We start from the raw sequence: 72089 nt of genomic DNA, 5'->3' as shown, positions 1-72089 counted from the left end.
ATTACCCAGCCTCTAGCACTTTAATACCATAGCGTTGTGTCTCCTCTAGTGCGTACTGTAGGAGTATAGATACGAAGTGTTCGAGAAAAGTAAGGACGCAGATTTTTTATCAACCAAACATTTAATTTTTTCGAACAAAAATCTTGTCCTCTTCAAAGAAATTCCTTTCGGTTGGTGAAGTCATTGTTGCCAGTCTTGATAGCGGCGTCGTTGAAAGGCCTTTAACGTGTTGGCCACATTCTTGTAATATTCTCCGTAGTCTCAATATGACGTCCTTTTAAGACAGTTTTAAATTACACTAATGAACAGCCCATAACGGAAAATTCCAGACTTTTCATCTATGCCGACGATACTGCAGTAGCTGCTCAAGGAAAGACGTTTGAAGAAGTAGAGGAAAAGTTGACTTCTATGCTAGGTAGGCGTGGCTCCTACTACAGAGCCAATCAGCTAAAGCCAAATCCCAACAAGACTCAGGTGTGCGCATTTCATTTGAAGAATAGAGAAGCTCGGCGGGAGCTGGACGTTACATGGCAAGGCAAACGACTGGAGCATTTTTAAACACCAGTATACCTGGATGTTACTCTTTACCGAACTCTGTCCTTCAAGAAACATTGCAATAACACCAGGCTGAAAGTTACTCCACGCAATAATACCTTGAGGAAACTCACATCCACCGCGTGGGGAGCAGGTCCTCCCGTCCTGAGAATTTCGGCTCTTGATTTGTGTGTGTCCGCTGCAGTGTATGTTTCATCTGTGTGGAGTGCATCCACTTACACCAAATAGGTTGATATTACAATCAATGAGACCGTCCGAATCTTGTCGGGATGTATGAAACTAACTCCAGTTAATAAAATCTACCTGATGGTTGGAATAGCTCTCCCCACTATTACAAGGGCTTTGGCTGCTGATGTAGAGAGGGCTAAGCACACCTACGATCCCCGACATCTACTGCATGATCATCAGGCTGTAGTCCGTCGACTGAAGCCGGGAAGAGCTTCATCGCCAGTACTCAACCACTAGAGGAGACACCAGAGTTTAACCGCATGAGCAGATGAAAGAGCAAGCTACCATCCCTTTACAGGGATGACTTGCCCTACCCTATTTGGAGATCGCTCAATCGTCTTTGGGAGGGGGTTCCTCTTTGCAAGACCAACATGCGAAAGTGGAGCATTCTTCCAGCTGATGGAGATACATACTGCGACTGCGGAACAACACAAGACCCGGCCAACTTGCTAATTTGTCCTCAACTTGAAGAAACCTGCACAACACAGGACCAGATCGAGGGAAATAACAAGGCCATCAGAGTTGCTACCTTCTGGAAACGCTGACTGGACACGGAAATGAATGAATGATGAATTTCTGGAAAAGAAAAAAGTCACGAGTATTCAGATCAGATGAATAGGGGATTTGGAACAACGGGAATGTCTTTTGAGGCCAAAAATTCCCTAGTAGAAGTGGCCGAGTGACATAGGGCGTTGTCACGATGCAGCACTCACTTATCTGCATTATCTGATATCAGTAGATACACCCTTTTCCTGAGTCTTTCAAGGGCATCTTTGTAAAACACTTGGTTGACAGTTTGTTCTGGATGTCTGATCTCACAAGGGCACGCACACGTTCGATGTCTTCGTCGTTTTTTGGAAGTTGAAGTTCTGTCCTGAGCTTGATTTATCTTCAGCGTGTCTTCGGCCTTCCATAAATGATTTGTGCCAAAGAAAAACGTGCTCTTGATAATGAATGTCCTCCATAGTCCTGTTTCAACATTAAAAGGTCACGCTAGCGGAGTCCCCAGATTTAACACGAAACTTGATGGCATAATGTTGCTCTAAATTCCGCTGTACCAATTTTGTAACACACAACAAAAACACAGTTTCACTGATAGCGGTCTCAAATATCGAGTGATAGGTGTATAGAGCTGGAACTTGGACTGAGTATCTGGAAGGAGTAAGCACACCGGTCTACACAAGCAGAACAACACCGTGTTACCAGAGCACTCCCAGTGCAGTCAGTCTCATTACTTCTCCCACACACTTCGTAAATACTTTACTCTGGTGTTCCTTCCATAACAAACTCTGTCATTACGACAAGAACACTTTGTAAATTTATTGCAGATGTACCTAATATTACTAAATTTCCCATAAATGCATTTATTTAATAATGTACTTGCATAGAGGGGAGAGAAGTAGTGCAGTACCGGACGGCTTACAGTGCCGGACACTGCTCTGATTTCCCTTTCCTCCTCGAAAGTGTGCACTAAGCGGAAACAAAACGTAATGTCCAATATTCTAAGGAACTGCGACTGTTTATAATAATAAAATTTCAGTTAAAACAATTGTATGCGTCATTTACTCCTTTTATTTCATCTTTCGAGAGTTTACGCTCTTATCTTCAGGTGGAACACTCACATTATGCTACGTTTTTGCTAGCGGGATGCAGCTGTTTGTTATGGTTTCATTTGGCTACAAAAATGTCTAACAGGCACTTGTTAGCTTAATATGGCACTAAGATGATAAATTTTAAACGGTGATACAGATACAATCTGTGCCAGTGCACAGAACACTGCACACAACACAAGAAACACTAGAGATAAATGTTCCAACACAGTAGTATAGAAGATAAAGTGCAATCGAGGCCCCTACATTATGTCGGTCAGACGAGAGGAAGCTTCTGAGCTATATTCAAAGAGCACGTTAATGCATTTAGATGCAACACATCCTTAAATCTGCCATAGCTGCACACATTGAGGACACAGCACGTTCCTTTGATGACAAACAGATCAATCAAATAGTGGTTCATAAAGTAAACAAAGGCCAGAATCTTCACCCTTATGTAGAAATAGAAGTTTTCATTCACAGTAGAAAACATGGACAGAACACTGTAAATGAAAACGCTGAGACAGTGGCCTTGAGTTTCTTCAAGAACAACGCAGATATACTAGGTGAGGCACACTATGCCTACTGAGTGATTGTAACAAAAGAAAATTTCCAAAGCACTGATCACATACAGAAAGAATTAGATTATGTTGATAGTAAGTCCGTAAGTCTTATGTTTTTTATTTTGTTTTTATTTCTGTCTTTACTCTCAAGTATTTGCAATAGTAATACTTTTAACAAGTTGTTGTAAAGAATGAACAAATTTTATAATTATTGTGTCTAGCCATAGCCAACAATGTAGGTTAGTAATGAATGATATCTAAGGGAAGACACTATATCTTTATGTAGTTATAATCTTTGGTTTGTCATTCATTAGTTCGTGTTCTGTAAGACAAACTAAGTTAATAACGTATATTTACGATGAACTGCAAGGTTGTGTTCACTGTAACATATTTTAAGTACTCAGTCGCTGTTTGAAATTTATAATGTTTGTGCCATATTATGCTAAGAGGTGTCTCTTATATGTTTTTGTAGCTAAACCACAACAGACAACTGGCTGCGTCCATCTAGGAAAAACATAACATAACATCATTGTTCCACATGAAGCTAGAGTATAAATATTCGAAACACTTCGTGGGATGAGATAGAAAGATGCAGATAATTGTTGTGTATCAATGTGCACTGGAGTCGGGTATCTTCTTCCTCTCGTTAGTGATTGCTTGATGATGTTTCTGTAGCTCTTAGTGCACAGAAGGTAGTTTGAGGCTTGTGGTTCCCGTTGCTGTATTTAAGGTACATATGTTTTGTAAGGAATGACTTGTAACAAAGGTTTCACTATAACTTCTATAATGGATCTCACGATGTGACTAGATCCTACTGTGTGTTTGTCATGTAGTGCCAGCAACCCGATTCTCTTTCAGTATTGGTCACAAGCCATTTCAGTTTTTTTCACACTGAAAAGTTGGAAAATAAGAAAAAATAATAGGAAAATGAAATGGAGAACGCATGAAAATGGCTGTGACGAAGGTTATGTCCCACAAAATGACATCAAAAGAGGCAGCTGAAGTGTATTCAACAATTACAAAGGAAAAATATCTCAAACTAAGAGAAGAGATCAAAAGATGACAAAATGAAGTCTGAAGGAGAGTTCAAGGACGTTGGGGTATTCCTAAACAAAATAAACTATCAAACAAGGACCATGGAAAGCTAATTACAACTTTCATTACGTGTTCGGAGTCTTTTAAAGAAGACTGGGTGCTGTATATCAAGTGTTGTGTCTGGCCACATGTTAGATCCATGGATCATAAGAGTATTTTGTATTTTATTTGCGATCTCTGGAAAACAATGAGCTGAACATTGATGAACTAAACTGACATTGTAACAGTAAGTTACAGTAAGTAACAGTAAGTTCCCATGTTTATGTTTCTGTTATTATTAAATCAGTATCAGTGCACAGTATCATCAATAAGAGACATTATCACAGAAATGACAATAGCCTATACTGCAAGACACTTTCTACAAGCCTACTAATGGAGCTCTCTTACTTTCGATTTAATTAAGTACCATAAATAAAAATTAAAGATTATTACACTGTGCTATGCATGGAAACTGTATTCAGGTAAGAGAATATTATGTTAATATTTCGATTAACCAATGTAGTTACACGGTAAAGTCAAAAAAATGTAGACTGCCGATACTGCACCACTCTCCCATGTACAACACCACCTTCTAAATAAACTTTATCGAAATTGCTGTTAGATCGGTCCATGTGAACCATCTTCTGGCACCTGAGTATTGTAATCACAATGGACGATGATATCAATATCAAATTGTAAAACACTGATAAAAATTCATTATTACAACACACTTCAACCACACAATTTGCTAATTACTGTTGTTTTAGTATCTTGATTCTAATGTCTTATCATTTATTTGAATGTGTACATTATGTTACTCTCTTACAATTAGAAAAACTTAAGTTTGTGGTACTAAAGGCTTTACATACAACTTATTTGAATCATATTTTACAATAGAATGTAAAACGTTACACTGAATAACTTGAACAATGTTGAAAAATGGGGAAATTTTAGTGATGGGGAGAAATCACGGAGGAGTCACGCAAAGTTTACATTCAAATTTGGCTCCACTACTTCTCCATGTACAATTTGGGTGCATGACTTAACATTCATCAAAGAGACTCAGTACTTTTTCTAGATGATGCTAGAGTTGTAATAAATCCTGTTAGAGAGAAAGCAACAAAGGGGATTGTTGATTGCGTTTTTCAAATAATTATTGTTACATTTTCAACTTCGTGAAAAAGCGCTATAGTCAGTTATATACAACAAGTAGGGACCTGCCAGCAATTAATGTAGTGCATGAACAGGAGTCAGAAAACAAGATAGAATGCTTCACTTTTTGGGTGAACACATTGATGAAAAACTGAAATGGAGGATGCATATTATTGAGCTGCTGAAGCAGTTAAGTTCACAAATTTTTTCTCTCTGTATAATTGCTAGTCTTGGAAACAAACGAGTCGATCTCCTAACAACGATACAGGCAGTCAAATGCTGTTGACAGATCACAGAAAATGCAGCTCGAGACATTTTGTGATTTAAGGCTTGTAAGATTTTGTGAATGAAAGTGTAAATAGCATTCGTAGTCGAGCAGCACTTCTGAAATCTTAACTGTGATGCACTAAGTTGTTTCTGTTTAAATGTGAGACTACTTTGGGTACATTACTTTTTTGAATATTTTGAAAAAGCACTTCAGTAAGGAATTTAGACGATAAATATGATAATTATCTTAAGTTTCTCTTGTCGACTTTTGTATGAGCAGATTTATCGGTTGTGTACTTTAATCTGTCTAGAAAACTTAGCTCTGACCGTGATGCACTACCTATGTTATTAAGGAATTTGCCTATTAAGTTCTAACAAACTTTCAGGATTCTGTTCGAAATTCTGACAGAACTATGAGTTTTTTGTTAGAATTTTTCTAGTTCTATTAATGTCAATGTATTCTTGATAATTAGTACTACTTATAGTTGCTTAAATTTTTGTGGAATGACACTCTAATATTTTTTCTTGTTTCTTCAACCCAACCAATTAATACTGTTTCTGCTGTCACACATATAAAGTGACTATTAAAAATACATGCAACTTGTGAACTGCCAATTACAACATTGTCATTTAGTTTAATTGTTGTATCTTCTTCACTCACTTGTTGTGGTGTCTCTCACTTCAAAATATCCCATACAGTTTTCACCTTACTATATGAATTACTAATTTATATGTGCGTATTTATGGACCTTTAATGACTATATTTAAAATATTGCTGTATTGTTTGTAAAGTGCAAGTAATAACTGCATGAAATTTCATAGTTACTCATGACTCACTTATTTTCTTAATAAGTTTCCTGCATTACATTTTAGAAAAGCCATTTTCTGATATTGATACATATTTACTCTGGGTTATATTGAATTTCAAATTAGCATCTCTTTCTACGTATTTCTGATCTCATTCTACCTCTTTTAACTTCTCCTAGAAAGATTTTACCATGTTCTCGTTAATAAGTCTCACTGTTGTATGCAGACATACCTCAGAGCTGTGCATCATGATAAGACATCATTATCAATAGGGGACACGTTAATTGTTTCAGGGTGAACACTGGCTGTAAAAATGGTATCAGTCAGAGTCCTGCTGTCTTTCTGCACGCTACTTGGTAAATTTACCACTAAAATCAAATTGAAACAGTTAGATAATGATCCTGGTGGCACTCAATACTGCCTCAAGATCACAAACGTAGTGGTGGCTTAAAAATCTTTCGGTCATATTACGATACCAGCGAAAACAAAGATCTCGCGGTAATGAAGCTTACATTCCAGAGAATTCACTTTATATTGGTCAGCCTCTGTGCCAGCAGAGTACTACTAACACATTTTGGTATAAGAAATAGGTACAGTGAGCTTGTGGTAAAATACTTCTGAGCAACGAAAGGCATCCTGCTGGCGCATGTTACTCCCACCCGCCTGAACTTCGCGTTGCAGGCCCAGCAAAAGTACATGCATGAGTAGCAACTGGAATGAAAATTCCGGAGTATTTATAGAAAGACGCTCGTGTAAAGCTACCGATATAATGACTGAACTTTTACTGCTTCTCCAAATACATCGATATATCATGTAGAAGTTTGCAGTGTGCGGCGTTTCGCTGCGGTGGATCTGGTGTTTCGACAAGCTGTCTCTGAAACGGCTGAGATCTAGGAACCGCCGTGTATCTTGTTAACGCGCGCGGTGAATCCGTCTCTCAGCAAATCCCCTTCAACGCGGTTTCTCGTCTTGTGCGTCTGCCAGAAGCGAAGATTTTGCTGTCAGCTCCTTTCAGCAGTCCTTTATCCTGCAAAACAAGCGTGGGAAACAGGCCCGCGGAAGAAATTCCGCGTGAACATAAAATGAATGTAGCTTGAGAAACGCGTGTTGACGCATAATTTCTTCGTGCGGCGTGTCGGGATGAGGGTGTCATTCGTAACAGTGCGTTACCCCGTAAACATCAGTCACGGAAGCTATAGTTTTGACTTAATGCGCTAGGAGCTTCCGTTGGTTATATGGCACACGTTCCATCCGAATGCAATTTCTTGCCAAACTCCTGCTGCATGGCTGGCATGACTTGTTCAGTGCGAGATAGATTCTAGATCTGAGCTCTGGTACAGATGCCGACAAGGGTGGAACGAACATGGAATCCTTGATTAATCCACAAAATCAAAAGTAAAGAAGTGCCAGGTTTGGTGAACGTTGGCACCAGGCAGTTTCTCGCTTCCGCTTCGTCAGATCCACAGAGCCGATCCGAGGATTTGTTATGTATTACCGTACATTCATTGTCAATAAAATACTTGTGCCGCTTACAAATAGTAGGTCTATTAGGAGGATGTTTACCATGCACTGAGGTGCCAAAACTCATGAAATACTTTTAACATTTTGTAGAACATGGTTCTTATTATAGGAAACAGCGATCTATAATTACTGCAAATAAACTGGAATCAGTCTTGATCGCATACATTTTAATGTGGTTTCGATATTATTATAAGCTCATCATCATACTTACAATGAACAAGAATCCTTATAAACGTATAAAGGACGAATTCGTATATTGATAAAACAGTAAATAACGCTGATATACCAGTCGCTAGTGCTTGTGGTGGAATGATAGTGTACTAGAGCAGATCTTTTTTCCTTCAGTGTACCACAAAGACTATAGTCGAGACATGGTAAGAACATCTCTGATAGCTCGCAGCGCTGTTGTCAGCTTTTCAGTATGAGAAATGCTAACAGCTGCAGGCGGAAACAGTTGCCGTCTACAGACTTAGGTGTTACCACAGAAACGTTAACAAAATCGCCTTACCTGACTAGTTGAGGGAGACACACGAAGTTGCCTCGCCTAGCACACTGCAACAGCCAGCAATCAACCTACACAGACCCAACTGTAAGTCTGTAAATCTTATGATTAAGTTTTTAAGCATTTTCGAAGCCTTAAAGTCCTTTCTGATGCTCTGTTTATCGCACTACCATTAATAATTAAGTAGTGTAATGTAGAATCCCACTCATTCTAGCCGCCTTATGTTTCTGCCATGTCTTAATTTGTTATGTCAGTAGGGTAGTATGGGCCATACTAAGGTTTCCCCGGAAGCGGCACAAAAGGTCTCTCTTGCTCGTCTATCGTATGTAGCTGCTGAATTTCTTATAATATTACTTTGTGAAGAACGTAATGCCATTACTCAGCACCAAACGTCTAAATAAAATGCTATCTTCCATTTGCAGATCCTGATTGATATATCAAAGTTTTATAAATTGTTATCCGTGGTTCTCTTAGTAGCTTGTGTAATCTATGATGTTTGTAAACTATGCTGTTCATTCCAAATATGTCGTGATCTGAGGGTGTGCTCAGTGTGGAGCTTGAGAGCACAGCTGTAATTATTGAAGGAGAAACTAGTAGCGATTTTTCTTTTCCCTACAAATATTTCGCTGGTTCTTTCCATATTTGGCACAGTTCCGAGAGTTAGGTTAGGTAGGGACTGAAAAGCAGAAGGTGTCGTGATTAAATCGATTACTGATTATAATTATAATTTTATTTCTTACTTTTATTTGGCTGTTTTTGTAATGTGGCGAGTTTGTTGAGGTGAAATGCGTAGCTAATATGGTCGCCAGTGAAACTACTAGTGATGTTGTAATTTTGATTTTTGCAAATAATTGTCTGCTTTTTTAGAATATGTCGTCGTGGAGGCGCTGCGTTCATGAAATGGATTATTGGTATAGCAGTCCTGGCCGGTCGTTGTGGCCGAGCGTTCTAGGTGCTTCAGTCTGGAGCCGCGCGACCAGTACGGTCGTAGGTTAGAATCCTGCCTCGGGCATCGATGTGTGTGATGTCCTTAGGTTAGTTACGTTTAAGTATTTCTAAGTTCTAGCGGCTGATGACCTCAGACGTTAAGTCCCATAGTGCTCCGAGCCATTTGAACCATTATATCGCAGTCCTGTTGTTACCGGTGACTCACTCTTGTGGTTGCTGTTTGTTTTTTTGATGTGGTTTGTAGTAATGGTGCAGCTGAATGGACCAAGTCTTTTGTATTATTAATTATGTATTTGTTTTTGATTTGTGACCTGTTACTTTTCGATTCAGTGCGATTCCGATCTATTATACTTTCTTACAGTTTATTCTGGAAGAACTAATTTGCGTTTTTTTCGATTATGTCGTTATTTTGTGGGGGTGTCTGATGTCGCTGCGCAATCTCAGTTTCAGCTACATTGGTAAAGTGAAATATTTTATTTCAGTTGTATGTTTATGCATTCTTTTGTTCGGTTTATTTTAGAGGAATTCGTGTGTGACATTTCTCAATTTGATTTTTGCGGCCGGGTGGTGAGGGGGGGGGGGGGGGGGCAGGTGTGTTGTCTGGTAGATACATGGGCGTATGGGCCCAGTGTACACTGCGATTCGACTAATGTGCTTTTTGCGCATTTTCGTCGGGTTCATTATGGAGGAAACTGTGTATGTGATTTTTCGATGAAGTCGTTGTTTTGTATGTATCTTGCATTCCTGTCGTCGTTTTAGCTACATAGATATTCGATTACAGTTGTGCGTTTTCTTTGCAATTTTTCATTCGGTTTATTCTAGAGGAATTCGTGTGTGTGATTTTTCGAGTTTGTTGACAGCTATGGAACGATCTTACTTTATTATCTTTTTTAGTTTCATCCCGCCCAAAGCTCCTAATTCCTGGAGTTTACCCGTTAATTTCATTTCACCAGTGCTTCAAATATTTCGAGTATTTTTTATGTTTGTTTCTAGGGTAAGGATATATCTTGTGGTAGCCTTCTTGGAGGGTGTAATAAGCCTGTAATTTAATGTTTTCTATGGTTGTATTAGTAACCTGAGTAAACTATGCCCTTAACTCGAAATATGACGTCATGGTTCAAAGCAGATGAACGGAATCGGACCTTGCCGTATTACCCGTAGAAGGCTTACGTCAACTGAATACCGTATGGTTTGAGAAACAGCTCGCTTCAGATTGTGCCAGTCAGACATAAGAGGAATGACTAACTCTATACGTTGTTGACCATAACGAGGGGCCTATTTTAATCGAATCCTTCAGCGACACAGTCGAGTACTCTCAACAAAAATCACCCTGCACAGTTCTAACTGAATTGCACCTGTTGGAAAGGCTAAACGCGTTTTGTTGTTGTATTACGCTATCTCGATGGAGTGCACCTTCCATCACGAACGTGCGAGTCAGCGAGTTAGCTGCGACAGGCAAACATCTACCGGCAGCCACATGTAATGCAAACTTACAACTGGCTCCAGAGTAAACTTTATGGTCCTACGCGTAAGTTCAAGTTTATCTCAACTTTTGTACTGTCATTCGCGTGTAAGAGCCTAGTGAAATCGTAAAAATCTTTTTGAAACAGGCTGCATTCTCTCGTCCGCCTTTGTAGCAACATGACTGGTTGTTATTCAGTTGACCCGAGTTCGATTCCCGGTAGTGCCAGGGAGTTGATGTGGGTCGGAGGACTGGAGCGGGGTGTACTCAACCTCCCGATGCCAATAGAGGAGCACTTGATTGAGAAGTAGCGGCTCCAACTTACAGATCACCGTCAATGACCGGGAGAGCGATGTGCTAACCTCGTGCCCCCTCTTAAACCGAACCCCACAGATATCATTGCTAGAGGATGACACATTGATCGAACCGTCTCTTCCAGAATTCGGAGCTCTGCATTTGCTTTCTGCTGTGTTAGCTTTATACCCGAAATCTTCGTCCATGAACATTTGTTACTAGACAACGCATTATCACCACTTTCCGTTTCATTTTAGAAGAATGGAACTAACCAAGTTAGACCTGAAGAAATCAGTAATAACAGAGACTGATATGTCAGATATGAGACAGAAAATTATTAGCCAGATAATTCAGGACTGAGCAGCTGCCCTGCCAAAGAAATATAAGATAATTGGAGCAACTTAATCCGATGAATGAAAAAGAGGACATTCTGAGAAACTGAAAGTCATATGGACGCAAAGAAAAGCCAAAACGAAACTCTGAACATGCCCCTTCTTATATACTGCTTGATCCTGCATATATGAGGTGTTTTTAAAATGAACGTAAATAATTGGAGGGCTGGTAGAATGGGTCAAAACACGTAAGTTTCAAACAGTACTGCATGTGTGCGTCCCCTCACAGTCAGAAATCGACGTCATTTAACAGAGTCGCACGCTGCCAGGAATGTGTGCGTATAAGCTGCCATCCGAATCGACATGATAGCAAGTCTAGAGAGCAAAGTCTGCAGTTTCTAGATGTCAAACGTAAAAGAGAGGTGGGGTTGATGTTTCACGACCTTTATTGGTAAACGAAAGCAAAAACTGCTGGAAATTAGGCGCTCCTGGATACACGCCGTTCAGCGACACCTGGGTTATTGTCGAATCCTTTGAAACACCCCTGAAAAAACAAGAACTGCATTAAAGGCTATCATAAATCGTGCTGTCAGCTCTTAATCTATCTCGATAGGTGTTTCGTAAACAACAGATTTCAGGTGTCCAATGACGGTACGTGTACGTACAGACCATGTCACCGAGCTACCGTGCCCTATCCAGTTTTCACCAAAGATCTCAACCAAATAATCTCGCGCCGCATGAGCGAAGTGAGTTCGTGTAGCGTCATCTTGGAACCACATGCACTGTCGCAAGTTGAGTGGAACATATTCCAATAACTCTGACGGTATTTAAGAAGCCCAAGAATCTGTTAGCGTCCAATCGTTGGGGGAGTGTATATGGATCAAACACATTATCGCCCACCAAACCAGACCCAAAGTTGACGACGAAGCGCTGTTAAAGGAAGGAAAAAAGAGTTTAGCGTTCCGTTGACGTCGAGGTCATTAGGGATGGAGCACAAGCTCGGATTGCGTCAAAGATTTGTGAGAAAATCGGCCATGCAATTTCGGGAAATCATGAAAAACCTGTATCTGGATAGATGGACACGGGTTTGAACCGTTGTTCTCCCGAATGCGATTCCAGCGTGCTCCCTTTGCGCAACCTCACTCGGTAAAGGAAGCGTGGTGATCACAATCAAAGGTCGCGTGCAGGTTTTCCTGACCCTATACCTAATGTCTGTGGCTGTTGGACACACCTTCCTTCAAAGGAAAACGTACGAAGTGTGGGAATTTAGGCTGAATAGCACACTTCTACAAAAACCTCTGGAAGAAGTCAATGCGACGCGGAAAATCTTCAAGTTAAAGGCCTGAACTTTCTGAAGGTGGTAAGGGTGTAAATAATCTTCATTCTACACACGCCAAACCATGAAATTGCTTACATCCATTTCCCGAGCAACACTGCATGAGCTTGTTGACGGCGTATTTTGCTGCAATGCAAACAACTCTTCTTCAAACTCTGGTTACGCACTGTACGTTGACAACGGCGTCCGTCTGGCCTTCGCATCTGTATCAGAGAAAGAACGCATCGGTTTTCGAAGTAGACTTCAAATGCACATGCACCATTGCGATGCCTTGTCAGTTGAAAAGTTACCTCAAGCACCTGGCTCTCTTAGGGACCCGTGAGTGGCGGCGAACACGCGCGAATCTGATATTCGCTGTTTCGGAAAGCGCAGAACCTACAACCGTTGAGCAGCGAGAACATTTTTATCCGCTTCCCGGTAAGCTTAGTGCATGTCTGTCCATTCCTCACAAGAAAAACTCTCCATTTCTTGCCCGCGCCACAGGGTACCAAACACAAGAGCGTTCTCATTTCTTTACGCAGTGACGCAGGGTGGACCAGACTCAACAGTGCGTAGAGGTGCCACTCTCAGTGCGACATCGTGTTGAACAGGAATTTACACTGACGAAAGCCACGCGTTCGCGTCCCACTAAATGCAGAAACAAACTCCATAATATCCATCATTTTGATTTGCAGCTCCTTGTATTGGTCGTGTTTGCAGTTATAATTGTTGGATGTGAGGTCCGCCAGTTATGCAAAACACCGTTTTCCTCAGTACCCAAACATGTTTCGGCACTACTGTGCCATCCTCGGTGGGTTTTCGTTTTTATTTATTATTTACATGTGGTGTGCATGAATTTTCTGGATCACTTGTGTGTTAATTACTACAGGTAGTTTGTCATGTTTTCGTGTGGCAAGTGCTTCCATTTTCCGTATAATGCTGAGGTGTTGAGATGCACATGTAACTGTAACAAGTATTTTTCACAAATAACGTAGTAAAGCGATTTTCACTTCACCAGAACACGCAATCACACTGTGTTCTGTGAAAAATACTTGTTATAGTTACGTGTGCATCACAAAACCTCAGCATTATGCGAAGAATGGAAGTACTTGCCACAAGAAAACATGACAAGCTACCTGTAGTAATTAACACACAAGTGATCCAGAAAATTCATGCGCACCACATGTAAAGAATTAATAAAAACGAAAACCCGCCAAGGATGGCACAGTGGTGCCGAAACATGTTTGCGTACTGAGAAAAACGGTGTTTTGCATAACTGGCGGACCTCACATCCAACAAACTCCATAATATTGTCCCACCCAGAACACCTACTGCCATTTAGACTCGGATGGCGAGTTCCATGCCTCCCTTCCCGGCAGCGCGTGGCGCTCTTAAATGACGCCTAGTGGAGAACGCTAAGGGATGCAACCATGCGTTGCATTGTGGAATTTGCATGTTATGATCCACTCTGAAAACCCTCCAACCTTTTACATTCGTGTGAGAAATTCTGTGTGTATATAGGTACTGCCTGACAAAGAAAGGGAAGTCGAAAACGAAATAAAACTTCATAGTCTGAAATTGTGTGTGAAGTTATTTCAATCACTACAAAGTCCAGTTAAATTTACAAAGACCTTGGCAGTATGAATCTACTTATCAGGATAACGATACACCTCCTCTGGCCTGGAGCCTCAAGTGATTCGGGTGGGAAGGGTACCATAAAGCCACTGTATTCTCTCCTAAGGCAAGCTCTCCCATAACCATTGTAACTGGTCCTTCACATCGCCGGCAGATCTGTGGATACTGCAGGTCACAGGAGTACCTATTACCTCAACATCCTGCAAACAGTTCACAGAGACGTGTGCCATGTGTTGACCAGCATTATCCTGTTTAAAAATGGGACCACGATATTGTCGCAAGTTCCCTCAGTCACTACCATTTGTGACCTCAAGTAATAGCCGATGACTCCCGATACCAAGGGTTGGGTTATGTTATGTTAGATTAGATTAGGTTGGAAAAATTGTGGTAATAACGTTAACTGAAAATGTATGAATGTGTCAGATAATCTGCTTTTATTAGTACCATAGCACATGTGAACTCACGTTAAACCAGAAAAAAATAAAGCTCAGTGTTAAGGAAGTTGTACAGTGCACGTACAATTTCACATTAAATTTCTCTACAACTTCTGTTGAAAAATTTGTGCAATTGTATGGTTGGGCCAAGCAGTTAATAAACTAAAAATTTTACAAAATTACTTCTTTGCTTCTCTGGATGTTCTGGAAAACTACTGCAGATGCACGTCTGGGACATGTTTTATTACATTCACCAGATCAATAACAACAAAATAAATGAAAGTCATGCTTTACTTTAACGTCGTACAGTTTTGCGATGGCTTCATATCAGCAAAGTTGCTAAATTTCAGGCAAAATCCTTTAGTAGCCGTAACTCCGTAACTAAACATTTGCGATCCTTTCCTTATATGAGCTTTTTTCTTTAGTTTTACTTGTAGAAAAACATATTAAAATATTTGCATATCTTCGTAAATCACTCTGCACATGACGCCTCTAATATACTGTGCCAGGTCTGGCAACAACACTAATTCAATAGGTGGCCACTCCAACTGTCACAGAGGATTGCAATTCTATTCATTTACGTAGCCGCCGATGACGTTTACTTGAACTAAATGACATTGATATCGGACGACGTCTTTTTGGTGCTTCACATTTTTTTATGAGGCAATGTTTATATCGGGCTAAAATATGAGAAATACATAAAAAAACCAAACGAATAAAACAGAATGCGTGATTTGTGGACGAAAGAGGGGAGTTTTCCTTTAAGTAGACGCTGGTATCGGGAAAATCGTAAATCGACGAATTGGGATGGTCCCAAGAGAAGTAACTTAGGGAACTTGGATGCCTTACCGGCCTGGAGCTGCTGCTTCCAATACGAGAGTCATGGCGGAATACTTCGAGTTGCGTCTGCCATAACTCGGCCAACACGTGACGGCGGGGAAGGCGCGTGCGTCCGTATTTCTTGCCAGTCGGGAAATAAAAAGTTTATTACTCCAGGACTGGAGATACGTGGAAAAAGCTCCAGAACTCACCAGCCAGACTCGTGGCGTAGGTTTCCTTGCCAACGAGCTTCCTTTTCAGTAAATGGAGAAAGAAGAAACGGACGGCGTATCTCAAAACAAAATCATCTTAATTTCCTTCCAGGAGAATTAAAGTTACTTTTTGGAAATGCTGTGTTCACGATAACATTCTTTTCTTCACTGTCATTATTAAATAGCTGGCCATTGTGACCGACCGGTTCTGGGCGCTTCAGTCCGGAACCGCGCTGCTGTTACGGTCGCAGGTTCGAATGCTGCCTCGAGCATGGATGTGTGTGCTGTCCGTAGGTTAAGTTGTTCTAAATCTAGGGGAGTGATGACCTCAGATGTTAAGTCCCATAGTGCTAAGAGCCAAATCATTGTTAAAAGCTTCACATGATGCACGTACCCTTCGCCTCGCACAAATCACGGAAATTTATTGAGTTACAGTAATTCATCAAACGTGTGAGGTATTGTAAATTCGTTTTGCTTTTTTAAAATCTGTGTTGTAAAAGTATTCTATCGATCCGAGAACATTTAGATTAGTAGGCACAAAGAGCCACCAAGGAGTGGTCCTAATCTATTATGGAATAAAAGATGCTTATCCAATGTTATTTGCCAAAGCGAACAGTAACATTTGCGGAAACTATGAGCTCAAAATTTGTCAGTACACTATCTGAGCTGTTTGTATCGTACGGAAAGCTTTGCTAACTAGACAGTTCTTACTTACAGACACTATAATTATGTTACTAATGGTAAGCGTTTTGCCGCGCGGGTTTTAGGGCGCTGCAGTCATGGACTGTGCGGCTGGTCCCGGCGGAGGTTCGACTCTTCCCTCGGGCATGTTTGTCCTTAGGATAATTTAGGTTAAGTAGTGTGTAAGGTTAGGGACTGATGACCTTAGCAGTTAAGTCCCATAATATTTCATACACATTTGAACATTTTTTGGTAAGCGTTTACAGACGAGCTTGCTGTTAGCAACATGGGGGATGGTAAAAGAATGGTTCAAATGGCTCTGAGCACTATGGGACTTACCTTCTAAGGTCATCAGTCCCCTAGAACTTAGAACTATTTAAACCTAACTAACCTAAGAACATCTACACGCATTCATGCCCGAGGCAGGATTCGAACCTGCGACCGTAGCGGTCGCGCGGTTCCAGACTGTAGCGCCTAGAATCGATCGGCCACCCCGGCCGGCGGGGGATGATAATGTCTGTACATTAGAGTTAAGGCGTATGTATCGTGTGCTCTGTGTACGCAATGGTGTTATTAGGTATTAAAATTTGGTACATTCCTTATGGATTTAAACGGGGAATAATTAAAGGTAAATGTGAATTGACGTAGTTGCTTTAGTTGCAAAACAGACGAGTGGCAGCCTTTCTTTGAATCTGAGTCGCTATAAACATACTGTCAGCAACAACAGAAACACTCCACCTAATTGGAGTAAACCCTCAATAATTCGGACTTCAGTAATTTGGAGTTTGGTATAATTCGGTATGGTTTTTCATTAGCATGTGGAACGCCAGCATCTTTCTGTATCGGTTATCATCCACCCCAAGTTAATTTATTGTAAAATGTTGAAATCATTATCTCTCTTCCCTTTCGCTTCACCTGTGGACGATAGCGAATAACGTATAGCATCAGTCTTGGTCAGAACGACACAACAAAGTAAAAACCTGCTAAACTCGCTTGCTGAAATCGGTCTAGCTTTGAGACGGCCTTAAAGTGTATGAAAGAGTCGTATAGTAACCATCATGAGCGTCAGAAATAAATACTTATCTTTAAGTTTAGAAGATAAAGTGGATGAATAATTTTCCATGGCATCAACACCAGGCAATTTAATAATGTCTCTTTGCCTGCTATGGATCATATCACTGTCGGTCCACACGACCGTAAATATCTTGTAAAGTACGTACCATTCTACAGTAAATGCAGCATTTAAATTTCCAGTATGATGCGGACTTAAGTTTTTGATAACGTACAGTAGTTTATATGTGCATTAGTGTATATGTTAACTAAAAAGTGTTAAATCGAAGCATTGTGTAGAATGCCTAGGCAATATATAGAATGCCTAGAACTTTTTTGTAAGGTGTTTAATTTAAGTTTACTGTAGCACTTTTCCCTGGAAATGTATAAGATGCCTAGGTAAAGTAGCAGAACTCTGGAAGAGCCTCCTTAAAACGAAACAGTTGTGAGATGCTTGAAGTACTTAATTGGTAATAGATGTTTACCCATCCTATTAAATGCCTAACCTACAAAAACTTATACAAAGTATCTGTCTTACTAAATGGTCACCTGATGACCCAATATCAGTTGCAGGTTGCCTACCTGACATCTTCTAGGGGCAATAAAGATTTTATTTTCAGTGTTTTATATAATTGTTTACCGAATTGAAAAAAAACTGCTTATGAAGATGTATAACCTTACTTAAAGGTTTCACAGAACAAGTTAAATCTTAAAGTTACAAACTGTGTATACGGCTTTAGGATGCATAAGTTGACACACACAGTTTACCGAGACTACATTCATCCAGTATTTGAGAATGAGAGCAGTTAGCAATTTCCAACAAACTTTACACATAATTTCAAAACATAACATTCTATACCTTACACCTGCCTACGCGCACACACACACACACACACACACACACACACACACACACACACAGCTGCGCTGCACGAATAGCAAAAATGTTGTTACAGATGAACTGTTTTCCAATCATTATACACTACTACGCATATAAACTACTGTATTATATATATAATACAGTAGTTTATGCGCGTAGTAGTGTGTAATGATTGGAAAATAGTTCATCTGTAGCTACATTTTTGCTATTCGAGCAGCGGCGCTTTCACCACCCCTAAAGCCTTGATTTATTGTGTCTTTAGTGCTAACTCTACTCGCAACATGTTTTGAAGACAGTATCCAAAAGCACACATACCGTACACGCAACCAATACGTTCCAAAAATCTGCGCCCTAAAATGCGATTTTTCATTTCTATTGATCGCAGAGACAAGGAGTCAGGCCGCCCGTAGTGGCCGAGCGGTTCTAGGCGCTACAGTTTGGAACCGCGTGACCGCTACAGTCGCAGGTTCGAATCCTGCCTCTGGCATGGATGTGTGTGATGTCCTTAGGTTAGTTAGGTTTAAGTAGTTCTAAGTTCTAGGGGACAGATGACCTGAGAAGTTAAGTCCCATAGTGCTCAGAGCGATTTGAACCATTTGAACAAGGGGTGAAAACTGTTTGGGATGGATCTCAGACAAACACCCATTTGTCTGCCTACAGGAATACTGTGGCTAACCTACAGTAAAGGATCAAAATTTAAACATTAACACACTTCCTCCAGCTCAGCTACACTGAGCAAATCGAATCGTTCTGTCACTTTACGTGTGGTCTATTGTGGCCCCTGAACAGTTCGTAGAAGCACCATTTGTTCATGGACAGTTCGTGAGAAAACCCAGATAAACGATGATTTTTTTGGGTACCAAAAGTACCAATTGTGTGGCTGACCACTTCTATAATTTCTATTCGTGCCGTATCATCAGAATTTTGACCATGTAATCGAAATTTAATGTTCTTCGTTACCGGTATCCAGAGGTTCAATGTTACCGTACTTCTGCTGAAAACCGAAAAACCCGGTTTTAGTGGTTTCCACACTATGAGTGGCAAGTATCTAAATTCCTAAGAAAAATAAAAGACATGTTTGAACTGCCCATTCTTTAGAAATTTATCTAGAAACACCATTTTCCCGTTTCCGTTATCATGGTTCACCCAAAAAAAACTATGATTTTTGGGTACCAAAAGTATCAGTTGTGGGTATCGCCACTTCTATTATTTCTGTTCATGGCAAATAGTCTAAATTAGTGCTACATGCTCTTAGGATGGTATTCTCGGGGAAATTTTCGATATTATCATCTGTTGCTGAGATCCAGCTGTTCATAGTTACAGTATGTATGCACGTTAAATATGAAAGTAATATCTGGTATAATTGTAAGACTTAAATGTAGTCTCAACTGACATAGTGAATATGCGGCAATGGCCCTAGGGTCATCGCAAACGTTCCGGGATCACCAAAATACGCTTTCAATTGTTTACCATCCAAAGAAAGTTCACTTTCCACTAGTTAAGATAATAATGCACAGTATTTTGAGGCTACACTTATAGAAACCAAAAAATGCGGTGTTTGATTTTCAAATACAAAGACTTTACTGCCGTGCGGGATGGCCGCTTGGTTTCAGGCGCCATATCACGGACTGCGCGGCCCCTCCCGCCGGAGGTTTGAGTCCTCCCTCGGGCATGTATGTGTTTGTTGTTCTTAGCATAAGTTTGTTTAAGTAGACTGTAGGTCTACAGACCGATGACCTCAGCAGTTTGGTCTCTTAGAAATTCACAAGCATTTCAAAGAATTTATTATGACAAAATCATTTTTTGTATGGTGCCTACGGCGTCAGGCGGCATCATCGAATAATTTCCTGGTCAAGGCAGCCTGTATAGGAGTGAAGTGCAAATTATACAGAGACACTGAGTAGTAAAGTTTTACTCATTAGTAAAACTTCTTTTATTCATTAGTAAAACTTTACTACGCACTGTCTGTATAATTTGCACTTCACGCCTATACAGGCTGTCTTGACCAGGAAATTATTCGATGATGCCGCATTTTAAAAAAATGATTTTGTCATAAAAAAATGTTTGTACTTGCAAATCAAACATCCCATTTTTTGGTGTCTATAGGTGTAGCGTGAAAGTACTGTGCATTCTTACGTTAACTCGGGTAAAGTGGACTTTCTTTGGGTGATAGACGATTTTCTGTTATCCTTATATGATGCGTACTTATTTGTCCTTTATGCATATCGCCGGCTGCTGTGGCCGAGCGGTTCTGGGCGCTTCAGTCTGGAACCATGCGACCGCTACGGTCGCAGGTTCGAATCCTGCCTCGGGCATGGATGTGTGCGTTGTCCTCGGGTTGGTTAAGTTTAAGTAGTTCTAAGTTCTATGGGACTGATGACCTCGGATGTTAAGTCCCATAGTGCTCAGAACCATTTGAATCATTTTATGCACATCACAATACAAAAAAATTCTCTAAGGACATAAATAAACTGTCAGAATTTTACTGTAGAATAGAATTCGTTTTATATAAGCAGCACACCGTGTTGTAAGAGGGAAAAGAAGGAAACCAGCTGAAAAATGCTTCTGTCGGAGCACAAGAAAGGCATATATGTTACTCTTTAAAAAACTCGGAATTAAAAGTGTGGAATCAGATGCATGTATGTTCATTCAGGCTTCCCCACCAAAAATTTTGGCATGCAATCACATTTGCACTTTTTTGTGCCGAAAGAGAGTACCAGGTAGACTGTGATAGCGTAAGACGGAGGACACTCTGCCAGTGAGAGAGAATGGGAGAGGTGACAGTGGTGGTAGGAGAGAGAAAGTAATAGTGAAAGAGAAATGGAGGTCTATGAATACAGCAGCAGTGACAGGCAAAGAGAGAAAAGATAGTGATTGTCAGTGACAGACAACAGCAGCCATAGAGAAAGAGATAGTGATGGAGACAGTAGCAGTTGGAGAAAAGAAAGAGGAGAAAGTGGGTATGAAAAAGACAGATGTATGGAGACCATACATGTCTGGAGAGGAAACAACGGCAACTGAAGAGAATGACAGCAGACCCTAAGCACGAAATAATATGCAGATGGTGACAATGGGAGAGAAAAAGAATGAGACAAAGACAATGGTAGTGGGACGGAAAGGCAGAGAATGTAGCAGAGGAGGAGACAGTGGCAAGAAACAGTGAGAGAAAGGGATGAAGACAGCGACTGTGGGAGAGAAAGACAGGAGAAAGTGTCAACTGGAGGAAACAGAGACAGTGGGAGAGAGACGTTATAGACAGTGACTGTGGGAGAGCTTCCAAACTTCACAAAACTGTCCATAAATGCAACTGCTATTACGGCCACACAATCTGGACGCTAGAAGCCAATTATTTCTTCATTTTACACATAATAAAGACGGAAGCGTTCAACATGACCTGCATGTTCGACAACTGACTAGCGACTCCTCCTTCAGTCTGCTTCTCTCCCAGTATAACTACCCAGCAGTGCGTGGGAACTGCTTAACTCTGATTGGCTGGTTCGTTTGACTGGCCAATCAGAATCATCGTTAGAGATCATTCTCGCGCCAAAACTGGTCTGTGCCAATCACTATATGCAAATGCATTTACGTCATTCCAACATGCAAATACTAATATAATGTTCAACAGAACCAAACGAAAGGGAAACTAAACTTGAAATAAATTTAGAAACTTATTGCTCTGCAAACGGCTATGCCGGCTGCCTCCTTACAAAAACAAGTACACTTAGACATATGTCATCAGCAAAGTGGGTACAAACATCCTTCCCACGTAATGTGTTACATAAAATTAATATTGAAATTTAACGTATGTCCTACATACACACTCTCACTCACTCTCATTTACTCCCTCATCAATATTAGACACAAATAATAATTTTGTCTGATTTTTATATTACGAAAACGAAAAATTATTAAAGTTTTACTATGAAAATCTCAAGTAATTAATTCTGCACACTGAGAGTTCTGTTTATGTTTTCAAATTATTCCAAAAGATAAGCTATTACAGTTCCTAACTGAATTTAATTCCCTAAGTGTCGGTTTTTGACTTTTTAAGTAATTTTTTCTATCTCCGAAACTATGATAGTTACAACGTTGAAATTTTATACAATCTACTCCTGAATAACAAAAGGTAGTGTACCGATTTTGAAAATGAGTGATTAATATTTAATGTAGTTTATTTAGGTTCATAGGTGACATGAATATACAGTCGCTCGAAGTGACAGAGGAGCCGTTCTCACGCTGCAGTAGCACCAGATGCACATGACTCATTGGCTAAGACACAAGTTTGCAGCTTCCTAAACTCCAATACAGTGGGCTATATAGCAACGAATGTTATCGCGCATTAACTCGCGACGTTACAATGTGATTACATTAACGTGGCTGGACAGAGTACTTTTCTTAACCTCGTTATGTGTCTGTATGTCCGCCAGGAGGCTTTTAATTTCAGGGAGGGCAGTGGTGATAATTTCTTGTTTCATGATGTACTATGTGATGCATGTGAAATGTCTGTTTTATTTCCGATAGGGTGATAATTTTTTCTCCTTATTTCAGGTGCGTATTCGCAGTTTCTGTATCAGCAAGATAATTGCGTGGCCATTCTTAAGATTTCCTGCGCAACAAAAGTAAGTAATTACACTTTTCAGAAACGTGTTATTATAATAGTACATATCCTTCGGCTTTCCTATGAACGGAGCAAATACATGGCGAGGCGTTAGGCAGCAGGTATCACAGACACCATTATTGTTCTCATAAAGCATGTACACATGCTGATATTCGATCAGCCTTTCAATCCACTGCCGTCATTTACTGAACCTCCTGGATATTGAAACTGTGACCTTAAATTGTTCCCACATTGTACGAGTACTAGCAGTCGCAAAGAGTGCTGTTCTAATTATTTTTGGGGCTCCAGCATTAGGTTCCCCAAAGTTTCGTTAAAATACCTGTGCAAGCGACGGGTTAGCTCTGTTCAGAAACACACAAATTTACACCCAATTCTTGTCCAATCGAAGACTATACTCCATCTCTAATGACGCCTAATAACAAAATCGAATATGGGATCTTAACATTTCAGGATGACCAAGGTTCAAATCCTCGTCCTGCCATTCCAGTGATTTCCATAAATTGCTGAAGGCAAATGTCTAGATGATTCCTTTGAGGCCACAGCCGATTTTCTTCCCTATCTCTTCTTACTACGAGCTTGCGTGCCATCTCTTATGTTCTCACTGTCGATGGGAAGTTAAACCATAATCTTCCAATAACCACACTTAATATTCCGTCTGCTAGGTGATCCGTGTTTTAATGAGTTGTAAGCCCGGCGGGGTCGCAAAAAATTAATGACCTTAAAATAACGAATGTTGTAAGTTATGACTACTTAATGAGACACTAATGGCCATTATTTTATTCCGATAAAGTTATTGGCATGACAACCGCCAAACAATGGAAACATTATTATAATATGGCCCTGGAATATCTGACATACAGGATGGGTGCGAAGATACTAATAATCGTGCAAGTGAATTAACTACAATTGCGAAGTGCACAGTGATTGTCGTGATGTTAACTGAAAATAAATAGTACTACAGAAGGGAATACGTCACAACTGTGGTTGACGCTGAGGGAAAACTGTTCATTTGTTCGAAATACAAGTTTTGAAAGTGAAGCTTGAAGTGATCGACATGTTATAAAGCGACGATAATTTCCCTGCATCTCTTCATGCGCTTGTGGCGCGATCTCACCATAGTGCTGCAGGTGGAGGCTAGAGTGTCTGCAAAATCAATCATTGGTGGCACCAGCGACCTCACCAAAGGCGAAGTGAAAATCAGACCAAAATTGCTTTAAGTTCCTCCATACCTAGCTCGGGTGCCAATACTCAATCGCGACAAAGTTAAAGACAGAGGCTCAGATGAAGTTGATAATAAAGGAGATGAAGAATGTGCCTCAAAACCGAAGGATCGCATTGAATACCGCTCAGAACACAGAAATTTTCAGTCTGTCTTTATTCCACCTTTCATCTCTCAATGATGTGGACAGTCGCACGGAATGACACGGGGCTTGTATTCCACGTTAAATTGTAGCTCTCCTGTCCCTTGCAGGATTATTGGTAGGTTAGGAACACAAAAGGCGCCAAAGTGCCTTCGAATTGAAAGACTTGTACTTGGGCCTTGAGCTAGAAGAAATTAGTATTTCGTAATATATATGTAGGTAAGTTATTTTATTCTTACCTACAGATTTGAGATGTGGATCCGAAATTACTCATTCCGAAAATGAATGCAATCTATCTAGATGGGCAATAAAATCGGTTGTACGAGTACAAGCGACTGCCATTATCTCCCATGAGAATACGTTACTTTTTGCTAACTATAAACCGCCAGTCTGTGGCCATTGCATTGTGAAGAAGAAAACTGAGGGAAAATAATGATTTAAGAGGAAGCAGTGTTCATATTGTCACCTCACATAGTTTATAAACGGCTTGTTACATACTTGCTGTCGAAAAATCTTACTGCATTATGGGGATTCTTCACCTTTTTGCCATACAGGTGCACGCAGGACACAAGTCTCATATTCCACATGGGAGCCACTGTGAGCGGGTGATGAAATTCCTTTCCAGTGGACCATCTCAAGCTACCCCTCGGGGTCTCCCAACCGACAACGCAACGTTTCTTTCTTTCAACCAGTGTGCCATCCATCTTTACAGTAGTTACTAGACGTATAGCCGTGAGCATCCCCAGTCGTTGCTACTGTCGCCACACAACAGCTTTTAGCACAAGTTTTGAAACTGATATACTCGGCCAGTTTTTATAGTACACTATAAGATTTCATGAACCATTCCAGACTGATCGACTAGCTCATAACAGACTTCTACCAAGTCTTTTAAATTACTAACGCAATGTAATATTCTTGCGTGTGGTTTTTCTACAAGAAAGGCGAGCTGCAACACCGTTTGTGTCAAGAGACAGGAAAGCCAAATATTCACCGAAACTTACTAGATTCGAATACATAACAGTACTTTCTCCAGGAATTAGTATGTCAAATTAGAAGAAGCAAGTATTCCGTTGCTGAAGTAGTTCTATTGCAAATATGAAACGGTTGCTATTTTTAGCAATCTGAGTACCGATGAAGAACGTCTAAAAATTTCGTAACCGACGTCACCTATTAGATGCGGTTCACACTGCAGCAATACGATATCCTATGTGACTCGAGACAAGACGCAGAAGCAACCCGCACCGGTTGAGAACACAGAAACATAGTGGAAATGTCTTACACGCAAACCTTCAAATGTGAGACTCCCAGATCAGTACCAAACATTGTATGTAGATAGAGCATCAATCAAAACAACGGTTTAGTTTGTGCTATGTGCTGACGTCCAGTAGAAGATGGGTAAATGGCAATTAAAAGTAACACCACAACTACGGAGAACATGAAAGGCATACATGTGAGCGATAGCTTCGTAGACCGCGTGGGAGAGCGGGTAAAGCATGAGGACGTCATTCCAAAGGTCCCTCGTTCAAACCCAATATGTTTAAACAGTCATACAGGAGTACATTTTCTGACATATAAAAGGACTTTTCGGTGTTGGTAGAAATGTTCTTTTGGCAGCCTGCTTTCGCTTCGTTAGTTGAAAGTAGCAAACCTATAGCGTACATTTGTATAAATAGGCATGGTGTTCTGTCGGACGTCTGCGACAGAACAGACACCGCTTGGGATGGTTGGGTTGTTGGGGGAGGAGACCAGACAGCTAGGTCATCGGATTAAGGAAGGACGGGGAAGGAAGTCGGCCGTGCCCTTTCAAAGGAACCATCCCGGCATTTGCCTGGAGCGATTTAGAGAAATCACGGAAAACCTAAATCAGGCTGGCCAGACCCGGGATTGAACCGTCGTCCTCCCGAATACGAGTCCACTGTGCTAGCCACTGCACAGACACCACTCGCGATGAAACAGCTAATGCATTACCAGTTTCACAGAATAAACACAAACAATTGGAACAGTAGAATAAAGAAACAATTGTCACACGAGCTGGTGTATTAATACCCCAACACAACACTTTCAAGTATAATACAGTTAAAAAAAGCTCTACCAACTTCTACACGGAAGCTATAAATATTAGTTACTGAGAGGTACGCTTTACCTATGCTCCATATTTCTGGTGTTACTTTTAACTAAGTTTACGAGCGTTCTGCAGTACGATGGCATATAGCACGAACGAAAACGGAGTTTTGGTTGACACTCTTTCGACATGCAACGTTCGGTACGGATCTGAGTGTCTGACATCTGGACCTTTGGGGCGTCACCAATTAATAGCGTGAGGGATTTTCTTTAATATTTGGAACATCCCCTTCCCTTGTGGAGACGTGGTGGGATCTCACTCCCAACTCCCCACCTGAGACTTACCCCGTTGTCGGGTAGAAATACGTAAAAAACCGAAAATTTTCATTTGTTTCGAACACTGATTAAAATCACCATGCTTTATTTATAAAGTGCATTAAACAGTGTTTTTAGCACGGTATTATAAATACTCTATTGTAGACATGTCAACCGTGAATTACATTCCGACGGACAGACAAGACGGAGACTGACGAACAAACTTTGACGGATCCATAATAAACCGACCTTTTATTGCGTATAACACACATCAAATATCGTTAATCATCTGCTTACTTTGCAAACGAAAGACAACATTGCTTGTAACATCCTCTGAATCATATGATAACTTAATATTCCGATCTCTGATTTATATAATCACTCTGAGTTGTTGCTATCGGTGATCTTCAGCTTAGCTTCCCCTCTCAAACGATTAACTTCTTGATCGCACATGTGTTTCGCCTTCTCGGCATGCCGCTTAACACGTTGTTGTCGAGGTCTTCAGTTGAAAGACTGGTTTGATGCAGCTGTCCATGCTACTCTATCCTGTGTAAGCCCCTTCATCTCTGAATAACTACTGCAACCTACATCCTTCTGAATCTGCTTAGTGTATTCATCTCTTGGTCTCTCTCTACGATTTTTAGCCTCCAATAATAAATTGGTGATCCCTTGATGCTTCAGAACATGTCCTATCAACCGATCCCTTCTTCTAGTCAAGTTGTGCCACAAACTCCTTTTCTCGCCAAATCTATTCAATACCTCCTCATTAGTTATGTGATCTACCCATCTAATCTTCAGCATTCTTCTGTAGCACCACATTTCGAAAGCTTCTATTCCCTTCTTGTCTAAACTATTTATTGTCCACGTTTCACTTCCATACATGGCTACACTCCATATAAATACTTTCAGAAACGACTTCCTGACACTTAAATCTATACTCGACGTTAACATTGCCATTGCCATTGCCAGTCTACATTTTATATCCTCTCTACTTGCTCCCCAAATAGCAAACCCCCTTATCTGTTTTCCTAATCTAATTCCCTCAGCATCACCTGATTTAATTCGACTACGTTCCGTTATATTCGTTTTGCTTTTGTTCATCTTCATCTTATATCCTCTTTTCAAGACACTGTCCGTTCCGTTCAACTCCTCTTCTATGTCCTTCGCTGTCTCTTGACAATTACAATGTCTTTGGTAAACCTTAATGTTTTTATTTCTTCCCCGTGGATTTTCATTCCTACTCCAAATTTTTCCTATTGCTTGCTGAAAACACAAATTTAATAACATCGGGGATAGGCTACAACGCTGTATCACTCCATTCCCAACCACTGCTTCCCTTTCATGCACCTCGACTCTTATAACTGCCAACTGGTTTCTGTACAAATTGTTAATATCCTTTCCCTCCTTGTATTTTACCCCTGCCACCTTCAGAATTTGAGAGAGTGTTCCAGTCAATATTGTAAAAAGCTTTCTCTAAGTCTTCAAATGCTAGATACGTAGGCGTGACTTTCCTTAATCTATCTTATAAGATAAGTGGTAGGGTCAGGCTATCAGTATTGCCTCGCGTGTTCCAACATTTCTACGGAATCCAAACTGATCTTCCCCGAGGTCCGCTTCCACCTGTTTTTCAATTCGTCTGTAAAGAATTCGTGTTAGTATTTTGCAGCCGTGACTTATTAAATTAATAGTTACATAATTTTCACACCTGTCACCACCTGATTTCTTTGGGTCTGGAATTTTTATACTCTTCTTAAAGTCTTAGGGTACTTCCCCTGTTAATACATCGTGCTCACCAGATGGAAGAGTTTTGTCGTGAATGGCTCTCCCAAGGCTATCAGCAGTTCTAATGGAATGTTGTCTTCTCCTGGGGCCTTGTTTCGGCTTAGCTCTTTCAGTGTTCTGTCAAATTCTCTACACAGTATCATATCTCCCATTTCATCTTCGTCTACGCCCTTTTCCATTTCTGTAATACTGCCCTCGAGTACATCGCCCTTGTAGAGACCCTCTATATACTCCTTCGACCTTTCTGCTTTCCCTTCTTTGCTTAGAACTGGGTTTCCGTCTGAGCTCTTGATATTCATGCAAGTGGTTCTCTTTTCTCCAGAAGTCTCTTTAATTTTCCTGTAGGCAGTATCTATCTTACCCCTAGTGATACATGCTTCTACATTCTTACATTTGTCCCCTAGCCATCCCTGCTTAGCCATTTTGTACTTCCTGTCGATACCATTTTTGAGACGGTTATGTTACTTTCTGCCTGCTTCATTTACTGCATTATTATATTTTCTCCTCTCATCAATTAAATTAAATATTTCTTCTGTCACGCAATGATTTGTACTAGCCCTCGTCTTTTTACCCACTTGATCCTCTGCTGCCTTCACTACTTCATCCCTGAAATCTACCCATTCTTCTTCTACTGTGTTTCTTTCCCACATTCTTGTCAAGTGTTCCTTTATGCTCTCCCTGAAACTCTGTACAATCTCTGGTTTAGTCAGTTTATCCACGTCCCATCTCCTTAAATTCCCACCTTTTTGTAGTTTCTTCAGTTTTAATCTACAGTTCATAACCAATAGATTGGGTCAGAGTCCACATCTGCCCCTGGAAATGTGTTACAGTTTAAAACCAGGTTCCTAAATCTCTGTCTTACCATTATACAATCTATCTGAAACCTTCCCGTGTCTCCAGGCCTCTTCCACGTATGCAACCTTCTTTCATGATTCTTAAACTTAGTGTTAGCTGTGCTTAAGTAGTGTTCTGTGCAAAATTCTACCTGGCGTTTCCTCTTTCAATCATTGCCTCCAGTCCATATTCATCTGATATTTTTCCTTCTCTTCCTTTTCCTACTGTCGAATTCCAGCCCCCCATGACTATTAAAGTATCGTCTCCCTTAACTGTCTGAATAATTTCTTTTATCTCATCATACATTTCTTCAATCTCTTCATTATTTGCGGAACTAGTTGACATACAAGCTTTTGCTACTGTGTTAGGTGTGGGTTTCGTGTCTATCTTGGCTACAGTAATGCGTTCACTATGCTGTTGGTAGTAGCTTGCCGGTTCTCCTTTTTTTTTTATTCGTTATTAAACCTACTCCTGCGTTATCCCTATTTGTTATCACTTGTTACCACTTGTTATCACTTGACCAAAAGTCTTGTTCCTCCTGCCATCCAACGTCCCTAATTCCCACTATATCTAACTTTAACCTATCCATTTCCTTTTTTAAATTCTCTAAATTACCTGCCCGATTAAGGGATCTGGCATTCCACACACCGATACTTAGAACGCCAGTTTTCTTTCTCCTGATAACGACGTCCTCCTGAGTAGTCCCCGCCCGGAGATCCAAATGGGGGACTATTTTACCTCCGGAATATTTTATCCAAGAGGACGCCATCATCATTTAACCCTACAGTAAGGCTGCATTCCCTCGAGAAAAATTACGGCTGTAGTTTCCCCTTGCTTTCAGCCGTTCGCAGAACCAGCACAGCAAGGCCGTTTTGTTTGATGTTACAAGGCCAGATCAGTCAGTCATCCAGACTGTTGTCCCTGCAGCTACTGAAAAGGCTGCTGCCCCTCTTCAGGAACCACACCTTTGTCTGGCCTCTCACCAGATACCCCTCCGTTGTGGTTGCACCTACCGTACGGCTGTCTGTATCGCTGAGGGACGCAAGCCACCCAACCTACGGCAGGGTCCGTGATCCGGTTAACATACGCACTGTACAAGTTTTGATACAAAGTCATGCTGAAAACAGTAACATCGGCTATATAAGCATTGCAGAATATCACGACTGACTCAGTGACTGACGCAATGATTTCGACCGACGTGGCAGAGAAATCCCCCAATGAAATCTGTCACTTGTGCGGAACTCCTTTCATAACGGGTAATGCCAGGCAGGTACACGTGTGAAGAATTCAGTTCAGTTCAGACAGGCCATAAGGACTGGTGGTCGCTTTAATATTGTCTGTGCTCCGTATTAATTACACAAAAAAATGTTATTTGTTATAAAAATGTATATTCTCTCGATTAACAAGTTGATATTTCATTGCCCCCCCCTCCCCTCTTCCTTAAATGAGATCTGGTGAGATTTGCCAGTGCTCAAACCCAGTCTCAGCTCACATAATTAATGAATGTCGCCTTAACTAGATCAAACTGGAACGACCGCAACCACCAGCGACGCGTTCTCTATCGCCCGGGGCTACATGGCGTGCTGGTCGCTCCACGCAACTTGTATTTTAGGATACATGGAAGGGAAAATTTTAGATCGTCTGATGTGCGTCAGAAACAATCTTCTTGTAGATCAAGTAAGTTTACATCCGTCTCTGTAGTTAGTTTCTCAGTAAAACTTCCATTTTTTTTTTTTTTTTTTTTTTTTTTTTTTTGCATAAATGAGTTGAAAATTATTGTTTGTATTTCGCACGTGTTGAGAGAATGCTAACTTTTCCATTCGTTTTTGACGAAACTATTCCGTATGAAAATTGATTTTACTTGCTTCTTACAGTCTGACATCACAGCGTGGTTATGAACTAGTCCTCTTTTCGCTAGTGCACATAGTTATTGTGATACTTCGAATTAAGTAAAATACAGCGCATATTTTGAAAATTTTATGGTGAAAAATGTATTCTCTGGTTAGTGTTCGTTTGGTGCATTTTAGGATTTATATTGTTGTGTCAGAAATACAGCTATAATATTGAAATTGTTTTTAACGCTGGAAGGAGAACCTTACGTTTTTCCAGTCGTCAGTAAATACGTGACACATACTGACGTTTGAACGCGACATTATGGCTGCGCGCCGCGCTATTCGAAGATGAATCGTATTTCTCTTTTTCGTATGCTGCCGATACAAGCCGAATCATTCACTCGTGATATTTTTTCAAGTCGTCATTTCTTTCTATCCTGAGATTAGTCAACCTGTAGTTCACACAAAAGGACTGTTCCAAGAAAAGTGTTTTATACACTGGGCATCCGCCAGAGTTGAAGGGCATGATGTTCAGAAAAATCCGGCTAACGGCTGGCAAATCTGTTGTGTTATTGAAACACAACCGGTTTCGAGACCTAAAGCATCATCATCGAGTGCAACCTACATGATAAAGACTGCTATACAGTATGCCAACTTTGTGGATATTAAATTTTATAAAAGTAATAGCTAAAATATGCTCACAACGTTAAAAGGTTATAAGTGTACCCATAGCTCCTAGTCAGAATAAATTATTAAGTGAATATTTTCTACTTCATATTGACGAACAAACGGTGGCAACGATGTGATCCAGTAATATCGTAAGAATTGCTGGTAGGTGGATCATATAGCCTATTAGTCTGTCTTAGTCGCTTGTGCTAGCCACTCTTGCCATTACTGGATTTCCCTGCCATAACACAGGTAAGCAAGTGCTTCCTTACACGATTCCTCACAGCCGGCTGCGGTGGCCGAGCGGTTCTAGGCGCTCCAGTCCGGAACCGCGCGACTGCTACGGTCGCAGGTTCGAATCCTGCCTCGGGCATGGGTGTGTGTGATGTCCTTAGGTTAGTTAGGTTTAAGTAGTTCTAAGTTCTAGGGGACTGATGAGCTCAGATGTTAAGTCCCATAGTGCTCAGAGCCATTTGAACCAACGATTCCACACAGTAATTTGTACTGTACTGCGCAAATCATGTTAGCAGTGATTATTTTTCATTGCTAATCTGTCCATTAAAAAAATTTAATCATCCGCTCATTACAAAATATGTTTTTCTTCTTTTAGATGTAGGTAAATTTTAAAACATGGCTCTCTAACTACATAGTACATCCACCAGCAGTTTTTACGAAATTAATGGCCAATTTTTAACTTTTGTAGTCCTGTTGTCTTCAACTGCGTATAATATTAAAGTATATAGATAATTTTTGCTTTTGGGCTTTCTACTTACAACTAAAATTGTGTTTCACTCAGTTGTAATTAGACAGTAGAAATGTAAAGATTATCAACGTACCGTATTATTAATGGACGATATTCCCTGAATAATAATGAGGGAGGGATGTGTACACGTATGAGGTTTCGAAATTGTGACTACGCTGTATTTTAGATATTACTTTTATAAACTGTAATATCCACAAAGCTGAGACTCTTCCATGTATGCTGTATCTGGTGATGTCGATTTAGGCTACGAAAGCGGTTGCGTTTCAATAAAACAACAATTTTACTAGCAGTTATCGGAAATCTTCTTAGCATCATGACTGTTCGATGACAATCTGTTTCATCCGGCTTGTTGAAAAAAGCCCCTGTCTTTGGGATTACACATTGAAATGTATTCGAAGGCAGATATGATCAGCTTGGCGTGAAGGAAGATAGCATCGGAAATGACAGAAACAGTTAATAACTTGCTATGTAGTACGCAAAATCGTTTTTAACTCCTTATTTTCGATGTTACTGTTCCTTTTTCAGCAGACAAACCTACGTTTTTGGTTAATCATATTCTGTAAATTACTTCATCTTGCATTGACCTGGAGGAGCCAGTATTTGAGATTCTGAAAACATTAATTGGAGGTACACAAACTGAGCAAGCCCCAGTACCAGTGCATTTGAAAGTGCATATCGAATAACATTCGTCTGCGGGCAGGAACCCATGTTATTTGGACCCCGTCTCTTATTTCTCCGCCCATGCATGAAGAGACTTACTTCTTCTGCACGGGTACCTCCATTTGAGGACAATGAAGTCAGCATGGTAGCTTCCAGTGCAACGCTGTCTGCCACAGACACGTCTCAAACATCACAAAAAACAGGTGATGTGGTTGAATATGACGTGGTAGTACAACCATATCCCCCCTCCCCCACCAAAAAAAAAAAATGCTGAAACCAACAAGAACAGTGCCAAAATAGCATTTGCCAACTGGATGGAAACTAAAACCTTAATGAAACGAAAAGACACAAGGAGTCATCAGCTGATGTGCTAGCTGGGTGTTCTTTCAGTACACGCTCCCTGATTTCAAGAAACTTAGTGACATGTATAGACGAGATCTAGAGGCAAAATTCGTGTTACTTTTGAATTATCAGGTGGACGAATCTCAGCAGGACACGTTGAAATTTTCGTCTCCGTCATGGGCTTCTTCCATTTCAAACACACTGTCTATCACTACACTGAATTAACAACTCTCTCCTACAGCATCGATGATGACTGACCTAACCTAAAATCTGGCAACATTTCTTATGAATATATCCGAAGCTGTACAAGATTCTGCCTTAAAATATTGAACAGTTATAGCTTTTAACTGGAAACTTAATTTATGTACGTACTTCACTGAATAAAGTACCACACTAGGTGACCTTCATGGCGACATTTTGTATGTCATTCAAACACTTTCACCAACTTAGCTCCTCACCCGAACAAACAGCATGTCAGACATTCGTGTTGTTCTTTGTCAGAGTAGCTGATGCTAGTGACTCCAAAAGTTGGAAACCGTCTGGTCTCATTCTGTCGGATTCGTAGAATTTGTGTTCGTGTTGAGATTGGTGACGAACAAACACAGCCGAACTATGTTAGATATTAATGCTCACACGAGGTCTTCCTTTTTTTCTTGCTTTGAATGATGCTACGCCACAATAACTTCCTCTTCAGAGGTGCTCATGATTGCAACTGAACCAGAAAAACAATTCGTGCTGTCTTGTTGCCTGTCGTAAAGCAGGTCGCACAGCATATCGCATATCGTATCACCCCAGTGAGAATACGAGAGTCCCACCGACGAGCATCAAGCGGCCTTTGTTGCAACGTGTCGTATCGTCCAGTGTGAAAAGCGCATTCGACACTAGCATATGGCCCTGCTATAATTAATTTTGAACACAAATGATACGGGAAGCTTGCAAAATATAATCCAATACTTCATCACCTATTTTAATGACTAATTTTACGACATTTCATCTCGTTTGTATTAGCCATAGGGGATTCATTGTTAATTGAAACCAGTTCACATTTCTAAATGGTCACGAGTACAGGTCTGCTTGCCATCTGGCGAACAGTGCTTGTACTAAGCACTTCGATTTGCAGCGGTGTCTGTCCTCTGGCGGCGTTTCGGCAAACTACCACAGCGCTTTCTCCTGGTGGCGGTTGCGGACACTATTACTGCCTGTCGCGCTGTATGTGAACGTAGTTCCACGTCGTAACTACTTGGCCGTGATGATATTGACGAATACATTTCTCTGACTAATAATGAATGAAATTATTTAATTCTCTCATCATATTACGAAATGGGTAGAAAATAAAGAAAAGCTCCTTCGCCTCTGGCCACCCTCTTTACATACGCTTAACCGTCTGTTCGTTAACAATGATCCAGATGATTTGAAATTCGAAGAGCAGTATTGTGAGTTTCGCTTAATGACCGCAGTTTGGGTGTATTTTCAGCTTGTAAGGGAACAGGGGCGCATTTTTGTTGATGATCAGTATCAAAATAACTGTGAATTTCTGAAGGTACGGTACTGTTGCTGTTTATTTCCTTTTTAGTTTTCTTGTTGTGGTGACGATGTTCCAGGCTGCTCATTTCATTCGATCTAGAATCACTTTTGTCACTGCAGTACACGTTTTCCTACACGTTTTACGTACTTTTCTTTTTAGGGTTCTGTACCTCAATCGGTAATAACGGAACACTTGTAGTAATAGTAATAGTAGTAGTAGTAGTAAAAGCTCTTCATGGACATTGTGGGGCGACATACATACTGATCTTATTATTAATTGGTAACCCATATAACATAAATTGGTGTGTTATGAGCTGGCAATAGATTAGCTATAGTAAGGGCACAGTAAGTTGCCACCGCCATCCTAATACTGTTTGTTAATTGTCAGTAAGATGAGAAATACTTCGTTTTGACTATTCAGTGTTTCAGATTGCAACAAGCCTCAGGGATCCCAAAGTGATGACACTGTGATTGCGTAACGTGTTTTCGTGTTATCGTGTGGGCGAGTGAATGATCAGTAACAGTAATTGCGCTTATATTGAAATGAATTACAGTCAACTTGGGTAACTCTGTATCACTTTCGTGTGGGCGAGTGAATGATCAGTAACAGTAATTGCGCTTATATTGAAATGAATTACAGTCAACTTGGGTAACTCTGTATCACTTTCTTTCAATTTTAGAAAATACTAATCAGAGAGTAGGAACTACCCCCTTAATAGACATTGTAACATTTCACATCATCTATAGTTACTGTATGCCATGGAAAATGAAAATGTACACTAATTATGCTCTATTAGAGCAAAATTTATTTTTAGTACTAGTACAAAATTGCACCATATTAAGGTTAACTTAAGACTAGTCTTTTTTTCTATATCTAAATAACTTTAGACCTGTCAGAAGGAGATCATCTGTTAAAAAGAAGCAAAAAGGAAACGTTAATTCAGAATATTGCAAGTTTACTTTGTAATAACAAGATATACGTATTCACCAGTCATTAGAATCACTCTTCCCAGCCGACAGAATAAAAGAATAGTAATGTGTCTAAGAGCTTGTAGGAAGGTGTAAAGACAATTAAAATGGGAACTGGAAGTGACAGAATTAATAAAACTGTTACTGCGAATGCAAAATAATGCAGCTAGGTGGAAAAGCAACCATTTGAAACAAGAGTAGTAAGTGGTGCAAAGACACCATGACTGGTAAAAAATTTGCCTGACTAACTGTATGTAATATGAGACTCGATCAAAAAAACTTACTAAATATTTTGAATGTCATTTTTCTTTTGATCACAGCATTGTGCTAGAACAGAGCTAATTAATTTAATATTCCTTACACCAAATAAGTACCACATTTGAAAATGACCATCTCTATATGGTTCAAATGGCTCCGAGCGCTATGGGACTTAACTGCTGAGGCCATCAGTCCCCTAGAACTTAGAACTAATTCAACCTAACTAACCTAAGGACATCACACACATCCATGCCCGAGGCAGGATTCGAACCTGCGACCGTAGCTGTCGCTCGGTTTCAGACTGTAGCGCCTAGAACCGCACGGCCACTCCGGCCGGCCCATCTCTATAAAGAGCATTCACTAATTCTTGTTACTTCCATGTTAATTTGTATACAGTAGTAGCTGATCGGTATGAGACGCGCACGCCTGTGGGTTGACACTACGGGAAGACAAACAATAAAATATTACCTCTCTAACATCCTCTAACCCTTCAATGGCCCCGCTACTTGCTTCTATAACCCTGGGGTTAGAGGTCAGCTTTACTTACCTCACGGCCTAATTCAACAACGTCAATCAAAATTAATCACATCATAAAATGCTGCTGCCTCTATAAGTCTCCGAATAAGAAAATTACAACATTAAGAAGCCCTTAACTTTAAGTGACGTTTTAGGATTCGGCTGCTAGTTGCAGTTTGTTGTCCGTTTGTCTAGTTGTACGTCTTTCAAAAAACTCTTTCTCAGGGGGAGGTAGACTTATCAAGTTGAAATTTATGTCACATACAAGGTATAACGTCTCTTGGCGGTGTAAATAGTGAAGCTTCCAAGGCAACGCAATCGAAAGAAACCGCCATTTATGCCATATTTTTTAACACTCGGGAACTCACTCATCAAGACTTATCGCCCGTTGATCTAGATTCATGAAATTTGGCAAGTAAAGGAAAAGGAAACAAAAACCGTTAATTTGTAACAGTATCACATGAAAATATGTTTTTGTAGTTTGCTGTGTGACTGACTTTTTGTCTGTTAAGACACCTTTTTCTCAGGTTCGGGCATTCGTTCGAACTTGACATTTGTGCCATGAACTAAGCTCTACCTTTCCTGTATGGTGTATAACGGTTTAACCACTCAAGCTAATGCGGGAAAAATCTACGGCGATTTACGTCACACATTTTTATATCTTTCCAGTTTCGAAATCAATAATAGGCAAAAATCGACGGAATTCACACGGACTCTTTTTCTTTCCCTTTAATGATATGACAGCATGGAAACATTTGCAGTAAGTGACGTGAAACTTTTGTGCCCATTGTTTACCTGAATGTTAGAACTTTCTCAGAAATGTTCTTGATGCTCTCGGTCCTTGTTCTAGTTATGCTGTGTTGTTGGAGCAGGAAACTGTACAAATCGTTGAGCTATTTTTTAATTTGCGTCTATACAAATGTTGTCCGGAAAAGTTTTCCTCCGTTGCTTTTGCATGCTAGGTACCAGAAATTCTCCACAATATTATCGAATTCATTGAGCCAGTCGGCTTCGTACTTAGCACTACGTCCCGGAGTTCATGTGATCTGAGTTTTTAATGTTTGTGGCCAAAAATCCCGAAGCAACGCACTGACAATCATAAAGACCGCGTGTTAACTTCGTCGAACAGGCATAGAAATTATAACTATTTTATGTGAGCTTTCAGAATCTTGTGGTGCGACATCCAAGATGGTGAAGGCTTTAATGTACTTATATGACTATCAACACTTGGGAGAAAGAGATAACTGCAATAAATATGTGAATAAAATACAAAGACAAACGAACCAACGTTAAGGGCTTTGCTTTTGCTGGCGATCTAGCAATAATGACCCGGACTTCAGAGAAAGCCAACAGCAGGTTCATAAGACCTTCATCAAGACTGGATTCCAATTTCTTCCGGAAAAAGACAATACATAGAACTAAAGATTCTAAACCAGGCATCATATGAAACACAGTATGGCAATACCACGCAAGTTAAAGACTTAAAGTATCTAGGCGAAATGATTGGAAACACTAGCAGCGAAAGAGTAGCTAACAAAACACGAGCAGAAAATTAAGTATAGCCTCGACTATGAACAACAAAACATCGCTGTCCATCAAAGCCAAAATGCGTCACTACCACACAGTCGCCCTTACAAAACAACTTTACGCTAAGGAGACGTCACACTTAACTACTAACGTCAAAGACATCGAGAAAATTCAAAGAAAAATACTGAGAACAATATTTGGACACAAAATTAAAGACTGCAGTATCTGGATGCGCAAAACCTCAGATAAAATATATTCGCTGCCTAAGCGGTTCACTTCACTTCCACGGAAGAGACGTTTGAAATCCTACGGTCACATAGCACGAACTGACGACTGTTGCTTGACCGAGAAAATCTTCCACATCATTAACGGAACCCGACAATCCTAAATACGTTGGCTGGTAGAGACTCAAAGTGACCTCAGAGACATCGGTATTGGCCCACTGTCAACTACTGGACCTACATATAGGCAGAAAATCAATACACATAACTTCATTCCCAAGAACCCAACACGAAGGAACGTGAAACTTAAAAATGTGCAACAAAGAAGAGAGCCAAAGTGAAAGGATGAGAAGGTTTTGGGAGGATACGAAGAACAAGAAACCCAGTGCTGTTCCATGTGCTCCTTAGAGGGCGAAAGAAATATACACTCACGGAAGAAAGGCAACACCAACAAGTTGCCGAACTTAAACTTAAGTTGGTAGGCATGTTTCTACGCCTCAAATATAATGTCTATTGAAATTTCGCACCAGTTGCATAAGAATAACGCTGGTACCGCCGCTATGAGGATGTAAATCAGATTTGTTTTAAATACACCTTATAACGGTTGTGAGCGTTAGTTACCTTTGAAGTTGGACGTGGTATGTTGACGTTAGTCTAGAATGCCAATAAGGCGACAAGCTGTCCCCCTAGATTCCTGTCTAAACAGGCATTCGGATATAGCGACATATTCGGAAATGAACAGGGAAATATTCGTGACTAGCGAGGAGTCATAAATGTCACTGCTGCTCATTTCGTACGTAACAGTTTAAGCTGTACGTTCTAGGTTCCTGCCTAATCCTTACTGGCAGCCCGCGCGCTCAACCTTGACCCTGAAAAGGTTAAAAACACGCTATTAGGCAGCAAAGCAATAAACATATGTGGTATCAAAATTCAGTCATATATTTATTCCTATTTTCCTCTAAAACATTACACAGCAACGAATTTCCCCAAATTTTCTACATCTAGGCTCGTGCATTTATCAGGCAGAACATTTTTTTTACATAGAAAAAGACCTTTCTACCCCACAAGAAACATCACGTGCATACATAAGTGAAGAAATTGGGGAAGTGAGATAATGTTCAAACTTTTTTTACATTTCCACCACAAAATATATTTGTATCATATTCATAAATTTTAAGTCAGGATTTGATTCTATGACTTTGACATCTTAATTTTTGCTGGAACACCCAGGTTTTTTTTTATATTTTTAAACCTCTTCAATAACTGTCAGAGATTCCAACAGTTATCTGTAGCTTCCAACTTCGTTTGCTGCAGACAACTGTGCAATATTTTGATTTGATGTAAATCAGGTCTTATTTCAAAGCTATTTTCTTGAATATTACTTCCACATCATTAATGCAAGCTGCATTAGTGGCTTTGAAAGTGTCCATCACCCAACGCTGGAAAAAATTATGACGGGGCAATAACTTAAGGTTTTTCAGTAGATTGAAGCCAACAGATCAAACTTTAAAAAACTTGCATTCGTTTACTGTCTCTTACCTACTTAACTTCATCACCATTATCACAATAAAAGAGCCGGCCGGGGTGGCTGAGCGGTTCTAGGCGCTTCAATCTGGAACCGCGCTACCGCTACGGTCGCAGGTTCGAATCCTGCCTCGGGCATGGATGTGTATGATGTCCTTAGGTTAGTTAGGTTTAAGTAGTTCCAAGTCTAGAGGACTGATGACCTGATGTTAAGTCCCATAGTGCTTAGAGCAATTTGCACCAATTGAAAAGAAACTCAGCGTCTGACATAATTAATGCTCTCAGAATAACTACCAAACTTTTCTAGTTTGTACATCTATTTATCTTTTTTATGGACGATATCAGCGTATTCACACTGTTTTATTTTAGACGTATTCTTTCAGCTACATGTTCCTTAGGTTAGGGTGATATATTTCAATTGATTTCCAGGTCTTCGCCATATACGGTGTAGCATCGAATAAAATTTAAGTCAAATAATGGGTACCTACTATTTCTAAATTTTGTGCAATACGGGTGCCAGCGTGCTGTAAGAGAGAGAAGGAAGATAGTGTCGGATGAGGTGGTACTTGCAATGTGGCGCATGGGTGAAGTGGCTTGCTGTCAGTCACATAAGAGAACGCTATTGGGTGAACTAGGCAGCGACATATATAGTCAAATAAAATCTTTGGGCACTGATTGGCTAGAAGAAACGGCAGCGGATACCTTGAAGGTCAGGGTTGGCAAGTGTGTCACAGAGGGGAGGCTGTCAGGAGCAGACTATATCGTTGCACCTTCTGCTCGTTGCATTAATTGTTGAATTTCTCGCATTAAAAGCGGAACCGGTATCGATGACCTCCATGATCAACATTCAGCCTTAATGTTTACAGTTGAATATTCGTGGTCCTTTAATGTGAGATTGCTTATGTGCATAATAAGTGTCCTCTGTGTAATCTCCCAACAGCTCCAGTGTGGAATATTAAAAAAAATGGCTCTGAGAACTATGGGACTTAACATCTGTGGTCATCAGTCCCCGAGAACTTAGAACTACTTAAACCTAACTAACCTAAGGACATCACACACATCCATGCCCGAGGCAGGATTTGAACCTGCGACCGTAGCGGTCACGCGGTTCTAGACTGAAGCGCCTTTAACCGCACGGCCACACCGGCCGGCGTGGAATATTAATATGTGTTGAACAAAGTGTACAATGCTATGTACGTAGAGACACTACAGCACAACCGGATGATTATATTGCATCCCTTTATAAGTGTTTGTATGCTCTTCACTGCCAAAATCAGTTGTTGAGCCACGCAGGGTAGCCGCGCTGTCATGCTAGGGCGCCTTGTCACGGATCACGCGGCTGCCCCAGTCGGAGGTTCGACTCCTCCTTCGAGCATGGGTGTGTGTGCTGTGCTTAGCGTAAGTCAGTTTAAGTTAGATTAAGTAGTGTGTAAGCTTAGGGACCGATGACCTCAGCAGTCTGGTCCCATAGAACTTACCAAAAATTTCAGTTGATCATTCTCTCCACGATTTGCCATTGCAACTATACCTCCGCATCCAGATGTGAGAATCTCAGGACCAGCGCTTCATCTACAGCCAAAAGGACATCATCTGAAACAAGTCGTTAGTGGATTTCGGATCTACAACCACGAGGTTTTCCGAAACGGCATAACTCGAACGACGAGCTCACCGCGCACAGTCGGTCTGCTTCAAACAGAGGCTCATACCGGTCTTGCAAGAGGTGTTCTATAATCGCTTGACAACAATTTTTATTTAAATTTATTATAACGAAGTTTACTGACTTCTACCGACAACTGCTGGACTGAACTAGGTCGCTTGAGCTCCCAATGAAGTTCAAGTACTGCAACAAAATTCGCGAAATTACTGATGTTCTACACTTTGGCGTAATTCGTTTGAAGAAAAAAGAAACATCAGTAAAAGGACTTATAATGCGAGTTGTGCAATATGTGCACTCGGGCCAAAAAAATTATATGATACGCTTCATAGAAACTATGTGATCAAAAGTATCCGTACACCCCAAAAAACATACGTTTTTCATATTAGGTGCATTGTGCTGCCACCTACTGACAAGCGACGTCAGCGATGTCAGCAGTCATTAGACAAGTGAGAGAGCAGAATGGGGCGCTCCGTGGAACTCACAGGCTTCGGACGTAGTCAGGTGATTGAGTGTCACTTGTTATACGTCTGTACGCGAGATTTCCACACTCCTAAACATCCCTAGGTCCACTGTTTCCGATGTGATAGTGAAGTAGAAACGAGAAGGGACACGTGCAGCACAAAAGCGGACGGGCCGACCTCGTCTGTTGACTGACAGAGACCGCCGACATCTGAAGAGGGGCATAATGTGTAATAGACAGACATCTATCCAGACCATCACATATAATTCCCAACTGCATCAGGCTTCACTGCAAGTGCTGTGACAGTTAGGCGGGAGGTGAGAAAACTTGGATTTGATGGTCGAGCGGCTGCTCATAAGCCTCACATCACGCTGGTAAATGCCAAACAAGGCCTCGCTTGGTGTAAGGAGTGTAAACTTTGGGCGTTTGAACAGTGGAAAAACGTTGTGTGGAGTGACTAATCACGGTACATCATGTGGCGATCCGATGGCAGGGTGTGGGTATGGCGAATGCCCGGTGAACGTCATCTGCCAGCGTGTGTAGTGCCAACAGTAAAATTCGGAGGCGGTGGTGTGGTCGAGTTTTTCATGGAGGGAGCTTGCATCCCTTGTTGTTCTGAATGGCTCTATCTCAGTACAGGCCTACATTGACTTTTTCAGCACCTTCTTTACATTGTTGAAGAGGAATTCGGGGATGGTGGTTGCATCTTTCAACACGATCGAGCACCTGTTCATAATGCAAGGCCTGTGGCGGAGTGGTTACACGACAATAACAGCCCAGTAACGGACTGGCCTGCACAGAGTCCTGACATGAATCCTTTAGAACACCTTTGGCATGTTTTGGAACGCCGACTTCGTGCCAGGCCTCACCGACCGACGTCGATAACTCTTCTCAGTGCGGCAACCGTGAAGAATGGGCTGCCATTCCCCAAAAAACCTGCCAATACCTGATTGAACGTATGCCAGCAAGAGTGGAAGCTGTCATCAAGGCTAGAGGTGGGCCATCACCATATTGAATTCCAGCATTACTGTTGAAGGACGCCACTAACCTGTAAGTCATTTTCAGTCAGGTGTGAGGATATTTTGATCACATGTGTATGTCTGTATTCATGAATTTATACCGACGAAGTATTAGAAATATTTAGTCACTCGGCTACCAGCCAAAAGATGCATACAACATCCGTCTGCATGTAAATCCGGTCTCAAGTAACAATATTACGGAAATTCTTCCCAAGATTATTTTTAAGGCCCGAGCGACACAATAGGTCGCTTGGCGCACCAAGCTGAGAGAAGCGCCGAAGGCCCCTAAGTGAATAATCCATGTAAAGGTGTAACATAATTAGCAGCGGAAACTGGCACGAGTGAAAGCATACGGTAATAGAATCAATAAAAAATCCAATTTTATAGAAAAACCTCATACTAAGAAACAAAAACCGTATAGCAAATTTAGTACTTTACCTGCCTTCACCAACTGCGTTCCTGTTCGTTGAAATGCTCAGCGTCAAAAGAAATGATTTCTTTACCGGTTTCACCCTTCTTCAGAAGACTGTACACAAAAATGTACCACAAGTAAGCACAAGTTAGACAAGAATATCAAAATTTAAGAAACAGAAAATTAAAAATATTCAGATAAAAAGTATGGTACATATTTACAACTATCACATCATTAGCGAGCGTCAAAAATAAAATTGTGTATGCAGCATTTTACTATAGTCTTAAAAATAAAAGAATAATACGTAATACAATAATAACTGCGTTAATGCAGAAAGAGCTCGTAAATACTCACATTTGGATTTTAGAGCCTAAACAAATATCTTATAAGGAAGCCAAACAACAAGTGCAGATATCTTGCCAGAATCAGAAATAACTAGATAATGATAGACATATCTTGAGGTTGGCCTCAGTTTGGGGGTTAAAGTACGATAAAATAATAAAACAAAAACTTGCGGAAATGGCAGACACTAAAATGTCAGTGCACATAACCAGCGCATTAAATAATGTGGGAAAACCTGTTGATAAATGAAAAACGTTAATACAAACGACTTGTAGCGCTATCGGTGGGAAGTTAAGGGATTAATCTCCGAAACAGATGTAGTGAGGTCAGAAGCGCAGTGGCAGAGACCTTCTAGGCGAAAAGAAAGTGCGAAGCGTATCATGGGGCTGAAAGCTGCTGTAGGGAGAGTAGCTAATATAAAGTGCCACTTACTTACTATAGAGGAAAGGGAGCGTAGACACAATTGTCTACTTCTTTTATAGTGAAACAATTAGCAGTGGAATATGTGCCGGCTGCAAGTATAGTTCGTGAAACAATTGTAGCTAGCGGCATTCATACCAAATGAATGTATGGAAGAACTGTAGTAGTTTACACTACCTGATGATGAATGACTATAAAAGTGCGTACTATCCATAAACAATACTTATAACTATAAAGTAAAACGCCTGTAATTATAAGAATAGACTGTCCTTAGGCCATTGTTTACATATAGCTCACCACCTGTAGCACAAACGAATCACCACCTGTAAATTGTAGATGTTACTATCTGTAATAATAAATGAGTAACTACCTGCTAACGTCAAAGGCTAGCTACTTAGAACTAAACATGCATCACAACTTAAAACTGCAGATGACTAACAACCTGTAACTATAGATGATCAACTTACAAAAACACTGCGTAAATAAGATAAAAAACTAAATACATGTAAAAAATATACCAAACAGTAAAATGTTGACGAACTGTAAACCAGAATAACTGTTTGAATGAAACCGAATCTAACTAACAGCAACTAAACGCAACAGTATATGGCCAGACTCTAGTGTGTAAAATACTACAAACGTATAAATAGCAAATTAGTGACCATCTAAGTATAACTGCTTACTGCAAATTATTAGCGTACTGATTGCTACTTACTGACTGAAAAAAAAAACTTTCCAAATGACTGTTCAATCTCTGAAAATTACTAGGTTCCTATAACTAACCCTCTACACATAAAGAAGAGAATCCAATTAAACATCAGAGACTGATAGCAAAGCATTGCAGTCATAACAGACCGATAATTGCCAATGTGCGAATGCGTGCCACCACTGACTTCACTATCAAATATTGTCCAATTACTGTAGATGTATTTGAAGTGTATACTTTTCGATTAAGTCCCCTCTAATTGGGCTCAAATTTCACCCCACTTCGAGAATTCCTTACGAGTTGATGTCTGCCTCGAACTCCGTAAGTGTCGTGCGCAAATTTCTGTTCTATCACGAGAAGTACAGATTTCCTTCGGCTATCATGTGAACCATTATACGTTTCATGTGATTAAATAAAACAGTACAATATTTATCTTACATGAACATACCAAGAGCCCAAGGGAAGACAACTAACGTGTCAGAGGAATAGGGAAAGGGCACCGAAGGATATATAGGTTGCGTGGAAAAATGTTCTTCGACTGGTTGTGCCTCAAGACAGCCACACTCTATTCACCTAATTTGAAAAAGAAATGTAAATGTTATATTTTTTCAACACTTAATTACAGCCATTTTACATCTTACTCATAATTTATGCACTATAAATCATTTACAAGGAGCAAATAAATCATTGTTTACTGATGTCCATATTACGTTATAATCTCTGCGTAACATAAACCTGTGTGTCAAAATCTTGAGAGTATACGAACGTCAGCAGACTACAAAATTGGTAGTACACACTGATAATCCCACTTTGAATTTTTCTCATTAAGTTGTATTATGTTTTGTAGATGCTTGGAAATGACACAATGCCGAAATTTCCATCGTAAAACGAAACACTTTCCAGCTGAAAGCAAGACCATATCATTTAAAAAAATATTTATTAAGCATGATACTAAAACCTGTGTACTGTAGCTGCTTTAAGTAATAAGATACAGATCACAGTTCTCTACTTTCAATTACTTTAGAAATTTTACACAATTAGTAATTTACTATCTTAGCGCCTGCTGCTTCGCTCGCTCGCGTAGACTGTATGGCCTGCAGAGATTTTTATGTTCTTCTTTTCCGTTTTTTGTTTGTATTTAATATAATTTTATGTTTTTCACAAACTGCAACACCTTCTAAGCCTTTAATGCTAATTAAAGCCATAGAAGCATAGTCTTTGTCGAATGTACTTATGACCAAAAAGCGATTCTGTTAGTAGGAGTCCAATAGTTTTGTTAATCAAGCGTTTTACGTTTCTGTGGAGATATTTCCATAGAAACTTTCATTCTCTAACAAATGTTTCTTTACATCTAACTGAAAAGTCAAATACCAGTTTTCATAGATGTACTTAAAGTACATCTATGAAAATGCTGAAACACGTATTTTTTAATTTCTGACTGAGAAATCCCTCCGCCACACACCGTAAGGTGGCTCGCGGAGTATAGATGTAGATACCAGTTTTCGTAGTTCTAGCTTCAAAATTGCCTTAATAGCGACATTTTCCAAAAAAAAAAAAAAAAAGGAAACGTCTTCATCCCCTTACCCGTAGAATATCGAAAAATCCGTTCTTAATCGACGCCTACTGTATAAGATCAACATCCTCCGAAAATTTCGTATTTCTGTCAGTAGTAGTTTGGGTTGGGCGATGATGACTTAGTCAGTCGGTCAGTGAATCAGTCAGTCGGGACATTGTCTTTCATATGTAGGTATTTAGTACAATGAGACATTCAATTTCTTGAATGCATTATTGTTCATTTAAGAAATATTATTCAATATTGATTCATTGTAATTAAACCAACTTACAAAATTTGTTGAATTTGGCTGAATCTCCGTAAAAATATTGCAGAAATGTAGTTTTACTTGGTGATGTAGAGGGCACGGTAGCTTTCTCTGCTGGCTTTGTTAAGGCTCTGCCGGCAGCCACACGACGAGAAGTCGACACTTACAAGCTGAGTCATATACTGTCGTGCTTCCCTGTAGCTTCTCATGTAACCTCCCAACAGTAAAAATATATTAATTATATATCATTCACATTTAACGTAACTACCCAGCAGTAAAAATATCTATAGCATTGACATTTAGTGTAGCCTGACAACAGTTTATTATTACGTAACCTGCCCATAGTAAAAATGTGACTAACTTCGTAATAAAATGTGACTTATATATAACCTTTCAATAATTATCTGACTGTGAATCTAAACTGGTAAATTTGGACGTCAGCAGTGCTGCGTCATGGCCCTGAAAGATCATACTGAATAAATTGAAAATTCTTACCTCAATAAGGTCGCCGGATAATGCATATATATCAGCACCTATAATAAATTTTTCTGGCACAGCCCAGTGCAATGCTGGCCGATATATTTGTCATGTATAAAAGGAAACAACTGATTTTTCTTTACAGTAATCGGGATGACCATCGATTGGAGAAATTTGTAAATTCTTTAAATTGAGATGATTGATCGTCAAAAGTTACTTTTTATAAGAAAGATTATTATTAAGAGATTTTTTAGAAACATTTACATGGGACTTGATATAACAATACTACATATTCGTCAGGCTGTTTTTACTTTATACTAAAACGCTCACGCTCCGCCATCGCTCCCACGACCGGCCCAGGCAACTTCATACACACGACTGCTAGTTACTTCTTACTCCTACTGCTACACAGTTCCTACTGCTGACAACACTGCTCTCTGGTCTGAGATTCTCTTATAGCTTACATATCGCAGCCAGCGCGTGAGCAATTCATCGAAATTACATCTGCTCGAGTGCGCTAGCAACAAATTCCTTAATCATGGGCCTCTTACTCTCATTGTTCGCATTTCCCTGCCTTGGAGAATTCAAACATACAGAGCCTTTCTAAATATCAGAAAATATCCATTATTTACATCCTTTTTGGTGTGATTGTCAACCTAGGAAAATTTGTGCTCCTTGATGATTCATCACTGTAATAAAACTCTTCCAGTTTACCTACTTCCTTATGATTTGCCCTGAATCATTGTATGAGTTCACTGCTTCACTGGCGCCTGTAAATAGAACAAGAATGGAGGATTTAAAATTAGCGTTAAACGTCCCGTTGACAATGAACTCATTAGGGATGGAGTACTAGCTCGGATTAAGAAAAGATGGACAAATAAATCGCCCGTGCCCTTTACGAGGAACTATTCTGGCATTTCCCGTAATCGATGCGGAAAAAATCTAAATTTTGTTGGCCAGATTCGGATTTGCCCGTTGTCTTACCGCATGCCAGTCCAGTGTACTAACCACTGCACTACCACGTTTGGTTAAGTATAATAAAAGTGCGATGCTTCTGAGGTTCCACAGAAACTGGTGAGCACTTTAGGTGTTCCACCACAGGCTCTGCAGCATATGATACTTTGAAGGGGCGCAATGAATTGCTTACGATATTGCGTTGCAGTCCACTCCTCTAGTCGACAAAGCTGTGGTGACATCTGGATGAGTTCTGTAGGCAGAACGATGGGAGCAGCTGATGCCATGCCACTTTTTATTTTTCGCAGAATAATTGAGACAGACATTCCGGTCTCATGTATAAATATTCTCCATACGTACTGAGTTATCGTTTCAGGCACGATGCAACATACACCATCTGATCAAATCTATCCAAACACTCTTGCGTAATTCGGAATCGAACACCAGCTGCCATGGGAGACCGACTTGCCAGTAGAGAACGGTGTGGGGTGTTGCCACTAGGGAAGCAGTAACAGCACAAGAAGTCACTGAGGAGACCTCAGTGACTTTGTAAGGGGGCAGTTGAGCTGTTCAGCAAACCCCTAAGATGATACTGGTCTTATCTCTTGTGGCCTGCAGGGATAGGAAGCTAGTAAAGATCAAGCAAATTTAATGGAAACTAGGTCGCACAACAGATAACAGCACTTGTTTGATATTTTTATAGATACGCTCGACAGTTGGCAGCACTTGTGCATGGTGAAAAGATTGAACATTCACAAATGTGTATATAAGGTTTCAATTGAGGAAAAATATTTCTGTGGCAGCTAACACACAGCAAACAATATTCACAATTGTAGCCAGAGGGACTGAAAGGGTTAATGAAAGGATTTTTCAAACTACAAAAGAAAATTAATTCTCACTTTGGGAAACTGATTTATTCCCAAACTCATCAAATAATTGATTTACCAGCTGAATGAAAAATACGAACAGTTACAAGTGGCAAGGTATTAAAAACTACAAAATGCAGCTTTGGTGCAGATAGGTCGATAGATAAAAGAATGATATAGAACTGCGTCGGAATACGACCAATGATTGCGGAAGAGGCTAGTGATTTAAAGAAAGGTACCAGAAAAACATGAACGGCCACCAATGCACACGCCTAATTGCATGATAGGTGCAACTAGCAGCCTGTGAAAATTAGATCTGCAAGTTGAAATCCTGATGCAAACTGATTTCGGACACACCTCATTTTGGCGGCCACAACAATGGCACATGCTTATTACTCTGAAGTTGTGTGAGGATAGAAGATGGGTCTGGTAGTGGCTAACGATTCTAAGTTCAGTTCAGCCTCTGTACTCTCCGCTAAGTTGCAGGCGTGTGTCTCTACAGCTCTCTGCGCCGAACTGAAGAAACTGTCTTCTACCGCTGATATGTACTCTTTTGTCTCACTGAAGCAAGTTCTTCTGACTTCTCTCTACAAAACTTAGCTGGTTTTGCCAGTGTCGGAATCTCGCCGGCCAATTGCAACAGGCCTTGCAAAATCCGACAAATAGTAATTTAATAAACAAGTTTAACCATTTCCTACCCTTGCGGATTTTGTTGTGGTTGATCAGTAACCTGTATTTCATTTGTAGCCTATGGAAGAAGACAGAAAATCTCTCCCACTACAAGACAGATTATCGGTCATGGCCAACCAAAATCCGTGTATGTACGCATGTGTGGGAACTCATCCTTGTAACCTAAGTAATTATTATGAGACAACACTAAAATTTTAACGAATATTCCAGCAATAAAGCCTGGGCTAATGGCTGGTCTTACGCTACATAAGCTCATGTTTTCTCGTGCATTTCAGTTACTTATCTTAGCTAAAAACGATTCCTTGAGCTTCTCACACAACGGGTTTTATGGCACGCCACCTGATCTTGTAGACATTCCTGCTGGGCTGGAATGGCAGACCACCCACCTCTGTTGTCTACCTCCATTCAGAATGGCTTTCAGCAAAACACAACTTCACAATTTTTCCATTCCCCTAAGTGACCTTCCCTTTCGCGAGCCAGGGAAAAGCCCCAAAGTTGCCACAGTAACAAGACTTCATTTTATTAAGAGAAAAGGGGATATACAATTAATTGGAAATGCAGTCATTGACTGACTATTGTTATCTCAATATTCACTTCAAAAGCGGGTTATGGGAAAGTTAGGGAATAAACTGCTATGTAACAACTTTAAATATGGACTAGTCATTGGAAGCTGCCTGAGTAATACATCCACCAGGGACATTTCAATCCTTCTAAAGCTGCCCAACTGGATCATTGGTGATGTGTTTGTGATGCGGAACACGAAAGAACATCCACTGAGAAGCGAAAACCAGGCATACCTCATGTGCTGACGGGTAGGAACTATACAGTATTGCGAAGGATGCAGGTAAAAATCGCATGAAATCAACGAAAGGAAACAACTGTGAATCCCTAAGCGCTACCAGCAGTTCAGGTAACACTGTGACTATGTGTGTAAGGAGTTACAAGGAATGGGGTAAAAGGGTTGTGTAGCTTTTCGTAAGCCACACATCCGTAGTGAGGGCTATAGGAATATTATGAGAAGGAAAGTTTCTACTCACCTTATAGCGGAGATGCTGAGTGACACATAGGCACAACAAAAAGACACTCACAACTATACCTCTCGGCCGCTCAGGCCTTCGTCAACGATAGACAGACATACCCGCACGCGCGCCCACACACACACACACACACACACACACACACACGTGTGATTTGCGTTTGCGTGAATCTGTGTGTGTGTGTGTGTGTGTGTGTGTGTGTGTGTGTGTGTGTGTGTGTGTGCATATGTCTATTGTTGACGAAGCCATTAAGGCCTTCAACAATAGACATATGCACGTGTGCGCACGTGCGCGCGCGACACACACACACACACACACACACACACACACACACACGCATGTATGTGTTGGGTTTGCATGAGCTTTTTTTTTGTGTGTGTGTGTGTGTGTGTGTGTGTGTGTGTGTGTGTGTCTATTGTTGATGAGGCCGAAAGCTATAGTTGTGAGAGTCTTTTTGTTGTGCCTATGTGCGACTCAGCATCTCCGCTATAAGGTGAGTAGAAACTTTCTTTCTCATAATATTGTTACATTCCATCCCGCATTTTTCATTGTTTGAGATGGTGTAAATAGCAAAGCCATCAGACAGTGGAACGCTCGAAACTGCTGATTTGGAATGGTGAAAAACGTTATACGCTGTGGCCATCTGATGAAAGGGTGTGGGTTTGAGAAATGCTTGGAGAACATTACTTGCCTCATGCGTAATGAAAACTGTGAAGTATGTAGGAGGTGGTGTCATGGTATGGGAGTATTTTTCACGGTTTAGTGTGAGGTCCCTTTTTTGTATTTGTGGAAACGCTAAATGCGGGAGGATATGCATACGTTTTACTGCATTAGGTATTGCGTACAGTCGAGGAAGAGTTCGGAGACGATGATTATTTGTATCAGATTGACAGTTCACCTTGTAAAGCAGCATATTTTACTTATTACAGCACAGTAAAACGCCGATGTCCTGACGAACGATTACTCGAATGATAAACCGCGCCACCCACACAGGACAGTGGGGGGCAGTATAATGCTACGAGTGACGTTCACCTGGACTCGCGTTTGGCCTTAATCGAAGACACCAAAACATATGTGGATCACCTGCTCATTACTGTGGATCACCTGCATCCCTTCATCCTCGACAACAATGTCATCATGCATCTGTATAGCTAGCTGTCCGTCTGGCAAGCCCAGAGTTCGCACCACGGTGGTTTGAAGAGCATTGTAGTGGACTCACAGGTTGATGTTCTGGTCACGAAATATGTCTGATCTGAAACCAGTGGAAAGCATACGGAACGTATTATCACCGTGCCCACAAATCAGTGGCCCTTGATTAACGGGAATTGGGTGATCCGTGCGTACACATGTGACGGCACACACCTCAGGAAACATACCAAGGACTAGTCTAATCCATTCTACACAGAATCAATGTTGTATTGATTTCTGAAGGTGGGCCAACGTGCTATTATGTTGTTGGTCGTAATGTCCACATCTCTTGAAACGGTAACTGTGGAAAATGAGAGATATTACAGCTCATACAAGGTCTTACCGCGCACTACTCGTGAAAGTAACAGAATAACGGTGTTGAAAGTACCCTACGTAAAGGGCCATAAGATGAATTATAAATTTACGTGTATACGTCGCGTGAACTACCTGTTACACTGTCCAGGATGGTTCGCGTATTCTTTGAGTTGTATAGAGTAAAATAATAAGCTTAGATGCAATTTACATTCCAAAGATCGCACGCTGACTGACTCTCAACAATGTGGAATGAGGAGTAAGTGTTGTTTAGTGGAACATATATTCATTTACAATTTAAAACAAAAATTTCCATAAGAATAATATCAGATGCTCAACATGAAATATAATATAATTTGTAGAGTATTTTTTCCAAGTCTCAGCATAAGGAAATGATTTTCAGTTACCTTTCATATTGCTGCGCTTCCAATAGACAGAGGACAAATATTGCACACTAGTAAAACCCACATTAAGTGATGTTATTGAAAGTGTACACATTAACTGTATGCCTAACTCTATTGAAGTCGTGCTACGTGTGCTAAGGTATTGCTAAGCCATTGCTAAGGTATATAAATCGTTGGAATCCCATAAAGTAGCTGATCATAGTGATGTGACTTTTCATATTGCAGGGACTCGCTGGGTAATACATTTACCGACAATCATGTAACGCTAACGGGTGTTATACTTTTATTCATGTTACAGATCACAAACAATTTTACTGCATTGCCTAATTAATTTCGGTTTGCAATTGCCATCTTAAGACTGAGTAAGGTGGTAATTACGAAGTGAAATTACTTACCTGATGTATTAAAATCTTTTGTGATCGTAGCGTGAGTAGAATATATAAATATATTCCTGGATCGACGTAAAAATCTTGCTGCGGCTATGTTGCAACTCATGACGCACTTATTGTTTGCTCGCGATCTATTTGTCGGTGATACATCATACACCGGCTGCTATGATCTTACTTTATGTGCATCAGTAAAGAGTATGTTCAGCTTGGCTTCCATGTATGTGCTGTTACAGAAAGGGCCGTTATAATATTAATCAGAACACATACACAACTGTTTTCTATATAGACACTTTAACAAGAAGACACGGCCATAGCTTAGAATATTTAATCCTCTTAGTTGCAGAAGGTTTTCTTGGAGCATTACAGTGCCACTATGTACTCTTTCGGAGCAGATATGAATAAATCTGTTCAGTTTATTGCGTATCTTTTAGTTTTAATACGAGGTACATATTGGTAAATATTCGTATCAGTAAATCAGGAAAACAACAATTATAGGTGGTAATTTCAGTTGTTTACCATTAATAAATATATTTACCAGTGTCAGTTAATGGATTAAGTCTATTTCTTAATGACAGCAGAATACCTTTGATCCTCAACTCCTGAGTTACGCAAATAATCTCCAACAAGCCGAGGCATAGATATCGAAAGAGGTACTCAAAGTGTTTCATCCTCAGAGATGAATAACGGCAGTGATACATAAGCAGCGCACAGCTACATGATTTCAAACACACACAAAAACGTAAGTGACAGTACTGGGAACCATTTGTATAAGTACAAAACGATAACTGTGCAGAAGTCAACGACAAATTGTGAACAGTTACTGACTCCAGCGTAACGTACAGGACCAAGTAAACATGGCTAGCGTCCACAACGTTCAGTGTAGCAATGGTCGTGGCTACATTGGAAGTACCAAGTTTAATGTTAGTACATGGCTGAAAAATATAAAAGTCAATTTAAACTGAACAGATGGAAACGTCAATAACATAACTAGTGCGTACACACTAAAATATAATTGTAGGCTGGTGTAGCTGTCAAAGAACAAAGAATGTCATAGACGATCCCTTGTTTTATTTACAGATCTTATTAAGATAATCTGAAAGAAATGCTGGTGCACTTCTTACTCGTATTGCTTGTATCGTCACTGTTTACACTATATTATAAATCATCACTCCCCCTCACCCCCCCCCCCCCCCGCATAAACACACACTTCTGCGTTTGTAATATGTTCTTTAGGTATGCCCATCTGTCTATCTGAAAACCTGAGTCAATATCCCCACATATGAGAACGAGCTATTGGTGTCAGTATGTTTTTCTCTACATTCAAATTGACCCACTACGGTCTGCGAGTTAACAGTCAATATTATCTTCCAATTTTAGCTCTTGTTCTCTATTATCTCTTCAGCCCATCATTTATTGCCTTCTTCCAGTGCTCTGACAGACGCTCCAGTGTCATGTGAGTTCTTTTTCCAACTTGAAACCCTGATAGTTTTTCACCATTCCCATCCATGAATTTGTTCTCTGGGATATCGATTTTTTTTAAAATCTTTATAACTTTCTTGGAACCATTCCAATCTTTTGCTATTTCCCTTAAGACAGTCCAATTTTTCTGCGTTAGACGATCATCAGGCATTCTAAACGTGTACCTATAGAACAAAAACCCTTTCTTTCCAGTCGATGATGTGGCTGGTTCTATCTTCCTCATTTGGTTTAAAACTATATACTCATCAATTCATCAGTTGTCTCAAACCTTCCTCAATATTTGCGTTATTTTTTGGCTAATCTATCGATAGTCCCGTCTTTTCATAGCCAGTCTCTGAAGCACATGATCGTTTTGGTAACCTAGTGAGCCGGCTGCTGTGGCCGAGCGGTTCTAGACGCTTCAGTCCGGAACCGCGCTCTTCCTACGGTCGCAGGTTCGAATCCTCCCTCCGGCATGGATGTGTGTGATGTCCTTAGGTTAGTTGTGTATGAGTAGTTGTAAGTCTAGGGGACTGATGACCTCAGATGTTAAGTCGCATAGTGCTCAGAGCCATTTGAACGATTTGGTACTGTAATGTCTTAAGTTGGCTGTGTAGTATTTATTATATAGGATGAATCAGAAGGAATGGTAACTATTCAGGGATATGAAATGAACGATAATTCGAAGCAGAAACGTCTGTTGAACATTGGTTCTAAAATACGTACTTAAGAGCTATGTGTAAGTTTTCGTGATTGATGCTGTGAAACAAACCTCTTTCACTGCAAGTACATTGCTTTTCATATTTAGAGGTGGTAGATGGATCGAAAATGAAAATACCTGTAGTAAACATGAGCTCTAAAGTGCACAGCTTAAGAGCTATGACCAGTTGTTCATCTTCATTAGTGTGAAACACATCTTTTCTACAGAACAAGTGCTCATAGTTTTTAAGACACGTATTTTAGTGCCCATGTTTACTTGACAATCTGTTCTTGTTTTGGTCCATACTACCTCCTTTCAAAATACGGAAAGCAAAGGCCATGCAGTAGAAGAGATTTGTTGCACAGTATCGAAAATTAAGAAATGCTCATAGCTCTTAATGTAAGCATTTTAGAGCCAATGTTTACTGTACTTTTTTGCTTCTAATGATCGTTCCTGTCATATTCCTGAATATTGACCATTCCTCGCTTATTAAATATCTGTATTTTAGTTTGTTTAATCTTCTCAGGCGATTTATTGTGCGCTTGTATTCTCTGGTACAAACTGACCTTTTCTTTATATATCGCTAGATAATTGTAAGTGATGTTCCATGATCATGAAAATGCTGTTACAGTAAAAATAGCTGATTTTCTTAATATGTGCGACTCCTGTTATTTCAAATGGATCTGAAATTTTGCCTTGGGGCTATTATCGTTATTCCAGAAAGTTTGTACTGCTGTTTTGCCTGTAGAATTTCCATTAGTCTTTAATAACCGTTCTTTTTACAACTAGACCACAGGTTCGCATCCTGGGGAACCCCAAACAGGGAAAATAAAATGTCTAAGGGATAATGATAAAAGAGTTTGTGTTTGAGTCTCGAAACTCAGTTATTTTTGAAAGACCATTACTATTATCACTATTTCATAAGACTAATTACATAGCTTACAAATTATTACATTTTCTTTTTTCAAATAGCAGCATTAGAGAGAGAAACATTGTGGTGAAGGTTACAGCTTGTGAAACGAGTGTACGAACATCATCTGCTTCATATATTCCACCCACTACAAACATGCTTTATACCATGCATCTGTGATAGGTGAACTGTTTAAATGTCTAATGCCAACGTATTCTCTGAGTTTTATGCCAATTCCCTCAATGGACAAGAAATTGCTTCAGTATTCACTTCGAAACAATAAATGAAGTAACAGACAGCGCAAACGGCTGTAGAGCCTGTGTAGTATTACTACGCTACTAGCCATTGAAATTACTACGCCAAGAAGAAATTCAAATCATAAACGGGTATTCATTGTCCAAATATATTATACTAGAACTGACATGTGATCACATTTTCACGCAATTTGCGTGCATAGATCCTGAGAAATCACTACCCTGAACAACCACCTCTGACCGTAATAACGGCCATCATACGCCTGCTCATTGAGTCAAACAGAGCTTGGATGGCGTGTACAGGTACAGCTGCACATGCAGCTTCAACACGATACCACTGTTCATCAAGAGTAGTTACTGGCGTATTGTGACGAGCCAGTTGCTCAGCCACCATTGAGCAGACGTGGCATCAACGCGAACAAGAGGTGACAGAGACGTTTAACCAATGGCACCCCATACCATCACGCCGGGTGATACGCCAGTATGGCGGTGACGAATACACGCTTCTAATGTGCGTTCACTGCGATGTCACCAAACACGGATGCGACAATCATGATGCTGTAAACAGAACCTGGATTCATCCGAAAAAAATACGTTTTGCCATTCGTGCACCCAGGTTCGTCGTTGACTGCGCCATCGCAGGCGCTCCTGTCTGTGATGCAGCGTCAAGGGTAACCGCAGCCATGGTCTCCGACCTGAAAGTCCATGCTGCTGCGAACGTCGTCGAACCGTTCATGCAGATGGTTGTTGTCTTGCAAACGTTCCCATCTGTTGACTCAGGTATCGAGACGTGGCTGCACGATCCGTTACAGCCATGAGGATAAGATGCCTGTCACCTCGACTGCTAGTGATACGAGGCCGTTGGGATCCAGCACGGCGTTCCGTGTTACCCTCCTGAACCCACCGATTACACATTCTGCTAACAGTCACTGGATCTCGACCAACGCGAGCAGCAGTATAGCGATACGATAAACCGCAATCGCGATAGGCTGCAATCCGACCTTTATCAAAGTCGGAAACGTTATGGTACGCATTTCTCCTCCTTACACGAGGCATCACAACAACGTTTCACCAGGAAACGTCGGTCAAGTGCTGTTTGTGTATGAGAAATCGGTTGGAAACTTTCCTCATCTCAGCAGGTTGTAGGCGTCGCCACCGGCGCCAACCTTGTGTGAATGCTCTTAAAAGCTAATCATTTGCATATCAGATCATCTTCTTCCTGTCGGTTAAATGTCGCGTCTTTAGCACGTCATCTTCGTGGTGTATCAATTTTAATGGCCGGTAGTGTACTGTTGTTGTTACTGGTGGCAATGATCAGCCACAAGCTATTGACAGCCTGAAGTCTTCCAATTTCTGTCTGTTCAGAAGTAGGAAGTCAAGCAGTCAAATGATTTACAAATAGTGAGTGTAGTGCATATACTTTAACTTGTTGATTGTAAATGCTGGGGGGGGGGGGGGGGGGGATGACGGCAAGGGATCCAAATTGTGAGTGAAGCAATTATCGCCCTATCGGTAGACACAGGAGAGGTACAGAGGAAGCATGTTTGTAACAAGAGTCTACCTTCAACGTGGACGGTCAGCTTTCTTTTCCGAGACAGAGTTGTACAGGGTGGCCAAAAGTTCGTTAACACTTGAAAGCACTAATTCACTGACGAATGTAGATAGAACGGTAAAAATTGGCATGGGGTTTTACTGAAACCAACAACGGTCTCCAACGCTGGCCAACAGATGGTGCCGGACAGCCACACACCAGCGAGGCCACATCAGACTCGTTGATAAAATGAGCTGTAAATGGTGTCAGATGCTCCACCATCGCCGCATGTTGACTTTACCAGATAAGCATTACTATCAGAATGGAGGATCCGCTACTGGAGCTTTACGAGCCCGTCGCCGTAACAAGGGTATTCGAACGGTTGAAAGGCTTTGTGACTAGTGTCACTGTGAAGAAAATGATCACGGGTTGTTTAGACGATCGGCCAGTAGAGAGCTACCAGACCCAAATGCTACTGTTGGTGAGGCGGTTCAGGGAGAAATACTGACTTCGGCGGGTTCATCTCCTGGTGAGGTCTGCGCTCGCGAAGTCGTACGTTGCACCGACATTCCACGCACTACTGTTTGGAGAGCACTAGGGCAAACCCTCCAGTGCTATTCGTACAAATTCCAGCACTATTATGAACTGCTGTCCACCGATATTGTGACGCGGAGAGCATTATCAGCGTGGGCACATCAGAAAATGGGGGAAGATGGCGATTGTTTTTCTGACGTGTTGTAGGTCGACGAATTCCGTTTTGGCACCCCGTGGGTCTTTCAGCACCTACAGCTGCAGATTCTGGACTACCGAAAATCCTAGATCTGTCGTGGAGACCCCGTTGCATGTCGAGAAAGTCAAAATGTGGTGTGGATTTATCACATCAGTCTTGACTGGACCATTTTTTCTAGAGGAAATGTCGAGTACTGCTTGTCAAAATGCCAGGGTGACGGATGGGAGTACGCCGATATGTTACAGAATCGCATCATCCAAACCTTGGCTGGTACACACATGCACTAAGGTATGACTTTTATTCAGAATGGCGGTACACCGATATAGCTACCCGTGTGGAAGATCTCTCGCCCACATCGTTTGCTGAAGATCCAGTGCTGAGCCGATACGTCAGTCGTGCTTGGCCTGCCAGGTCCCCAGACATCAATCCGCATGATTGTCGGTTTCGGGGTTGCTTGAAGTCTCAAGTCTACCCCAATCATCTGACCTCATTAGGGATATTGAAATACAACATCCGTGAGTTGTATCCTAGTGATACACTGTACAGTGCTGTCCATAACATTGTCCTCCGACTACAGGCATTGTTGAAAATTATGGCCGACACGTTGAGCATTTGTTATAAAGAACCTTCGCATCTGCTAAAAGTCAATTGTTCAAATGTGTGTGAATTCCTAAGGGACCAAACTACTGAGGTCATCGGTCCCTAGACTTACACACTACTTAACCGAACTTATGCTAAGAACAACACACACACCCATGCCCGAGGGAGGACTCGAACCTCCGGAGGGAGGGGCCGCGCAATCCGTGACATGACGCCTCAAATCACGCGGCCACGCCGAGCGGCAAATTAATTGTAATGTTAATTATTGTTTCTGTATTATATGAAGCGCCATCTTTTGGTAATTTTGTACTCCTTTCTTTGGTTTCATTAAAACTCCATGGCACTTCAAGCATGTGCATCAACGCTAACCTCTCTACCTACATTAATACGCAAAGTATAGAATCTTCAAATGTTGACGGAGTTTTGGGTCACACTGCAGTTAGGTAGTTAGCAACAACGCTGCACTTAGAATTGCATCATCACTGTACAAAAACGTTTATCAGAAATTTATGGAAACACGTAAGACATTACTGGTCAGTAGGCACTGATTTATATCAGTGGGCCTCGTTGAAAATTTCTGCTACACTTGGATTCGAAACCAGGCCTCCTGCTTATTATGCAGATGTGCTGACGACTACACCATCTGGACGCAGTGGTCATCATAACTGCACGGACTGCCCTAGCATGCTTCCCACCTGACCCAAATTCTCAATTTATACCACACACTATTGATACAGCGCCCCTGCTCGTTAGCCTCATTACTCGTAGCATCTCACCGATTCCCGTAAGAGTTCGAGCTTGGTGAGCATCTGCACTGACGGGATCATTAGCGGTCATCGACGTAATTACATACGTGGTGTCTGTTCCTTCGGACGTGTCTGAAAGACCAGACACGAATTTCATCCTGTTGCCGCTATGAATCAAAACAAAGGAATTGAAGACATTAACTTACCCCATTTACATAAATCGTGGCCGAGCGGTTCTAGGCGCTACAGTCTGGAACCGCGCGACCCATACGGTCTCAGGTTCGAATCCTGCCTCGGGCATGGATGTGTGTGATGTCCTTAGGTTAGTTAGGTTTAAGTAGTTCTAAGTTATAGGGGTCTGATAACCTCAGAAGTTAAGTCCCATAGTGCTAAGAGCCATTTAAACCATATATCAGTGCCCACTGGCAGCTAATTTCTTCAGTTCCTTTTTGTGTTGAATCACACTGGCCGCACGATGAAATTGGTTTCTGTTCATTCGGACACATATACAAGGTGAACATAAAAAAACCGGTAAATTGCAGGAACGGATTCCTGATTGGAAATGGAGGGTAAAACTTCTGTGAGCATGTGTCCGGAAATGAATCGTTGGCACATTAGTTGGCGCTGACGATTGAAAGTTCCTCTGATTCCGTGCCATGTGTTCCTTGTGTCTTGCAGGTTGTGTGATTGGCGTAGAGTACTGTAAGTAACAGAATGGTCCAGAATTCAAGTCAGGGAGAGGCCGAGATGATATTGGTATATGGCCTAGCAGATGGAAATGGTCGAGAGGCAGCACGGTTATAGCAAAATAAGTACCGTCAAAGACACCAACCACATCACACCATATTTCAAGCTCTTTTTTTGCAAGTTTGTGTGATAATGAGTCCTTTCAGACAGACGAACGTGCAGGGAGGTGGCGGAATGTACGTACACCACAACTCGAGGACTGGGTTCTACATAATTTTCATATGGACCCTATTAGAAGTTTCAGGTAAGTGGCCCACCAACATGGTGAAAACCAAACTACGATTATGTGTGTCCTGCTTGACAACCGCTACCATCCCTATCAGCTGCGAAGAGTGCAAGGATTATCAGCAGTGGATTTCCCTCTGCAGGAAGGATTCTGCCTGTGGTTTTTGCACCGGACCATAAAAATTATGGAAGCTCTGTCACGAGTTCTCACCAACGAAGCAACCTTTACCAGAACTGGCATCATCAGTCGGAGCAATCGTCATCTGTGAGCTGCAGACAATCCTCGGGGAATGCTTGATGCGTCACATCAGCAACAGTTCAGCATCCAGGTGTGGGCTGGGATTCTTGGTGATCACATACTTGTACCAGTTATTATTCTGCAACGCTGCGACGAAGGAACGTACCTGGAAATCCTGCGGAATACTCTGTTTAGGCTGCTTGAGACAGTGCCTTTGGCAATACGACAGGTGATGTGGTTTCTGTATGACAGAGCACCACCACACTTCGGCATTACAGTTCACTGACGCCTCAACATCATCTTCCCCGGATGCTGGATACGACGCGGGAGGTCCTGTAGCATGGCCTGCTAGGTCACCGGACTTAAACGCCCTGGATTTTTACCTCTGGTGGCATTTCAAAAGCGTTCCGTATACTGAACCAGTACCTGATGTGCAGATCTTTCGACAGCGTGTCCACGTCTGTGACGTTATTTGGAGACTGGCCGGAACGTGCGAAAAAGTGTGGCAATCCAAGATGCGACGTGTGAACGCGTGGACTGCATCCCATGGGGGCTAATCTGAACATATGATGTGATGATGCGATGCAGCTCTGTACTATGTCCTGGGAGGATTTGTCGTCGTTGCTTACACACCGTCCGTTGGTTGACACACGTTGATACGACCCTGTTCCTCCATTTCCATTCAGGAATCCATCATGGCAGTTTGTCGCTTTTATTAATCTTATAATTAAATTATTATCGTAGATTATCCACGATAATTATGGAAGCTGAATAAATGAATTAAAATTTGTGCCACGGCCAAGACTTGAACCTGGGTTTCCTTGCTTACAAGGCAGGTATGCTGACGAACCTTCTTTTATCTAATTTTGTTCGTTATTCTTCCTTGTATTAGTTAGGGGCTGACGCCCATGACACTTGTTCTAGTTCATTGTCGATTCATTAACTCAGTTTTTTATTTGTTCTTCATCATAGCTCGTTGTATTTGGTCGTAGCGGACGCCACATGACATCTGTTGAAGTTCGTTGTTGATCCCTTCACTCATTTTTTTTTGTTATGAGACCATCCAGCTCTCTGACCGAACACACTGAGCTACCATGCCGGCGTCCATTACACCACGACAGCACTATGGCTAATACTACTGCACCCAATTACAATGACCTCCCAAACACAAACCTCCGTTCAGATCGTCAGCTTATTTACCCCCTAAAGCATGGGTCTCCAATCTACGACCCGCGGGCCGAGACCGGCCCGCGTTAGCTGGCGACATTGTCGGAGCGCTGTCTTTACAAAGCGGAAGGTCATGGTTAAACTTGTGGCTATCCACAATAAACAGACAGACCATTCTCCGTGCGATAGAGAGAGAAAAAAAGAAAGGTTAACAGACTAGTTTGAAGAAAACATTTTAAGTAAAAAAATTCTTTGCATTTTATTGTACTCACGAGCCTGGTGCAAGTCTTTTACATGGACGCCACTTCGGCGACTAGGCATTAGTAATCAATCATTATGGAAGTGCTTCTTAAGCGAGGTATCACTTTCTTTTGGATACGTTGTAAAATACACATAGCAAGTAAATCGTATAACATATTTTTATTTAAAGGCAATTTAAAGAAAATACAATACCTAGTGTACATAATGATACTGAATATTTTAGTTGTAACTGATGTATAAAAGTAACTGTAATTAATATATATCATCAAAATTCACAGTGTTAGAGTATTCGCGTAAGGAAATTTAACATCTTAGTGATAATTAGTGACTTATGTAGCTATAACTTCCCATTCATAATTACCTCCAGTTGTGGACCAAGTTTACTGGTAGAGATAATCATCAGCGACTTCAAATGCTCATCACTTAATTTTGATCTGTAAATACTTTTTGCATGTTTCATTTTGGAGATAGTTTTTTCACACAAATAGGTAGTGCCAAAAGCAGAAAAAAAGCCACGGGCAAATTTGTGTAAATTTGGAACTGTGTGGATGGAAGACACTTATAAAATTCCGGTAATGTTGACTTTGAATGTTTTTCTTTAAAAAAGTCGCTACATTACAAATCAATAATTTCAAACTGAAGTTCTGTGGTAACGCTTCTATATCGACGTCAGAGAGATTTTGAAATATCTTGATATCGTTGGAATTTGCATCGATATCTGAAAAACGTGATTCAAAATTAATTTTTAAAGCGCCCAAGGCTTCAATTGCGAAAATTACAGGAAACGAAATCTCAGTTTGCTGACTGAATGTTTGGCATGTATTAAAATGCGTGAAGCATACTTTGTTCAGCTGAGATTGAAACAAAGCAATCTTTTGTCGAAAGGACTTAACATGCGTGTATAAATCAGGCAGAAGCTGGTTTTCACCTTGCAATTCTAAATTAAAGTCATTCATATGTCTAGCTTGTATAAATAAAATGCTAGCTTCCATAACCACTCACTGTTCCGTAACTCAGCCAGAGGGCGATTCCTTTCGTTCAATAAAAATGTCTGTTACTCTTCAGAGTTTAAAAAAACGGGTCAGAATTTAACCGCAGCTAAGACAGCGCACTGCAGTATAATATGGCAAGTCGCTTTCCTCAATATCTTCAAGAAATTCACGTAACTGGCGATGACTGAGTGCATGGGGTTTGATATAATTAACAACTGAAATAACAGGCTTTAAAGCTTCTGACATATCTAAATATTTTCCACACAAAGATTGTTGGTGCACAATGCAATACACTACTAATGGTTTTGAGCCACCGTCATTTTCTACGGCCTTAGAAAGGAGAGCACAACACCTTTATTTTTCCCACACATGTTTTTGCCACCATCACTTTAATACATTTTAATGTCTTCCACTGAAGATTGTTTTTCTAAACTCCCCTTTCAACCCCTTTAAAAATATCTTCCCAGTGGTCGTCCCGTGAATACTGTGAACATCAAGAAGTTCTTCATACACTTCATAAGTTTTGTCAATCTCTCGAATAAAAAATAGTACTTGAACAATATCTGATACCCCTGTTGACTCATCCACGGCCAAAGAGAACCAGTCTAAGTCTTGATTTTTGTCACGCAGTTGTGCTGATATATTTTGTGCAATGACATCTATTCTTCGAGCCCCAGTGTTTGCCGACAATCTTATGTTTGTAAATAAATTACCTTTTTCTGAACACATTTCTTCTGCTGTTGCAAATAATGCAGTTCTTAATTAATTCACCGTCGGTAAATGGCTTACACTGTTACGCTACTAAATGAGCCACACGAAAACTAGCGCAAGTTGTTGCATGTTGATCAGCATTTACTTTCTTAAGCAGCGACTGCTGGGATTTTAGCTGACGTTTCAGAGACTCATACATTTTTAATCGTTCGCATCCTGTAAACTTGGAGTAATTCTGAGAGTATTTAGTCTCATAATGACGTTTTATATTGTATTTTTTGAAGACTGATATTGCTTCATTGCAAATAATACACATTGGTTTGTTGCTTGACTCCACCACGAAATATTGACTTCCGCACTGCTCGTTAAAAATTCTACATTCACTGTCAACCTTTCGTTTCTTTTCCATATTTGTACAGAACTTCGCAAAAGATTGTAACCTGAAAATAAAATTGTGCTATTTAATACTAATAAAACTAGGGAGTAGTCTGCCTAAACAAAATGCATGGAACTTATTTTTAAGGTACTGTAATTATTAAATTCAATACTCTCAATTACACTGTTGTTCCACTAAAAAATACAGTGAAAAAATACTCAAGTACTGCTATATTAGGGTGACCAAATTATTTTCGGTGAAAACCGGGACACATTCACCCGGGTGCCAATGGACACCTTGTTCCACATGTACCCAGGTTTCTTAATTTTAAATATTAATGTTTTGTTGATCATTTTGTTAACCCGATTATTATAACTAATAAGAGGATACAAAAGATTGATATAATCTAGATTATCTGTATAATTAATGACATTTAATAAACGTATATAGTAATAAAGAAATGTATTACGATTTTAGAAAATTTTTCAGCCATTCAACTTTTAATCAATTAATATTAACATGAGCTTTAATATTACTGAGCACTTGTAGATGGAATTGACTGCCCTTGGAGAAAAGGGTATTTTTCACTGCCTCCAGCCTTCCTGATCATGTCTTTGTTCTTTGAGACACAGTGATAAAACTCGGCATAATCCTTTTTGTAGTTGTACAGGATCTGCAGGATTACTTCAGGAGAGTCCACCTCCATTCTGTTTCTTTCATCAGTCCACTGGATATTCGTAGACGAAAATATTCTTTCAACATTATAATTAAGGGCTGGGATTGCAAATAAATACCTTGCAATTATTACCAACTCAGAGTAATGCTGAAGACAGTCACAGCTTTTAAAAAAACTCACCCACTTCTCATGACGTTCCAATGTTGGTTTTTTTTTCATCATTCCACTTGTGAAGACTTTCTTCAACAAAATTTGTCAGTATGCCGAACTGATCAAAGAGAATGGAATTATCGATTTCAATCTCTTTACTCTTCAAATAAGAAACTGTTTCTTCAACACTTTCCCATTTTGGCACTCTCTTCAGTAAAATCCAATCAAACACCGGCGATGAGGGTAAATATGGGGCGCTCCACTTCCTGAGATATTCTACACAAGTGTCATAAAACTTGTTAACTCTTCTCTAAAACTACTTTGCGCAGCTTCCGATACTTCTGCTCTTTTAAGGACAGATTTAACATTAAAAGAAATGAACTGCTGTTCTCTCCTCTTAGCAACAGTTTCCAGAGTATTTTTCAAAACATCATTTACCCCTATTACACTTCTCATGCTTCTCTCAATTTCCTTTATCCCATGCTGCAAAGTGCTAAGCTGACTGTGAATGAACCATAAGTCGGCTTCACTTAAAGGGTTACTGAAAAACTGAACCAATATCTTGGGGGCTTTGTCTTCATTTAGGAAAAAATCTTTTAACGGCTCAAACAGGCGGACTACTCTTTCAACTGCTGGAAACAGAGATAACCAGCGAGTTTTCGAGTGACACATTACATTCATATATTCAGTTCCCACATGGTCACAGAGCTCCTTAAGCCTGTCTACTCTAACAGTATATACGTAAAAGTGTGAGTATGCCTTCATGACGATAGTTTCAACATCACAGCTTAAACTGTCAGCAGATGTCTGCACACTATTGTGTAAAACATGTGCAGGGCACCCTATGGCTTCAATGTTTTCGTGCAATGTTACCTTTAATTTGGTAAATACGATGCATTTGCCTTGTCTTTTTAAACCACCAAAGTTTGTGTTGGTGTTGTCTCCACAAAATGCCACACATTTATTTCTCTCAAGATCAAACATTTCGATATTATTCAAACAAAATCTTGAAATTTCGTCATATGTTTCATTAGGTAGGGAACTCACCTTCAAAAGTTTGGTCTGAATTCCCTGATTAATGTCGAAAAACTGAACAACGAACGGAAATATTTTAGTGGCCTTATGATTGCTGGCATCAGTGGATATCCCGTAGAAAGAATGCTTTCCTTTACACTCTGGGGAGCAATAACTCCTCTCACTAAGGCTGACACTTTAGTTCTTGCTGAACTAAACTTTTTTGTAATGGAAGAATCATCAAACATAATGCTGTTAAGCTTATTAGTACAATCACTAGATCTATAAGTTTGGTGATGTTTTACCGTGTGGTAGACTAGTTTAAGCTCGGCTGCTCGAACTTTCATCTCTTCACTTGACTGATGTTTCACAAAATAATTTTGTAGAATTTTACTGCAGCTCGGTGCACTGTATCTTTTAATGTGTTTCTCTGACCTGATGTGATCAACTATGTCGGAACGTCCACCATGACTTATACTAATAATACAGTTACATACGGAATACTCTGCTTCGTAATCAAAACGACCTTTCTTAATGAAATTCCATTCCTTGGAATAAGTCACTGAACTTGCAGGCACGTTTCGGCATTGCGTTTCACAGTAATGTAGCAATAATACCACTAATATGAGAAAAAAGTATTGCAGTTTGTGTGACAAAACATCAACTACTACAAAAAAAATGGCTCTGAGCACTATGGGACTTAACATCTATGGTCATCAGTCCCCTATAACTTAGAACTACTTAAACCTAACTAACCTAAGGACAGCGCACAACACCCAGCCATCACGAGGCAGAGAAAATTCCTGACCCCGCCGGGAATCGAACCCATGAACCCGGGCGTGGGAAGCGAGAACGCTACCGCACGACCACGAGATGTGGGCTCAACTACGACACTGTTCTGACAATGAGTGTTTGAGTAAGTGGCGTGACAATCGGACGGTTTCATAGCTCTGTTACAATAATACAACTTACTACTTGTTCGCCAAAATACCTCTCAAAGTAAATTATTGCCTGAGTGTATCAATACTGATACTGTGATTACTAGTATGGGACAATTGAGGTTTTAGACAAATAAGCTAAAATATATTAATTTCTTGTGTTGTATTTCCCTTAATATAGCGAAATCCCAAAAATTTGAGAAAGTTTCACGAAATGTATTTAAAAACGGAATTCCGGGACTTTTGAGCGTCCCGAAACAAATTTTCGGGACACCGGAACACAGGGATGAAAACCGGGACAATCCAGGTTTTCCGAGACGTTTGGTCACCCTATGCTATGTGCATAAAACACTAAAAAGCTTGTGAGACTCGCAACATAGACACAATCACGCAACAGAACTATCAAATATATGCTCTGGCTCTGCTACTCGCTACAAGACTACATAGCTAAACTTATTGTTGCACCGCTTGAAATAACAATGCGTTGACATACTCTACCTCTGTTAAGTCTTGCAGTAATAGTGTCGCTAACAATGATTTTGAGATTTCGTTAACTTTGCAGGACGCTTTCGTGAAGAATGTGCAATGACATACTTTTTTGTCGGTGAAATTCGCCAGAATAAAATACGCCAGAATTTCGGTCAGGTACGTCCACCAATCAAAAGTATGTAATTAAATAAAAATCGTAGGTCGTTTCAGTGCTAGATTTTTGCGATTTCATCTTTCCTTTAGCCTTAAATTTCGGTGATTATGGAGCGCTAGGGTGCTTTAATCCCACTAGGTAGATCTTGGCCCTTATGACTTGTGGAGGCGTCAATGTGGCCTGCTGACTAAAACGTTTAGAGACCCCTGCCCTAAAGTGTCACTATTGCCAGAGCTCTCTGGCACTGGAATAGCACCCCAGCGTTGGACGTAATGGGGAAATTCTGTACCTAAGATTATCGTATAGATCTTATAATTAAACTTTCCTCGTGACATTTGTCATCTTTATCTACGATAATGATGTTCACCCTGTATGATAATAATGTGTCTGCGAAAGGCTGAGAACAACTGCATTAGACGATGGAGTATGCTGTCAGTCAGTGCTTCCGTGGTCGACAGCAACAAGTAGCGTCCACCACAAGGCGATCGGCTTTGGAGCTTTGCGGGTTGTTAGGAGAGGCAGTCCGTGGCGGTGGGATGGGGTGGGGGGACTGGCCCCTAGGTGCGCGCGCAGCACACGCGGAAACCGTGTTTGCGTGCCGGCGTGGCTGCGCGTCGCGTGGCGTGTGACGACGCCGCTCAGTGCCAGCCGGCGTCCGCTGGGGCCAGCCGCCATGGTCGACTCCGCCAGTTCCTCTGCGTCCGACGACGAGGGCGTAAGTCCGCGCCTCAGCGCCCTCCTAACACACAACACCGCTCCTCCCACGTTTCCCCTTGACGACTGCCACGTTCCTCTCACATAAGCTACTTACCTTACAACTGCACCGTCTTCTCAGTGCACACGTGTCTACTAACAGAGGCGATAACAACGAAAAATCTGGTGAACAATAAAGACGACGATTAATCCTGATAAGAGGGGGACTGCTGTGTATTTCGTGTTTTAGAATCAGTTTCATAAAGCGTAAATGCAATCAAGGTAATCTTAGGCAAAAACGTATAGTCCACGAAAATAAAACGACTGTGAAGGTATCTTTTGCATTAATTGTAAATGTATCTTCCAACCTCTTCTTTTGTGATGTAATAAAGTCAATGATCAACGTTGTTGAGCTAATCTCAATGGTCAACGTTGGTTTGGTCTGCATAAATAACTGTTAATAATTTAAGAACGTTTGAAAGTGTGGCGAATCATTGTTGTATGCCATAATAACAAAACTTGTGGAAGAATTTATTAATTACCCTATCTCTAGGTTGTCGTGTTTTCTTTGTTTCTCATTGGCGTAGTATATTTAGAAAGATGATTCCTGTCAATGTGCTTATTTATCACCGTCCAGATGGTTAGTTACGAAGTTTCTTTGTCTTGGTGATCTCATCATTTATTACTTTAGTTAGCAGAACACTTCGTATCACACAAATATAGACTTATAAAAATTTTATGTAAAAGTGTCTGCGCTAATAGAGATCGTCAACCAACGCCTCACGCACCCGATACACCCAAACGACAAAGATATCACTGACGTACACAGCTGTGCAAAGATATTGTTTAACACTAGTGTACACAAGGAAAGAAAATTTATGTGTACTTTGGGGTTATAGTAATTGACGTTATAAGTGTTATCAAGAGATCATAATTATTGTAGAAATAATATTAGTACAAACAATAATAATAATGGATGTGTTTCAAAATTATGGCAATATGCATAACACATTTTTATTATTTGACTCTTAACCCTAAAATAACTTTTAATAGCATCTTCTTACATTTAAACCAGAACAAAATAATATTTTACTGTCTCTATGAATGTAAAACAAAAATAAAAATTTTGTATTGTGTGAAAATTTTATTGTATCAGATGGTGGCTTTATTCAATGTCTCAGGTTGCATACTAAAAATAAGTATGCCACTAACCGGTTAAATTATAACATCTCAAATTAAAAATTCGATGTTCAGTAAAATAATGCCATTAACATTAATCAGCTTGACAGTGAGAGCTAAATAACTATAGAACAACAAACAAACGGCGCCTAATCATCATTGCGAGATGTAAAATTTTAATTTACGCACTGGGGTTACCGTTGTTTTCAGGCAACATTCGTTAGGAAAGGAAGTTGTCACACAGTATACAGATTTGCACCTTAAATCATCATAGTACAGCTATTAAAGGTTTGACCTTTAATTGCAACAACGTAGCGGCGTGCCTAGTTACGATTGTGGATACTCACACAAAATGTGAATTGCAAGCTAACCCTGTGTGATGCCCACAAATTCTCTTGAAATAAAGACGACACAACTAACTGAGGTTCAGGAACGATACATCCTTATTCCCTGAATTCTCTCTCTCTCTCTCTCTCTCTCTCTCTCTCTCTCTCTCTCTCTCTCTCTCTCTGTCTCCCTCTCCCTCTCTCATCTGTGCATTTCCACTGTAAAGCTGTTCCCTTTTAATCAAATTTGTTGGAAGGGCCAGCAGTCTTTATCAACCTGTTGCGTGTCAACCTTGTTCAAAGTGTCTATCGAATTTCTTGGCAGAGTTCTCCTATGTAATTCCTCTACATTTGGCTCAAATGGTGATATATCGACACTATAACAGAGCTTATGGCATTTACTCGATAAAATATAACGTCTTTCGAAGTGCAACATCCTATAACATGAGGCAACAAAACAGATATGTGCTACGATAATATGCATTTTGTTGTAAATAGCCTTACCTCTTCCTCTCAGTAGCTTCTATTATGTTCCCTTCCACTTCCACCATTTATCTGAGTTTTTCATTTCTGATGTGTCTGCCTTGAGACTCCAGCATTTCATCTGCAACTCTTCGTTCCCAAGAAAGATACGAGTACTTAAATTTTTCGGTCTTTCTCATTTCCCTGACTTCTGACTCGCTTCAGTATCATTTTAGTTTTGTTTACAACGTGATACACCAAACAGCTGACTTGTCTCATGACAATTTGTTTCTAAGTAATGTAATATGGCACAGACTTCTTAAACGTTATCTAACCACTCGGCAACAGTTGCAAAACAACGCCCATGTATCCATGTTTCTTCTTATATAGAAAAATCGTGGCGTTTACATACTGTGTCCCAGGAGCCATGATCAGTAATTAGGAAGCTGGCAGGGACGACCATTCGAAGCAGAAAGCCTAGTAAAGATGGGCTCTAAAATGTATTCCTTAAGAGCTACGAGCCCTTTTCCATCTTCGCTGCTGTGAAACATACCTCTTCTGCAGAACAAATGTTCATAGCTCTTAAAGTATTCATTTTAGAGTCCGTGTTTACTATACAATTTTTTCTTATTTTAGTCCACATTACTTCCTCCCGATATATAGAAAGCAACGAGCCAGCAGTAGAAGAATTTTATTTCACAGTAACGAAGATGAAATTCTCATATCTCTTAAACCATGCACTTTATAGCCCATGTTTACTACCCTCTTTCCTTTCGAGTGATCGTTCCCGTTGAAACGTCGACTTTGAACAATTATACAAGACTGTGCTTAAACTGACACACAATATTTTTTAGCGCAACGCAATCTGACTTTCAAAAATCTCTACAAAAGAATGGCCCTGACTAACATTAACCTATACCTTTCACAAATCACTTACCTCACCAAAAATCTTCGTTAGTCGAACTACTGCAATACAGCGAGCGCCACTACTGCCAGCTAAATAAAAGATTCAAACTACTGAAGGCACTAACTACTGATAGGGATAATTAGCAAATGAAAGATTTTAGTAGATAACAAACAATGTATTTACATTAATATCATCAAAAGTCATAATAT

Source organism: Schistocerca piceifrons, chromosome 6, assembly GCF_021461385.2.
Source record: "Schistocerca piceifrons isolate TAMUIC-IGC-003096 chromosome 6, iqSchPice1.1, whole genome shotgun sequence".
NCBI classification, from domain to species: Eukaryota; Metazoa; Arthropoda; class Insecta; order Orthoptera; family Acrididae; genus Schistocerca; species Schistocerca piceifrons.
This window is presented reverse-complemented; position numbering follows the sequence as displayed.